Source organism: Microcebus murinus, chromosome 10 (assembly GCF_040939455.1).
Source record: "Microcebus murinus isolate Inina chromosome 10, M.murinus_Inina_mat1.0, whole genome shotgun sequence".
NCBI lineage: Eukaryota > Metazoa > Chordata > Mammalia > Primates > Cheirogaleidae > Microcebus > Microcebus murinus.
This window is the reverse complement of record NC_134113.1, coordinates 91,907,811-91,978,311: the sequence shown is the minus strand read 5'-3', so window position 1 is coordinate 91,978,311 and position 70,501 is coordinate 91,907,811. Positions and strand designations below refer to the sequence as shown.

General features: G+C 38.8%; 3 protein-coding genes, 1 long non-coding RNA gene and 1 pseudogene across 5 annotated transcripts in view; 3 read left to right on the top strand and 2 right to left on the bottom strand.

Annotated features, from left to right (window-relative positions):
• The first annotated feature begins 16,848 nt into the window (after positions 1–16,848).
• LOC105866305 (natural killer cells antigen CD94-like) lies at positions 16,849–22,122 on the top strand. The gene is made up of 6 exons (XM_076007665.1): positions 16,849–17,023; positions 18,388–18,480; positions 18,602–18,688; positions 19,780–19,931; positions 20,813–20,916; positions 21,719–22,122. Exons 1-6 carry the CDS (start codon positions 17,017–17,019, stop codon positions 21,837–21,839), a joined length of 564 nt encoding a protein of 187 aa, XP_075863780.1. The 5' UTR covers positions 16,849–17,016; the 3' UTR covers positions 21,840–22,122.
• Positions 22,123–34,863: 12,741 nt separating this feature from the next.
• On the top strand, positions 34,864–57,550 carry LOC105866286 (uncharacterized). The gene is made up of 3 exons (XM_076007853.1): positions 34,864–34,880; positions 39,679–40,150; positions 53,040–57,550. Exons 1-3 carry the CDS (start codon positions 34,864–34,866, stop codon positions 53,265–53,267), a joined length of 717 nt encoding a protein of 238 aa, XP_075863968.1. The 3' UTR covers positions 53,268–57,550.
• On the top strand, positions 41,636–43,649 carry LOC142873309 (high affinity cAMP-specific and IBMX-insensitive 3',5'-cyclic phosphodiesterase 8A pseudogene; annotated as a pseudogene).
• LOC105866298 (uncharacterized) lies at positions 44,771–52,638 on the bottom strand. The gene is made up of 3 exons (XR_012921482.1): positions 52,422–52,638; positions 46,824–46,925; positions 44,771–45,318 (listed from the first exon to the last, which is right to left on the bottom strand). It is a non-coding gene; the product is annotated as an uncharacterized LOC105866298 (long non-coding RNA).
• A 10,133-nt stretch (positions 57,551–67,683) lies between the features above and the next one.
• KLRK1 (killer cell lectin like receptor K1) overlaps positions 67,684–70,501 on the bottom strand; it is a 10,777-nt gene continuing 7,959 nt past the window's right edge. For both annotated transcript variants that reach the window (XM_012755529.3, XM_076007661.1), the window contains exon 7: positions 67,684–68,225. In XM_012755529.3, the coding sequence (XP_012610983.2) occupies positions 68,108–68,225 (118 nt within the window). In that variant the 3' untranslated portion in view covers positions 67,684–68,107. The remainder of the gene's footprint in view (positions 68,226–70,501) is intronic.

Here is a 70,501-nt window from a genome sequence, read left to right as displayed (position 1 = left end):
ATACATGACTTTGTATAATTTTTTTCCACGTTGTATCCAGGTAGATCTGTGTGACCAATGGAATATAGTGGAAATGTCACTTCTGAGCTATGTCATAAACAATAGCATGGATTCTTCCTCTTTTCTCTTTGCCATATCACTTGATCTGGGGACAACCAGTTACCATATCTTGAGCAGCCCTGTTAAAAGGACTGTGACAAGGAACTGAAGCCTCTTAGGGCCAGCCAGCAAGGAACTGAGGTCCAATTCCAACAGCCATGTAATGAGCCTTCTTTGCAAGCCTAGTCAGGTCTTCAGATGACAACAGACCCAGCCAACATCCTGAAAGCAGCCTTATGAGATCTGTGAACCAGGGCCATCCTGCTAAACTGTTGAGGAATTCTAATCCTCAGAAACTGTGTGAGATAGTACCCATTTATTCTTTTAAGCTGCTAAGTATTGGAGTACTGGATTGCACAGCAGTAGGTAACTAACACATATTTTGCTGCTGAGAAATAAGGTATTGTCGTAAAGAAAAAAAATATTGAACTTTTACAGTGTTTTAAAATTGGCAGTGGATGAAATCCACCAGAGTACTGGGAAGACTAAAGCCTTCTAGTGATGGCTGCAGGAAAGTGGAAACATGCTATTGGAAACTGAAGAAGGTAATATTCTTTCTATTCAGTGCCATGGTGTATAGCAACACAATTGTCTATAGTTTTGTGGAAAGTAGAAAATGTACTCAATGAATTGGGAGAAGTATCTAAAGCCATTTCCAGTCAGAGTGTGGAAGATCCTGTCTGATTTCTCCCTGCTACTTGTCCTACAATGCTACAGAACACACATAAGCTAATGGAAGAACTTTTCAACAAAAAGGAGCCAGGGCTTGTTACTTTTAAACAAAAAGGAGCCAGGGCTTGTTACTTTTAAACAAAAAGGAGCCAGAGGCTTGCTGGTTTTAAGTTTAGTGGATTCTTCAAATGTTAAAAAATGCTACAATTTATAAATAGAGCAAAGATCAAGTCCCTAGTGCTCTTGAAAATAATGGTCTAAAAAGAAGATCTGGGTGTGCCTGTAAAATTTCTTGTTAATATTTCAAAAAGAGCAGAAGTGTTGCCTCAGTTTGGTCAGAGGATGTAGGAAGGGTGTACTGTACAGGTTGTCTTAGTCAAATGACACAGCTTCTAGGAAGCTTTAGGGCTGCGGTCCCCAACCCCCGCCCTGGGCTGGTACCAGTCCGTGGCCTGTTAGGAGCTGGCCTACACTGCAGGAGGCGAGCAGCAGGCCAGCGAGCAAAGTTTCATCTGCATTTACTGCTGCTCCCCATCACTCACTTCACCACATCAGCTCCGCGTCCTGTCAGATCAGGGGCAGCGTTAGATTGTCGTAGGAGAGAGAACCCTACTGTAAACCGGGCATGGATAGATCCAGGTTTCGTGCTCCTTTGAGAACCTAATGCCTGATGATCTGAGGTGGAGCTGAGGCGGGGATGCTGGCGCTGGGGAGCGGCTGCAAATATAGATTATCATCAGCAGAGAGGGCTGACTGCACAGTAAATGTAATGCACTTGAGTCGTCTCCCAACCATACGGACTCCCCCCGCCCCATTCTGTGGAAAAATTGTCTTCCCTGAAAGCAGTCCCTGGTGCCAAAAAGGTTGGAGACTTCTGCTTTAGGGCATTGTCCCTCAGGGATTCAGCAGAAGTTCCATGTAGAGAAGCTGAAAAGATTTATGTGTGTGGTTCTTGTGAATGGAATGAACCCAAAAAATACTCATAGGAGATCCCCAAACATTTTTAGGATGATTACAACAGTAGAAACATGGCCAGCTTAGACTGAACAGGACAGATAGAGTAACATACACACACACACACATACATACATGCATGTCTTCATGCATGCCTAACATATATACATACATACTTTTGCTCCCCTAACCTTTGCAAGTAGGAGCACACTAAGAAAACCACAAAATCACAATTAAGTACTACCTTAGCAAGGGTGATTCAGAGGGCAGAACCAAGAACCTACAAGGTGGATCTAAGAATTATAGAGTCATTTTGTAGCAGAAGTCCTAACCAAGGAAGTCCCATAATTTTCTATGCTGGATTTTAAAATTATTGTGTATCAGTGACTACATTGTACTTCTCTTCCTTCTCCCCCTTTTTAACAAGAATGCCTATTGAGTTTTTTCTTCTTGATGTTGAGTGCATAGGGAAAGAAAATCCCTGGCATTATTAATTCCACAAATTTTCAGATGAAGAGAAATTTTAACTCAAAAATCTAAACTTAAGGAACTACACTTGATGAGCCTCGCCCAACCTGGCCCTGGCAAACTTCTGTACTTTGAACTGATGGTGTAATGGAATGAGATTTTGGGGGTGGGGCAGGTGTGCATTTTGGATGTGGGAGGGACATAAATTATTTCAGGCTAAAGTCTCTCATAGACACCTTCTTAGATGCTCCCAATGATCCCTGCCTCTAGGAATCCAATCCTTTTGAAATAATCAACTTCATTGTGTAAAGAATGTGACCAATAGAATAAGTCAGAAGTCATATTTGTCTCTCTTGAGGGCAGGTGATAAAAGAGAGTGTGTCTTCTGCCTTACTCTTTCTCAGATCACTTGATTTCAGGGAAGCCAGCTATCCCGTTATGAGCAACTTTTTGGTGTGGTCTATGATGTAAAGTACCGAGGCCTCTTATGAACAGCCGCTGAGGGACTGTAGCCTCTACTCAACAGACGTGCAAGGAGCCTTCTCGGAAGGAGACTGGCCAGTGTTAAGCCTGCAGATAACTGCATTGCAACTTGCATGTGACGGCAGCCTCATGAGGGGTCCTGAGGCAGAGCACCTAGCCCAGCTGCTCCTAATTCCTGACCCTCAGAGATTATGTGATGTGATCAATATTTGTTGTTTTAAGCTAATAAATTTGAGGCTGATTTGTTATGTACAGGAGTTAAGTAGCATGAGATATTTTATGCTCATGACCCTATGAATAGAGGACATTTCAAAGCCCAATACTAAGCTACAATTATATCCCCTTCTTTGATGTTCTATTGTTATAACCACTATGAAATAAAAAGCAAATTCTTTTGTCAAATTGATTTTTTTTAATTCCTCAATTATTGTATAATCCATGAGCCTCACTTTGCTCTCCTTGAAAACATCCTTCCAGGAACCTCTATCCACCTGCTGTTATTGAACTGGCTCCTCACAGACATAATCCACAAACTGTTCTCATTAAATTTTTCATCATTGGTCTCCTTATTTAAATTAAGTATTTTCTTGATTGAAGCTCACCTCTCTATATATTCTTAAATGAAAGAAAACACAATAGAGGTACCAATCTTAAATGTACATTTAATTTTGAACCAATGTCTACACTGATGCAATCACCACCAGATTGAAATATAGACTGTCTACCACCACCAAGACTCTCTCATGCTGCTTGCTTATTGATACCATCTCATAAATGCTTCTTGTGGCTTCTATTTTTGTTTCTTGTTTTGTTTTGTTTTGTTTTGAGACATGAGCTTCTCTATTGCCCTAGTTAGAGTGCAATGATATTGTCACAGCTCACTGCAAACTCAACCTCCTGAGCTTGAGAGATCCTCCTGCTACAGACTCTCAAGTAGCTGGGACTCTCACTACTATGCTGGGTGAAGTTTTCTACTTTTTGTAGAGATGGGGTCATGCTCTTGCTTAGGCTGGTTTCAACATCCTGATCTCCACTGATACTCCCTCTTTGGCCTCCCAAAATGCTAGGATTACAGGCATGAGCCACCGTGCCTGGTCCGTGCCTTCAATATTAAGTGTTATGTCTTTGAGATTTATCCATATTTTTTTGTGTAGCAGTAGCTCATCATTTTTATTGTCATGTAGAATTATTAAGAATACACCACTATTACACCATGGTACAAAACAATTACTTTTGTATTGTTTTTCTATCTTATTGCTCTCTACTCTAATCTTTATTGTTTCCTTCATTCCGCTAAATCTGGGCCTCTTTTTTTCTTTTCTATTTTAATTCTTTAAGATATAAAATTAGATTGTTTTAAATTTTTCTTCTTGTTAAATGTAGGTGTTCATTACTATAAACTCCCCTCTTAGTTCTATCTTTCTTCTATCCCATAAGTTTTGGTATTTGTGTTTTCATTTATGCCAATTCCTTTAAAATTTCTCTTTTGGTTCATTCTTTGACCCACTGGTTGTTCAAAAGTGTGTTGTTTAATTATCACATATTTATTGATTTTCAAGTTTTCTTTCTGTTGATTTCTAGTTTCTTTCTTTTAATATTTTGAAAGATACTTGGTGTGGTTTAAATCTTCTTAATTTTTTAAGACTTCTTTTATGACCTGAGATGTGATCCATCCCAGAGAATGTTCCATATGCACTTGAGAAGAATGTATATTCTGATGCTGCTGGATGGAATGTTCTGTACATATCTGTACTTGATTTGGTTTGCAGGGTTGATTTAGTCACCTGGATCTTTGTTGATTTTATGTCTGGGTGTTCTGTTTATTATTGAAAATGGAGGATTGAAGTCTCCTACTATATTTGTATTTCCATCTATTTATGCCTTAAGTTATATGAATGTCTGCTTTATACATTTAGGTGCTCTGATGTTGGGTGCATATATATTTATAACTGTTACATACTTCTGGTGAATTGACTCCTTTATCATTATATAATGTCATTGCTGTCTCTTTGTGAGTGTTTTTGAACTAAAGCCTTTGTTATGATTTTAATATAGTAATTTCTTCTCTTTTTCTTACCTGTCTCTCTCCTTCCATCCCTTCACTTTCAGTATATTTGTGTTCTTAAATCTACTGTGGGTTCTTATAGACAGCATATAGTTGGATTTTTTTAAAAAGTCCATTCAGCCTCTCTACATCCTTTGATTGTGGAATCTAATTCATTCATATTTAGAGCAATTATTTATAGGGAAAAGTTTATTATTACCATTTTGTTAATTATTTTCTGTTTGTCATGCAATTCTTTTTTTTTTTATCACGTACCTCTTTTTTCTTAATTTGTACCCCCGAGTCAGAGTTACAGCATGCCCAACCTTCAGACAGTGTGCACCACACCCGTTAGATATGATTTTACCCATCTCCTCTTCTCCCCCACCTGCCCGATACCTGATGAATGTTACTTCCATAGATGCACATAAGTGTTGAACAATTATTACTAATTTAATGGTGAGTACATATGGTGGCTGTTTTTCCATTCTTGTAACAATTCACTTAGTAGAATGAGCTCAAGCTCCATCCAGGATAATGCAAGAGGTATTAGTTCACCACTTTTTTTTTTTTTTTTTTTATGGCTGTGTAGCAGCACTTGTGTTGTTTCCACTTCTTTGCAATTGTGAATTGTACTGCAATGAACATTCAAGTGCAAATGTCTTATTTATAGAATGATTTTTTTCCTTTGGGCAAATACTCGGTAATGAGATTGCTGGATCAAATGGTAGTCCTACTTTTAGTTCTTCGAGGTATGTCTGTATTACTTTCCATAGAGGTTGTACTAATTTACAAACCCATCAGCAGTGTATGAGTGTTCCTATCTCTCTTCATCCACACAAATATTTCTTGTTTTCTGACTTCTTGATAAGGCATTCTCACTGGAGATAAATGATATCTCATTGTGGTTTTGATTTGCATTTCCCTGATGGTTAAGATGTTGAGCATTTTTTCATATGTTTGTCAGGCATTACTCTGTCTTGTTTTGAAAAGATTTTGTTCATATTCTTTCTATGCTTTTTAATGGGATTGTTTGATGTTTTCTTGCTGATTTTCCTGAATTTCATATAGATTCTATTTATGGCCTCTTTATCAGATGTGTAGCATACCAATATTTTCTCCCATTCTGTAGGTTATCTGTTTGCTCTCATAATAGTTTCATTGGCTATGCAGAAACTTTTTAATTAGATCAGTTCCCATTTATTTATTTTTATTGTTGCTGTGATTGCTTTTGGGGTCTTCTACATAAATTCTTTGTCTAGGCCAATGTCTATAAGAGTTTTTCGAATATTTTCTTCTAGAATTCTTATGATTTTATGCCTTAGGTTTAGGTCTGTTGACAATAGTGAGTTGATTTTTGTGAGAGATGACAGGTGTGGATTATGTTTCAGTCTTTTACGTATGGCTATCCAATTTTCCCAGCACTATTTATTGAACAGGGATTCTTTTCCCCAGTGTATGTTTATGTCTATTGTGTCAAAGATCAAATGGCTACATGAGGATGATTTTATGTCTGGGTTCTCAGTCCTGTTCCATTGGGTAATGTCTCAGTTCTTATTCCTGTACCATGCTGATTTGGTTATTATAGCCTTGTAGTATACCTTGAAGTCTGATATATTGATACTTCCCAATTTGTTCTTTTTGCTTAAAGTTGCTTTAGCTGTACATAGTATTCTCTGGTTTCCTTTAAAGTATGGAATTATTTGTTCTAGATCTGTGAAGAATGATGTTGGTATTTCAATAGGAATTGCATTGAATCTGTAAATCACTTCGAGTAGTATAGCCATTTTAACAATATTGATACTGCCCATCCATGAGCATGGTATGATTTTCCATCTATTTACATCCTCTGCATTACAAATGAGCAGTAGTAAAGTTTCTGATATAAATATTAATTATTATGTTTTTGTTATAATACATATTTAGATATGATACATATTTATTTATATATTTAATAATATCCATAAAAATGATCAGCAGTATTTTAAAATAATTTCTTTTTCCTGAGCACTAGTTTAGGAAACATTGGTCTTCCCTATCTAGTGCCATGCTGTAAAGGGCTCTGACATCATCCAGGCTTTGTTGTTCCATTTATAGAACACAGGTAAAGTATATTTATCATAATACTTAAGGACCCTAGGATTTTCAGAATGAAAAATGGGCATTTGCTTCAACTTAAGTAAGCAGTTACACTGGCCCCTAACATGAGAGCCAATCGAACTTTGAAATTTTGAAGCCTGGCATTGATTTCTGCTCTCTAGCTATAAAAGTCTCAGATAGTATCATCACCAATTTTAGGCTGTTTTGTCTCCATTGAAAATTTGTTATTTAAGTCTGCAATTTTACTTAGATCTACTAGATGACTTGCTCCACCTTTAGCATCAGCACTTGCTGCTTCACCTTGCACCTTTATGTTATGGAGATGGCTTTGTTCGTAGCCTTATGAACCAGCCTCTACTAGCTTCCAGTCTGTCTTCTGCAGTCTGCTAGCCTCCCTCAGCCTTCATGGAGGTGAAGAGTTGGGGCATTGCTTTGGATTAGGCTTTGGCTTAAGGGTTGTGGTTAGTTTGATTTTCTATCCAGACCACTGAAACTTTCTCTACCTCAGCAATAAGGCTGTTTTCCTTTCTTATCATTTTTGTTTTGCTGCAGTAGAACTTTTAATTTCCTTCAAACTATCCTTTATATTCGCAACTTGGCTAGCTGTTTTGTACAAAAGGCATAGTTTTCACACTGTCTAGGCTTTCAACATGCCTTCCTAAAGAAGCTTAATTACTTCTAGCTTTTTATAAAAGTTAAAGATATCCAACTCTTCCTTTCATTTGTACACTTAGAGGCTGTTGTAAGGTTATATTAATTGACCTAATAATCTTGTTGTGTTTCCCAGACACAGTGTTTTCTACACAATAGGCAAGCCTGAGGATGGGGACAGATATGGGGATGTGTCAGTCAGTCGAGTGGTCAGAATGCACATAACACCATCTTCTATGGGTATGGTGCCACTTCAAAACTCTTACAATAGTTACATCAAAGATCATTGATTTCCTATGGTTAAACAAAAGGCCAATGGGATTTGCAGAGGGAGGTGAAAAGAGAACTTTATTTTCTAAAAGCAATTTGCAGATTCAGAGATTACTAAGGCAAGAAATACAGGGCAGGGTAGGTGAGTCGGGGGACTGAGGAACAGAATCTTGATTGGATGACATTTGAGCCCCACTTTACCAGTCTCTCTTAACTGGCTTCTTCCAAATGGTGGGTTGTTGTCACCAGGTGGTCTGTTGGTGGTCAGTTGGGAAATTTCCAGCTGTAGGCAACCAATAACAGGAACTGGTTTGGCTTGATTGTAGTAAGGGAGGTCCTGTGACACTTTTGCAACATCTTTCTGAGAACACAGAATAAGTGACCACTTTCACACTCAGCCATGGCCACTTCCTTTTGTTGTGACTTTGAGGCCCTCAGTTAACCACAGGGAATCCATGTTGTCTGTCAGCTGGGGGCAAACTTTAACACCCATCAGCATAACAGATGTAATAATAATGAAAAAGCTTGAAATTTTGTGAGAATTACAAATGTGACAGAAAGACATGAAGTGAGCACATTTTGTCAGATTTGCTGGATGCAGGGTTGCCACAAACCTTCACTGTGTGGAAAACACTGTGTCCGGGAGGCACAACAAAACACAGTGCAATAGAACGAGGTGGCCTCTACTCATCCACATAGATGGTGGATTGTCTTCAGATGTTTGCTCCTCTCCCACAGTGATCAGGACATGGATGAAGGGAAGTTTCAGGCTGAGTGGCACATGAGTGTCATCCAATGCTCCTCTCTTCTCACAGCCTGGCTCCTTCCTGTCAGAGGCCACTGTCCTGCTTCTCTGATGTCTCCCTGTCACCTGCCTGCTCTCATCCACCACTGCACTTTTATGCTGCTGTTGGAGACTAAGACCCTCCACATCCCAAGGACTTGTCCTACGCACAGGGGCCTCGCCCTGGAAAATAGCCTAAGACGAAAATAGCACCCAGCCCTCCAGCTATAGTTCCTAGAGAAGAATGCATTCCATGATGTGCTTGCTCCAGGGCATGCTACCTGCAATTGTTCCCGACCCCCTGCCAGGTTGGGGTTGAGTGATCCATCACAAACAGCTTCCAGTGCCATTGGGATGCTGATTGGGGCTGATTAGCCCACACCCAAGCCTCATCATCCCCCACTCTATTTTTCTGTTTCTACTTCCTTGTTTCTGTATATAAAACCTACTAAAAATCCAAGTAAAGTAGACCTTGACAACCATTTGCTTGGTCTCATTCCTTTCTCTCGCCCATCTCTTTCAGGCACGGTCCCTGTGAGTAACAGAAGGTCCCTCGGGCCAGGACATGCTGCTTCTCCTTCCCCTCATAAAAGGGGAGTTTTTCTTAGTCTTGGGGATGGGAAAACTTTTTCACTTTGTAAGAGAGGCAGAAATGGCTTCTCTTTACCTTCATAGATTCTTTGGCGAGACTACCAATTAAGTGGCCATAAAGCAGATCCACAGGGAGAAAGTCACAAGGGTCTCATAGAAATCGGAGACTCTAAGAAGGGCTGAATGATGGAAGCTTATACAGTATCCTGAGCTACTCAAAGGAATGGGGCTTCTGGTGCAGGGAAGGGAGACCAGCAGGGGTGGAGAGGATATGCTTGGTCATAAAGGTTTCCTTGTTATGTAGGTGAGAATCTCTCAGGCCAAAAATGTTGTCTAGGAGCAGTTCTGTTCTGAATGCAGATATTTTGCTAACATAGATTTTCTTTATAGATGTAAATTTCCTTTATAAAACAGCGGTTTTTTACATGAGCTACTCCTGTGTTATAGTGTCTCATAAGAACCAGATTGAAATATGATGATGAAGAGGCATTTCACATATTTGAATGCATGTTTGATTGTATACATAGAACTATGTGCATATTTCTCATTATCCATGTGGACAAACTTACCGATTTCTCAAACAGTTATCACCAAAGATTGGACTGTCAAGTCACATTCACAAGCATCATCAGAGATTTCACCCAGTATCAAGATTTACCAATAATCTCAGAGCTACAATAATTGCAAGATGCAGGAAAAAAGCAACGGAAAGTGCAGGCCTGCCAATGCAGCTACTTGGGTCTCCTTTCTTTGCCCTTAGCGCATTCTCTGGCCAAGACTAACAGATTAACATAGGAGATGTCTCAATGGGGTTTGTGGCAGCATCACTTACACAAAAGAGATGTTTGGTCACGACACATCTTCATTTTATACTCAGACGGTTCTGTATCTTATGTGCCATATTTAGGAAGCCCTGCACCATAAATCCATAGATTCTAGTTTTATCTTTTGTTTTGTTTTCACCATAAACAATCTAGATAATATAATACATCCTGCTAAAAATATTTCATAGATAAGGATTTTGGCAAGTGAAACCGACTATTGTTTGTTAGTAGGTTTGTTATTAGCATGTTTACAAGGAGACTATCAGGTCAAAATCATTTTCTTCCTTTTCAGGGATTCATCTCTAGGTCTTAAGAAGAGACTAACTTGTTGCGTGATGTTAGCAATTTTCTTTCTACTCAGAAAATGTACACATTTACCTTAAGCAGTGGGATTAAAATAAATTTCTCATTCATGGCTACTGAAATGTACACTGTGTGAACTTAAAGTAAAATCCTAAGTCCCCGTAGACTCAATGGACACCTCTTGCCTGAGGGGACCCCAGAAAGTTCCCAGCCATGAGGGCATGGGAGGCATAAAACACAACTGCATATGTGCGCATTTCCCTTTTATAAATAAATATTCATAACTAATAAAATATGTATATGTAGCCATCCCACTTGGTAAAAATTCTTGTTCCCATTGTCCCTGCCTCAGAGCATGTGTTCCTGGCTTGTGGCGGGGAGCCCTGCTCTCCAGCCTGTTGGAAGAGCCATCCGAGGCTACTACCCTTTATAAAACATGAAGCTGTCCTTTCCAAGTTATAAACCTCATTATTTTTTCCAGTTAACAAATTGGTAACCATGAAGGGATCCAGGGAGACCCCTGGTTCCCCCAGCATGATGGGAAGTCAATGCACCAACCTCTGCACCAGCCCATCGATAGCTCAGCTGTCTCTTCCACCTCTCTGGGAAGAACTTGGGCAAGCTCCCCTGCATGAAGATCTCCTGCTTTTAGGATGAAAATCTCCAAGGCTTTATTTCTCTCCACCCCTTCTCTTTCTTTCTTCCTGATTTCAGTTGCCTCCATTCTAGACCCTGGAGGGAATGTCTTTGTTGGTCATGGGTTTTGGGGCGGGGATATAATCAGACTCAGCTGGTCCATAAGGTTTTGTGGGGAGACTCACATTAAGGGCACAGAAGCGCTGCCTTCATAAGGTAAGTGCAGTCATAGAAAACCTTAGTTCTAAGGAGACAGTCTCTGATCCACCACCATCAGACACTCCAGCGGCTAACATCTTAAGAAGCATGGGATAATTTTTGGAAATATTTAGGAACCAAAATAGAGCTAACGTGCAATGATTGAAAGTTTTGCTGTCCACAATAGAAATCTCAGGAGACCTCTAGTTTATGTGCTCAATTCAAACAAATAGGCTATCAAATGTTACAAAACAATGAATACTATAAGTAGTATTTCAAGTCTTCCAAATAAAGTCAAGAATCTAGATAGCCTCCCTTCATGAAATTAAAATTAAAAAGATTAATTAATTAAATTAATTAATTTAATAATTAAATTAATTAATTAAATTAATTAAATTAAAAAGAGACTCTATAAACTAAATTTTTTTTTTTTTTTTTTTTTGAGACAGAGTCTCACTTTGTTGTCCAGGCTAGAGTGAGTGCCGTGGCGTCAGCCTAGCTCACAGCAACCTCAAACTCCTGGGCTCAAGCGATCCTCCTGCCTCAGCCTCCAGAGTAGCTGGGACTACAGGCATGCGCCACCATGCCCGGCTAATTTTTTTTTTTTTTTTTATATATATCAGTTGGCCAATTAATTTCTTTCTATTTATAGTAGAGATGGGGTCTCGCTCTTGCTCAGGCTGGTTTTGAACTCCTGACCTTGAGCAATCCGCCCACCTCGGCCTCCCAAGAGCTAGGATTACAGGCGTGAGCCACAGCGCCCGGCCTATAAACTAAAATTTTAAAATGACACATGTAAAATATTTAAGATCGCCTCTTTCTTTCTTCAACCCTAGCTCCCTTTCTTCTTGCTCTCACCCCTCCTTCCATCTCTGCTTCTAAAACTACTGTTTTTCTACCCAGAAAGTTTAGTACTGCAGATGTTAACCTTTGTTTTTCTCTGTTTAAAAGCTTCTATAAAATGCCAGATCCTTAGATGGGACACAGATGCTTAACCAAACTGATTTATTCACAGAATTAAAAGACTGGCTAAAGAAGATGTGGAATAAAATGTTTAAATTTACTTTTTGTTTCTTGTTTATCCCAGCTTGTTTGTTCCCCCCCCCCGCCCCCAGTTCTTTGTCTATCTCTAACAACCTCTACCCCAAATATCTCCAATACTATCAGCTCATCTTTTAATATATATATCTTTTTAGTTTCAAAGTTGGGGCTAAAGGAGATTAGAAACACTTTACGCCAAAATATTAAATATATTTCTTTGACATAGTTTCAAATAGCTGCCCTAAACCTCACAGATAAAAGTAACATTGCAAAGCTGTCTTTTGTGGGGGAAAATATACATCTGTTAAAAAATGCAGCCAGGTCTATCCTTTCCTGATTTAGAAAAGATTTACTTTGAGTCTGACACCTTTAAAGGTCTAGAAAGATTTGCCATCTATTCTCTCTGAGGGCTACTGCCCACAAGGCTTCATTTACATAACAGGACCATCTTTTGCTAACTACTCAGGTTTTTCCATTCTCCCCTAAAATCTGTTTTTCTGCATTCAAGCCATAAATAATCTTTAATTTCCTGTTTTCTTCCACCTATGAGACGCACATGAGGCTTTTAGACTTTTGTGTGTAAGGGGTTCTTTTACAGCCCAACTGGGTCCCTTGCCCACTGCCCAGTGAAGGCCACTGTACTGAGACAGCAGGGGTCACTGCAGAGAAGGAGGTTACCTCCCAAGGCGCCAGGTGAGGAGATAGGAGTAATTTTTCAAATCCATCTCCCTGAAAATTTGGTAGAAAGGGCTTTTAAAGATAATTTATCAGGAAAAGGGCTAGGCTATTGGGTCTGAGCATTTGTGGGCGAATGAACTCATGCTGATTATCTTCTCCTTTGGCAGATTTCCTGGATAGGGTGTCTTGAGGCTGTTGGATTCGTTCCCACACCTATCCACAAGTTCAGTTGCTGTTAGTGGGTCCCCTTAGAATGCAGTCTGAAAATACTTCAGAGACCAGTTTTAGGCTTTATAATAGCAATATTATCTGTTATTATTATTGTATATAATATATATCTATCATTATTATTATCTATTATCTAAGATTATCTATCTTCTCCACAAGTCTTTGGGGTTTAAGTAGCAATGGTACCAGCAGAAGTGGTGGGAGAAGTCACATATCTTGTACCTGTCAGAGAGAGTACTGTCATTAGGCAGTAGCCTGTTACAGCAGTATGGAAGATAGGGAACAATGGCTGGTTAACTTCTGGCTATATCTATACTTTTATAAAAATATGACTTTGATTATCATTTATACCTTATGGCTCTGCATTATTTTAATATAGGCAGTTTTGTCAGGTTTCAGTCTGAAATGTCAGTTCTTAGTGTGCTCATAGCTGAAGAATGACAAGACACGACAAAGTAAGGCAAGCACTGAAATGAGGGCTATTGAGGAGAGAAAGATGAGATTATAGAGCAAGAGCAAGATATAGGTTTACATGGTGAGATTCATACACCACAGGTGACTATTGGACCCATTTTCGCAGCAAAGAGAGAACAAAAGGAAGGGATCAAAATGGGGTTATGGTCTGCATGTTGTTTTATAGTGCCTGAATTGGGACCTCCCTCTTGGTTCAAACGTCACCGTGGAACCACTTTGATTGGACAGTTGGGAGCTCTACGACCTGAGTCTTACTGTGCACGCAGGTCTCCCACGAACCTCTCTGAAAGCCCATTTGTGGGGGTGAATCATAGCAGCACCCACTTTTGTCCCTAGGAGCCCTGGAATCCCTCACTAACTACCTAACAGTTTCACTCCTGTGAATAAGCTGGAGGAGACAGTCAGCAATAAAACCATACAGTTTTAAAGGTGATTAAGAATGATTGTTTATGGCAGGTGATTTTTACTACAGAGGACTGCTCATATTTTTTCTTTTTTTGTGCTTCTAGATAGAAAATATATGATTTAAATACTTAGAGAAATTTCTTTTTTAAAAAATGTATTATGAGAGCATTGTGTGGAGTGGTCCTATGACATCTCTTTTATTAAAAACTTGGAATTTGTCCAAGACGCTGAATCAGAAGGAGGACAAATGTTTGCAGGATGAGGAAAGAGATTTTACTTTGCAAAGGAGGAAAAATGGTAGACCTTCTCATCTCAAAATCCAAATTTCCTGAACATAGGTAGAAATACAGAGCTTTTAAAGGGAGGATTCTTAGCTTCTGGCGATTGCTATAGTTAACTGTTCTAATCCTTACATCTCTGTCAAAGAAAAGCCTGTGAACTCTGCCAGCCACCCATCTGGGGGGCTAGTGTCTCCTGGGAGTTTTAACAAAAGCCTTAACCTGCCTCAGGGATGCAGGCCAGGCTGCAAATCTCAAAATGAGATCACCGTCTCAAAATGGTGATCATTTTTAAAGAGACAGAAAATCTTTTTTTTATTTTTCAGACCATTCCCCCTTACATATTTCCCACTCTAAATTTTATGCTCTCATATCTATGGAAGGAGGTGTGAGATAGTCATCGTTGCAAAGTAAAATCTCTTTCCCTATCCTCCTTCTTCTTCTCATTTGGCCTCCTGGACGAGCACCCAGGATTTGGTAACACTCTCTTTTTTTCTTTTTTTGGAGAGCCAAGATTCAATGTTAGCTATCTAAATAAAGTTGGTCTCCTTATAAGTTCAATGACAAATTCATATGATTTCATGTTGTCTTAGCATCCATTTTGGTCTATATTCTAACATACTCAAACTCCTTTTTAGAAAGGATTAGTTTTTTGTCTCTTTATGCTTTGAAACATAGACTGCTACCCTGTTTTCTCTGTGAGAAAACATACGGCTTGGGCTGTATGTAAAACAAATAGGCTAACTTGTTCAATTTTCAAGGACATAGTTTAAATCCAATTATTTTTGCCAGTCTTGTGGCTAGAGTTTTAAAACCAAAGCTATACAATGCTCATTATGTTTGATTGTATTGCTATATGTACTTATGTATTTGCCTATTTTCCATGATGCCAAATTAACTTATAAGTGAGTGTTCATAAAAGGAAAAAACTAGCCCAAATGTTTTTCAAGTTCATGTAACTTTAATAATCTTTAATGAATAAAGATAATTTTTAAATAATTGGCAAAATAAAATTAAAACATCTTCAAATTTTAATGTAGGCATTTTCACCTGAACCTGTTCAGACAGATCAAATAAGTCTACTACATGTTTTAAGTTCAAATTATATATTTACTGCATTTTTTACGAAAGTTAGGATTACTAAGAGTTAACACTGTATTTAATATATGTAAGTAAAGCCATATATAAATGAAACCACTGCATATATAAACTATATGAAGAAAATAAGATTTGTTTCTGTAAACAAGGGGTATAAGAACATAAAAATTTGTTTTTTGTGAAAAAAATAATTTTGCTTAACTTAAAGTTTTTCAAAACAGGTTTAAATTAAATGAATAAAAATGATAGACAAACTAAGTGATATAAATTTATGAAAAATTTGGTAAAGATTATAAAATGTTATAGAAATCTTACTGTATGGTCAAATTAATTAAGATTAAATGCATTTGTGTATTTTTATTTAAATTAGCTTTACTATTTAATATACTAATGCAAAAATAAAAATTGTATTCTCTCTTAAATAAAATTTTCAAGTAATATTAATAAAGATAGTAAAAATTTTTATTCACTCTTTTGAGTAAACTACAAAAAACAAAGAAGAGAGACAGATTTTTCAGTTTGTCTTTATTAGGTCTTATTTATTTGGGAAACTGAGTCTCTTCTCTACTAAAAATAACATTTTTGCCCTTAAAATCTTTAAATTATTACTTTGAATACATGACTATTGTATCATAGTAACCTATGATCTTGTTTTATGACAAATGTTTTAGATCTTGGATATTTGACAAACTTAACAAAATCAAAATTCTAAGTTCAGCATTTTTGTCTGAAAACTAGTTTTTTTGTTTTGTTTTTAAATATTAGAGCCACTGAAAGAGCAAGCGAGAAACATTCAGCTTATTTGGTGTGTTAGAAGTATATAGGAAGCAGTGAAATATCAAATGGTGTTTGGCTTTCTTTGGGTTATATTTATATAAACATTTTTTAACATATATCCCAAAATTGTATGAGCATCCTAAAATTATGATATCTTGATGTATGTTATCAGTAATAATTATGGTTATTAAGTTAAATTTTTATGTGACCCTAAAAAATTTTTGACCAAATTTCTTTGTCCATTTTCATTGTACCTTTTTAAACTTTGCCCTCATGGCTGGGTTTGTGCAGCAGCGATGACAGGCAAAGAGTGAGATATAGGAATACCAATTTAGTGGCCTTGGGCAAGTTACTTAGTTCTTTGTGTCCCAGTTTTCTCATTGGTAAAATGAAGATATTTATATATCTTCATTTTGAACCCATTTTTAATAAATAAATGAGCAACATATGCCAAATGCTTTAAACTGTGCTGAACACAATGCCGATAGTAAAGCGGCTGTTATTATTTAAATATAAAAATTCTGCATACAATTTTATTATACTAAGCAAAATCTACCTTCGGTTTGTCCATTTCTTGGCATTGTCCAAGTAACTTTTTAAGAGGACTTTGATGTTTAAACATTAAAAACAGCAACAATAATAACCAAAAAAATACTCCCCCTCACCTTTTTTAGTGCTGGTCAAAGTGTTATCATTGCAAAAGTTCAGTGCGGATTTCCTGTATTGTGGTTCCTGGAACACTTAGAAGTTTGTGATTTTATTGCTTTACTGCTTCATGCCATCCAAACATGTCTCACCAATAGATGACTCAAGAGCATCATTTAAATATACAGGTTTTTTTCCTCTTTTTATGTTAAATTTCTTCATAGTCAACATCTAGTTTAGCTTTAATCACCCAGCACCGTTCTTCCTGAACAAGCACCGCATCTTCTCTGCGTTGACCTTGGAACATTGGTTCTCATGGCAGGTATGTGTGACCCCAGTCACAAAATTTAAAAAATAAAAAGTAACCAGGAAAGATATTTAGTGGATTGGCTAATTTGGGGTCAGTGCTTTAAGAGAAAAGCACATGGTTAACGGTGGATATGTTTAGGCTTTTCATGTATCAGCACTTTGCACATTCTTTTTATCGTCTTGATTCTTGAATCCATAACTTAGAGAGACGATTTTGTGAAACTTTTACAACGGGTTTAAAAAGTGGTTTCTGACAGAGATACCTCCAAATTCTGAATGAGAATCACGCTTATCTGTTTAAATCGTGAACATTGAAATTCTGGCATAGAAATACAGAATGCCAAATATTAATGACACAATGCTTACACGTTTTTAAAAATTTATTATTAGATGACACAAGGCTTACAAGTTTTAAAAAATTTATTATTAGTGTTATGACATCCAAAAATTATACAGATTAACAGTGTGACACATTGTACTAAGTTAACAACAACATCACTTCTTCAGAGTGTGCTAATGTTAATGTAGAATCTCCTAATATTAAAATGTTTCAGGGGGAAAAGCCTTTAAGCAAATAATTTTGAGTATGAATAAATGTAATGTTCTTGGGGAAAAATTATTTATGTATCATAATTCAAGGTACTGTGATTTAAACTCAGATCATCAAGAAATTACCCATACTTTGTAGAACCAGTCATCACACCAAGTCCAGAATGTTACTATGCCTTCTCTTCCCTATAATACCTCAACAATCCTATGAGAGGTAGACATGTATCAGAGCAGAGCCTGTGTGAGACTAGGAGAGGGCACACTCCTAAGTAATATTATCGTGGCAATGATAGAATATGTGAAATCAGAGTCTGGGCCTAGGCCAACTTTCATCTGATTTCTGGCTTGGGTACTTACTAGCTTTGATACCTTGAGAAAATGACATTATTATTAGACTCTATGTTTTCTTATCTCCCTAATGGGAATCATATTGTCTATATTATGATTTCTTAGAGAAAATATAAGTACATATCTGTTATATAAGCCCATGGAACACAAATTGGCACCTGTCGATGTCTTCTTAGTCCAGAACTTTACACTTCTCAGAAAATCTAAACAATAGATGGCAAATGTACTTCTTTGGGACAGAGATGGCAGAGAAGAAAATGTGTGGATAAGCACACTGAAGATCAAGGTACACCACACAAAAATGTTGATATTGGGTGAACTCTTGAATGGAATGTCTTCATTTTTCAGTGTTTTATTGACAAGATGACTGTGTTATCAAATGAAAGAACGTTTGGATCCTACATCACTGATTTTGTTTTTAAGAACTTCAGCTCTTGCATTTGTTCTTTAAGTAATTATTCCATTTGTCTTTCTCTACAGTGTCTCAGACCACTCGGTGGAGGTTGATTTCTGGGACCTTAGGAGTCACATGCCTTTTGTTGATGGTTACTTTGGGAATGTTGTTGAAATCTTGTAAGTTTTTCTAGACAAGTGTAGACAATAATCAAAAATTTAAGGAAATAATTTAATAATAATAGGTTCATTTCACTAATGTGTAATATTTTATTATTTTATAAACCTATACCTCATTAAGCAAATTTCGAATCATTTCTTATGGCACACACTAAAACAGACGTGGAGTCAACATCCTCTCCAGCACCCGACAGAGAACTCCAGGAAGGTTGGTTAAACCTTTTCCTATTTTTAAGCTTCCTATAGGAGCAAGATGAATAAAAATTTGCCTACTAATTGTCAGATAGTATCATTTTATTATTTTCTAATGTAAGAATTATTAAATTGAATGTGCATCATTTAGATATTAACAATGAGGAAAGTAGTAGCCTGAAATGACATGTATTTCCTGCATGAGTGCTCCTGATTAAGTAACAAAGAATAATCTACAGTAAATATTACAACTAATCCTTATTACCTGTGTTTGTGTATAAGCTATACTTTCCTAACTCTTAACAGTTACTTCTGCTTCTTCTATGACTCAGAATATACTGCACAGATTTCTGCAATTCTAAACCTTACTTGTCCAGTGAATGCAGCTCAAAGTCTAATTTTTTGAGTATATTTTTCCCCAAATGCTCCCCATGTTTTCTCATCGTCTTCTGTGACCATAGAGTAGTACTTCATTTATGTTTTTTATCTTATCTCAACACTTTCACCACCCTTTATATAGCGAAGATTTGTCTACCATGTGTTATGGCTATAATTACTGTGCGTAAGTAGTTGCACATATTGACAGATAAACTGTATAATCAGACCTCAGGCTAATTAATTGGTTTATCTTCCTTTTTGAAAAATAAAATACCCAAACCTGTATCAGAATTCTCCCAATGTACCATATCTTTCATTGCTCAGAAAATATGCTAAATATTTCCCTCCTTTAGCTCTCTCATGTGGTTAACTCCTATTTGCACCACGGTGCTCAGCTTCAGGGCACGTCTTCAGAAAAGTTCTAACTGCCTCCACCCCATAAGCTACTGTGTGCTGTATCAACATACTGAATTGCTTTTGCAAACTCACCTAAGTTGTCATTACCTATAGTTAATAAATTACTGGAAATTATATAATTCTGGAACTATCCCTGGAATATATTCTCTATGAGGAAAAAGTGTCATATATAACCCGTTCACATTAATAGCCACTGAACAAAGAATATTTGTAGAAAAAATAAATAGTAAATTATTTTCAAATAATTGAATTGCATTGAAAAAAATTTTAATCTCCAATGTCATTTGTGATGTTTTATTTTTTTTGTCTTAGGCCCTGACTGCTGTTCTTGCCCAAAGAAGTGGGTTGGGTACCGATGGAACTGCTACTTCATCTCTAGTGAAATGAAAACTTGGAATGAAAGTAGAAATTTCTGTGCTTCTCAGAATTCCAGTTTGCTTCAGCTTCAAAACAGAAATGAACTGGCATGTATTTATTTGTGGCTTCCTACATTTTCTTTGATCCAGAAAGTATACTATCTAAGTAAGCCAAACACTTTGATTCAAGTCTTTAATCAGATAGTAAATGGATAGTTATTTTTGAACTAATGAGCTATCAATTTCATGTACCTTGAAACCACCATTGTAAAACCTATATCAAGTTCTTCAAAGATTTACATTATAGGCATAAAGACTCAGATAGGCACCAAATAAAGTACAAGAAACTTTTTAGGGAGAATTCAAAGAAGAAATAATACGTTATTAGTTTGAACTTTGTAATTTTTAGTTCTTTTTATGAAATTTAGAATTTCTCTTGTAACTTTTGTCATCTTTTTGGGATATAATATGAAAGCAGAATGGAGAATAAAATCACAAAAATTACCCAGTTCTTAAGAAAAAGTGAAAAATTTCTGCAGCTGCATCTAACATCTGTGCTGAGTCTATATTCATGAGATTTATCCTTCATATTACTACTAATTTGGAATCACATTTGACCATTGTTTTCTTTTTTATTTCTGTATATTATTGGGCTATAAATGTTTAGGTTATGTACTTTGCCCTTGCCCCACCCCACATTGATCATTGATTCCCTGTGAAGGAAATGTACATGGAAACTATCTCCCTTTATGAGGTTTCTTGTTCGTTTAATACGTGAGATTTTGTGGTATTTTTCTCGGTAAATGAGTGGGCTTGATCAATGAGAAATTTGAGGATGTGACATCACCTAACTAAATTAGCAGTTAAAAATCATGTGTTTGTATGACAGACAGGGTGAATCTTATTCTGAACACTGATGTTCTTAAAAGTATGCTATATGCAGAACAGATTAAAATCAGGTTAATATGTTTGTCTCTGACTCCAAGTAGAATTTTATGAACTTCAGTCAACGCTTTTACTGGATTGGACTCTCCTACAATGAAGAACGTGGGGCCTGGCTGTGGGAGAATGGCTCTGCTTTTTCCTGGGATCTGTAAGTTTCTAGGACCCTTTTTGATGTTTGTGAATTTATCCTTAGAACTAACAAGGGAAGGTAGCATCCAGGAGCACTGAAGCTAAAATCACCTACCTAGGGCATGAGAACACAGGAAAAAGAGAAGGTGCGGCAAAATAACAATTTTGGCTCCACATAGAATATCCAAGCCTATGCTCAAGTGACATGAAAATTGCTGAGCTTGTGATCATGAAAGAACTTTGCCATATGCTTTATTTTGCCTTGGTACTGTACTTGGAGATTTATGTGCCTGTACAGATAGAGGCTCACATACACAGGGGCAGCCAGAGAAAACGGTATATCCATTATTCTCTTGATGCTGGTGGAACCCAACGTTCTCAGTATCTCTCATCTTTTAAATATCCTGGGCTTATCTTCTGTATAGTCGTAAACTTTGAATCTCATTGTCATTGTTTAGTGTGGGTCTGCAGCATCACACCATGTCAAAGTTTATGCTCTGGTTTGTTTCCCTAGACTGCCTCAGCCAATACGTCTTAAACAAAACAGAAGTGAAGCATTTCATATATCAAATCTATTACTGACAACAGCAAAAACTAAAAACTCCCTGGCCTCAATATTACTATTAGTAAGAGAATAACTGAGTGTTTTATGATATTGTATTCTAGAATCATGAGATCTGTGTTTATTGAAAGAAAGTAATAATTATTCAACATGTTAATATCTTACTTAAATACTTTAAAAATTCTATAGTATAATAAAAGATCACTCCAAACATCTCACTTTGTTTTCCCACATATTAACATTTTCTTCTGCATTGCAGATTTTCATCATTGGAAACTCCAGATACGAAGAACTGCATAGTGTATAAGCCAATGAACAGTGCTATGGATGAACCATGTGAAAGAGAGAATCATTACATCTGTAAACAACAGCTCATTTAAGTGCCCCTTGGGTCAGAGAGGTGGAGACTACAGAGCCAGGATTACTCCAAATAGTATTTTTACCTCATATTATTACTATTAATGATTATCTATTTCTTAGTTCTGTAAAATGTTTCAGACTGTCTTATCAGACAATTTTAATATATTTGAAGACGTGTTTTAAAATTGATGAAATTTGTACATGTACATCTGAAATTATAAAGTGCACGATAAAGAAATTTATGAATATTTTGATGCATTTTAATGCATATGATTTATATAAAATTTAATGTAGTTTTAGTGCACATTTGTGTGGTTTTATTTACATCCTTATAAATTCTCTTGGCAGAAATTTAAATAAAATGTCATTCGCACTAAATAATGTATATGGACATCACTTCAGTCCTTTGTATGGCACACTAAATTGGGAAGTTGCTGTCTCACCTCACTTTTTGTGAAATAACAATAATGCTAATATCCTTTATTGATATGTATACATCAATATATAGATATTAATATCTATATACATATATATCTGCATGTTTTAATTTAGAGCTGAGAGTGTTGTATGACAATCTTCTCACATTTGCCATCTGCTTCAGAGAAGAACACACTTGTATGCTTGTGCTTCAGTGAAAGAGTCAGTTCTATGTACAATGACGATCTTATTCCCTTTTCTAAAAATTATGTGTCTAATTCCCTTTTTGGAAGAGAGGGGCACTCCATTTTACTGAGGGGTTTCTGAACATTTCAAAGAAGGGATGGGGACAATGATGAGTTCCAATGCTGTGACATGGATGGGATTTTCTTGATATCACCACTATCAAATCCAACTCCATTTTATAACTGTCACATATATAAATCCTAAGGAATTTATATTGGCATCTCTATTTGCTTTATAGTTTTATATTTCAATTAAATGGCAATAATTAAGAACAAAGTTGTTTCTAATATACAAAGGCCCAGAAGAGGAAAGGATTTCTTTATTTTTATTTCTCAAAATATGAATAGGACTATGAACTGAACTCTTCACATTTTTTTATGAAGATTGACTTAGGAAAAATGCATTTAAGGTACATAATGAAATATACAGAATAGAATATAACAACTTTCAAATGTTCAACTTGAACTAAGAGGGCTTATGCATTACACTTTCTGGAGATTTGAAATGGTTTGGTTTTTTGATTACAAAATAATAATTTTAATTAAATATAATGGGTAAACTTGTAAGGAAAATCAATAAGGTTTGGTACCAACTATTTCATTTTCCTATTCTATACCCATAAGGCAATTTCTTCTGCTTGGCTTTTGACACTTAGAGTGGTTTTCTCTGTAATAAACCAAAAATGCTCAATTTTCATCAATTTTGTCCAGGATGAGTCTCAACTGTGTTCACTTAGCTACACCCAAATATAGGTTCTAGTTGTCACTTTTCACAAGATTACTCCATCAGCTGTCCAGAGTGTAATCTTCTTTAATTTCCAGAGATCTCATGAACATTGATTAACAGTTTCAAAAGTAGTGAGAAAACAGAGGTGTTAAGTGTAATGAATGATGTCTAATTTCAGAGAGAAATTAAGGCCAAGAATATTTTCTCCTGGGAGAAGAAAATTCCTGTTGCCTTTGAACTGTAGCTCAGATGTTATTTTTCAGTTCCTACATAAAGTCAGGGCTTTTTGATGGAAAGTGTTGGCTTGAAGGGAGGATACTGGTCACCCAAGGGTGTGTCTTTCTCACAACATGGTGCTATCACATGAGTCACGCTCAGTCCAGGCCCATGTGACCTGTTTCATTTTTACTATTCTTCTTCCCACTCTTACCTGCATTCTGCTGTTCTTCATCCTGAAAATATCTTTGTAGTCTTTGGGATGGGATAGACTTCTTTCATATGTAAGAGTTTGTAACCAAATCTCTTTTTATCCCTTCTGATATAAGATTTCTGATATATTCTCTGGGGAGAGACACATTTTCTTTTGCTCTCTGTTTTTTTTTTACTATGAAATGGGCTGATAATGATCTAGTTGAGTGACACCATATATGTTGTAGATAGAACAGAAAAAAGTAACTAAATATGCAACACACACAATAGCAAAATAGTATTGCAAGAGTCAGTTTATATTTCCTTAATTCCATCTTGATGCCCTGAAGATATTATCCTAATGGTATGCAATACTTGCTATGTTCTGTTACATAACAGATTACCATAAAATTACAGACTTAAAACAATACACATTTACTATCTCACAGTTTCAATGGGTCAGGAACCTGTCATAGCTGACCTTGGTTTCTTTGTTCAGCGTCCCACAAGGCTGCAGTCAGGTCTTGGCCAGGCTGCATTCTCACTTGAAACTCAGAGTCCTCTTCCAGGCTCATTCAGGTTGTTGACAAAATTTAGAGTCTGTGGTTGTAGAACTGAGACCTTCAGCTCCCAGGGGTTGCCCCTGTCATTAGGCATGGCTGCTTGCTTCTTCAAGGCCAGAAAAAGAACATCTCTGACTTTCCCTCTCTCTCACCTTTACAATCTCTTTCAAAGTGTTTAGTTGATTAGGTGAGACCCACCCCTGAGGGACAAATCTCTTTTTTCATTAAGTGAAGGATTAGGAACCTTAACCACTTCGGTACGAGCTATGACTGTAGTCAATAGCCACAGATGAATGCGCACAGCCGAGTGTCGACTTTAGTCGACAGCCAAAAGCTTTTACTTTTACAGCTTTTATTAGAATTAATTCCAATTTTTCACTTATCAAAATAAAAATTGTGAACATTTAAAAATAACATAATAAAAACATATATGTATATGTTACCTATTCTGATTTATATTACAAGTAAAGCTGCCTGTAAGTAAAACAAGCTTTCTGTGCTTTAAAGCTTTCCTCATCACACAAGAGCAAAACAGATTCATAGTCAATGCACAGCACAGACTCTCATGCGGACTATGAGCGCCGGCTGTGGGCAAGGTTTCCGAGCCGGTGAGCGCCCTACTGAAGTGATTAATGGCATCTGAAAATTGTCTTATTTGTCCTTTAGTGTAATCTAAACACGAGTAACAGTCTATCTTATCTACAAATCCCATTCAAACTGAAAAGGAAGGGATTATAGAGGTGTACTCCAGGGCATGGCAATTTGGGAAGCCACTTGGGGTTCCGCCTACCACACTAACACACCCCCAGAAATATGTTACAATTTCTACTTCATAGTTGATGTAGTTTAAACATCTCTTTTGATCCCTACATTAACCGAGAACTTAATTCACATATGCCAGGGCAAATATTCATTTTCTGTTTTTCCCAATATTTTAATTCTCAGTTCCTCCATGATTGACATGTACACCCTAATATAGTATACATAAGAAAGATAATTATATTATAACTGGACTGCGACTGCCCTTTGCTTATTTCAGGAGATGCCTAACTGTTTTTCTTGCCTGGTCATGACATGAACAGTGGGCTAGCTAATTAATGATTTATGGTGAGTTGTTTAAATTTCCAAACACGCAAGTTGAATCTAGGCCCAATTTGTTTATTGATGGTTTGCATCTACGATAATCAATTAGACATCTTGTCTTTGCTATGTCACTAAGTGGATATAAAGACTTTGTAGGAAATTTTAGCCTCAGCTGTCCTGAATGCAAGTTTTATTTTACACAAACATCAACAGATTTATCCAGCCATGAAGCATGACTTTATGCAAATAGGAAGAACATTGGGAGCTTATCCCTGAACTTGGTCCCCTGCTGCTTATTTGAATTCTCTTTTCCATGCAGGATCATAGCCTTTGCCCTTAATGAAAGGCTTGCATGTGTGGTACTCACAGGAGCCTTAGGATTCCTTTCAGTTGTCTTATGTGGAAGTCTGGAATATTTATCCTCCTTTGTATTTCCACACTTTTGGAACTTCTGAGACTTTTCTCTTTATATCCTGGTTCAGGGTTTGAAAAACTTTCTATGGAGAAGTAGATAGTAAATATTTTCAACTTTGCGGACCGGTCTCTGTTGAAACTGATGAACTTTGCCATTGTAATTCTAAAAGACATGAATGATACTTAAATGTCTGGTTTGCCTGTGTTACCAAAGAATTTTATTTATAAAGCACGTGGTGAGACAGGTTTGGTTCACAGGCCATAGTTTGCCATCCCCCATTCAAGTGTGCAAGATGACACTATACACCGTCGATCCTACTCTCTGCTTTGCCTTATCCTTTTCCAGTTGGAAATGTACTTATAAATTTCATTGTATAAAAACAGATATGACTTTAAATTACCAGTATGTGGTTACTTTAAAAGGTGAAAATCTATAAATTATATTATAGCCAACTGCAAAATGTCCATTCATGATAGTGAGCGCTGGGATACATGCCTTTATGTGATTTCTTTACACGTTGTATCAGGGTTGATCTGTGTGACCAATGGAATAGAGTAGAAACGATGATATGTCACTTCTGAGCTAGGTCATAAGCAATGGTATGGATTATTCCTCTTTTATCTTTCCCATATCACTTGATCTGGATAAAACCAGTTACCATATCTTGAGCAGCCCTGTTAAAAGGAAGTGAAGCCTCTTAGGGACCGCCAGCAAGGAACTGAGGTCTAATTCCAACAGCCACGTAATGAGCCTTCTTTGCAGGTCTACTCAGGTCTCCAGATGACGACAGCCCCTGCCAATATCCTGAAAACAGCCTCATGAGAGCCCTGAGCTGGGGCCATCCTGCTAAACTGTTTAAGAATTCCTAATCCTCAGAAACTGTGTGAGATAGTGCCCATTTATTCTTGTAAGCTGCTAAGTATTGGAGTAATGGATTGCATAGCAGTAGATAACTAATAAATATTTTGGTGCCAAGAAGGGGTGGACTATTGTAAAGAAAAAAAAATACAGAACTTTAGAGTGTCTTAAAATTGGCAGTGGATGAAATCTAGAAGGACTGGAAGACTAAAGCCTTCTAGTAAGGGCTACTGGAAAGTGGAAACATGGTATTGGAAACTAGAGAAGGTAAAATTGTTTCTATTTAGTTCCATGATGTTCAGCAACACCTTTGTCTATAGTTTTGTGGAAGGTAGAAAACGTACTTAATGAATTGGGAGAAGTATCTAAAGCTATTTCCAGTCAGAGTGTGGAAGATTCTGTCTGATTTCTCTCTGCTACTTGTCGTACAATGCGGTAGAACACACATAAGCTAATGGAAGGACTTTTCAACAAAAAAATGAGCCAGGGCTTGTGACATTTAAACAAAAAGGAGCCAGGCCTTTTAGTTTTGAGATTTCTGGACTCCTGAAATGTCAGAAAATTCTAAAACTAATAATTAGATTCCGAGCAAAGTTCAAATCCAGAGGGCTTTTGAAAAATAATGGTCAAAAAGGAAGGTTTGGGTGTGACTGCCAAATTTCTTGTTAAGAGCAAAGATGGTGCCTCAATTCAGTCGGACACAGGATGTATAATGGTGTACTTTACAGACTCTCTTAGTCAACTGCTACAGCTTCTAGGAAACTTTAGGGCATGTACCTCAGGGATCTCAGCAGAACTCCAGGTAGAAAAGCTCAAAAAGACTTTAAATGTGTAGTTTTTCTGAATGGAATGAGCCCTCAAAATACTCATGGGAGATCACAAAACATTTTAAAGATGATTGCATCAGTAGAAACATAGCCAGCTTAGATCGAACAGGACAGGAACAATAAAATAAATACATACGTGCATTCATACATACCTACATATGTGCATTCATACATGCCTACATATATACATGCATACTTTTGGTTCCCTAACTTTTGCAAGCAGGAGCACACTAAGAAAATTGTTGCGGCAATGAGTACAGCTAGCGTTACAGCTCTTATTCATTTGACCAGGGAAAGAACCGAGCAGCACACGAAGAGTTGGAAAACAGCCTTTATTTCCTCTACAGCAGACTCAGCACACCTAGTGTTACAGCTCTCTTCGTGTCTTCCAATATTCTGACCATTCTGCTCCCCTTCCGTGTTCTCCTCCTGCTTTTATACCCTTGGGAGGGCCCAAAAAGTGTCCAATCAACTACAAGCTTTAACATCCAATCAACATCAAACTTTAACATCCAATCAAAAACAGTGGGATTCAAAAATTACCCAATCTGGATCACGCAAGCAGCATGGCTGGAAACAGGCAGCGGCACTGTGGGCCTGGGGCATTCTGGCATGGGGGGTCCCGGCAGGCTCTCTGCCTCGGGCCAGCCCCCAGCAGTGTGCCCTCCAACTAACCATGCGCAGCGCTGGCCCACGGAGATGCAGAGCAACAGGGAGGCAACAAGCTGCCATGTCCTGGTGCCCGCCATTTTCCTCATCAAAACCACAAAATCATAATTAAGTGCTACCTTGGCATGGGTGATTCAGAGGGTAGAACCAAGAACCTATAAGGTGGATCTGAGAATTATAGAGTCATTTTGTAGCCTAAGACTAAGTCCTAAACAAAGAAGTCCCATCATTGTCTATGCTGGCTCTATTTCTCTCCAGATGGAGAGAAATTTTACAAAAAAAGCTAAATTTAAGGAACTATACTTGATGAGTCTCACCCAACCTGGACCTGACAAACTTTTGGACTTTGAGCTGATGGTGTAATGGCCTGAAATTTTGAGAGTGGGTGTTAATTTTGCATGTGGGAGGGTCATAAATTACTTGGGGCCAAAAACTCTCATAGACAGCTTCCTAGATGCTCCCAGTGATCTCTGCCACTAGGAATCCAACCCTTTTGAAATAATCACACTGTGTAAAGGTTGATCAGTGTGATCAATAGAATAAGTCAGAAGTCATATTGTGTCTCTCTTGAGGCTAGATGATATAAGACAATGTGTCTTCTGCCTTACTCTTTCTCAGATCAATTGATTTGAGGGAAGCCAGCTATCCCGTTATGAGCAACTCTTTGGTGTGGTCCATGTGGCAAATACCGAGGCCTCTTGTGAACAGCCAGCCATGGACTGCAGCCTCTACTTAACAGACATGAGGGTGAGCTTTCTTGGCAGGAGACTGGCCATTGTTAAGCCTTCAGATAACTGCATTCCAACTTGCATGTGGCGGCAACCTCAAGAGAAGTCCTGAGGCAGAGCACCTAGCTCAGCTGTTTTTAATTCCTGATCCTCAGAGATTATGTGATGTGATCAATATTTTTTGTTTTAAGCTAATAGATTTGAGGCTAATTTGTTCTGTACAGGAGTTAGGTAGAACGAGATATTTTATCGTCATGACCCTATGAATAGAGGACATTTGAAAGCCCAATAGTAAGCTAGAATTATATATCCTTCTCTGAGGCTCTGTTGTTATAACCACTATGAAATAAAAAGCAAATTCTTTTGTCAAATAGAATCCACGAGCCTCACTTTGTTCTCTTTGAAATCCTTCCAGGAACCCCTATCCACCTGCTGTTATTGAACTGGATCCTCACAGACCTGATTCATAAACTGTTCTCATGAAATTTTTCATCATTGATCTCCTTATTCACACTAAGTATTTCATTGATTACAGCTCACCTCTTTATATATTTTTAATTGAGAGGAAACACAATAAAGTATACCAATCTTAAATGTACATTTAATTCTTAACCTATGGCTACACTGATGCAATCCACCACCAGATTGAAGTATAGACTGTCTACCACAACCAAGACTCTCTCATGCTGCTTGCTCATTGATTCTGTCCCCTCCTGTTCCAAGAAAACCACCACTCTATTTCTAAAAACATATATTTCTTTTGCTGTTTTGGAATTTGTATAAATGGAAAGAGTTAGCATGTATGATCTTTCTGGCTTCAATTTTTTTTTTTCCAGACATGGTCTTGCTCTGCTGCCAAAGCTGGAATACAGTGACATTGTCACAGCTCACTGCAACCTCAACCTCCTGGGCTGGAGCAATCCTCCTGCCCATGCCTCTCAAGTAGCTGTGCCTAAAGGTGCATTCTACCATGCTTGTGACTTTTTCTACTTTTTGTAGAGATGGAGCCTTACTCTTGCTTAGGCTGGTCTCAAGTGATCCTCCCTCTTTGGTCTTCCAAATTGCTAGGATTATAGGTATGAGCCACTGTGCCTGGCCCATGTCTTCAATATTAAGTGTTATGTCTTTGAGATTCACCCATAGTTTTTTGTGTACCAGGAGCTCATTATTTTTATTGTCCTGTAGAATTATTAAGAATATACCACTATTTGCTTATCCATTCTAATGTTTTTCAATATTTGCTGTGTTCTACTTTTTGACTATTATGAATATAAATCATATAAACATATTTGTATATCTCATTGTTGGACACATGAACTCATATCTTTTGAGTATATGCTTAATTGTTGAATTTCTAAGTCATAGGTTGGCATATATTTAGTTTCTTTAGATAATGATTTAGGCCATTTATAAAAAGTTACTTATAAAATTTATTTATAACCTCACCAGTGGTTTATGTGAGAGTGTGTTACTCCATACCTTTGCCAACACATAGTATTATCATTTATTTTAATCTAAAGACCTTATAGTTGGTATGTACTTATATATATTTGTAACATTTAGTTTCCATTTCTCTAATGACATTAATTTCCATTAAATGTAAGATTTAATTTCCATTTCTCTAATTATCCCTAATATTTTTCATTTTTTATATGCTTTTCTATGCAGTGCTTAGTTTTATGATTTTTATTCATTATTATTTTTAGTAGCTTTGTTGCAGTATAATTGATATACAATAAAGTTCACATATGTAGGCCAGAAGTGGTGGCTTATGCCTGTAATCCCAGCACTTGTGGAGGCTGAGGCAGGAGGATCACTTGAGGTCTGGAGCTCGAGACCAGCCTGGGCAATATAGCAAGACCCTGTCTGTACAAAAATAAATAAATACGAAAATTTAGCTGGGTATACTGAAATGTAACTGTAGTCCCAGGTACTCAGGAGGCTGAAGCAGGAGGATTGCTTTAGCCCAGGAGTAGGAGCTCTTAGTGAGTCACTATAGTGTCACTTTTTATTTTGAAATGATTTTAGACCCACTGGGAGTTGCAAAAACAGTAGAAAGAGCCCCTTGGATCCTTTACTCAGCTTCCCCTGTCACTGACATCTCATATAACAGCAGCCCACTATCAAAACCAGGGAATAGGCACTGGGCACTATTGTTAGACTATGGACCTTACTCAGTTTTCACAATTTTGACATGTAGTCATGTGTATATGTGTGTATGTTCTCTGCAATTTGACCTCATCTATACTATGGTGTAATCACCACCACCATCACTGACATAGGTCTATTTCATCAAAAACTAGAATCCACTTGTACTACCCTACCCCTTTTTAGTCACATCCCCCCACCTAATCCCTGTTCTCTGGTGGCAACCACTAATCTGTTCTCCAGTTCTATAGTTTTGTTGTTTTGAGGAAGTTAAATACATGGAATCGTACAATGTGTAACTTTTTATGAATTTGGCTTTATTTTTTTTTTACACTAAGTTTCATGCTCTTAAGATCCTTCAAGTTGCTGCATATAAAAACAGTTTCTTTTTATTCCTGAGGAGTAGTCATTTTCTGAGATAAATGCTAAAGAGTGTATTTATTGAGTCATATAATAAGTTCATGTTTAGTTTTATAAGATACTGCTAAATTATTTTTCTTAGTGGTAGTACCATTTTATATTCACACCAGGAATGTTTGATGTGTCATTTCTCTGCATTCTTACTATCATTTGGTGTTTTCACTGTCTCTAGTCTAACAGGTATAGTGATATCTCATTGTGGTTTTAATTTGCATTTCTCTAATGGTTAGTGATGTCGATTACATTTGCATGTGCTTATTTGCTGTTTATATCCTTTTTTTGGTGAACTCTCTGTTCCTATCTTTTGCACATTTGCTAATGGGATTTTTTTAACTGTTTAGTTTTGAGAATTTTTTATACATTTTAGATACAAGTCTCCTGACAGATATATAGTTTGCAAATGTTTTCACCCAGCCTGTTGCTTGCCTTTTCATCTTCTTAGCAAGATCCTTCACAGAGCAAAAGTTTCAAACTTTGATGAAGCTTTTTAAATCAATTTTTTCTTTTCTGAGTCATGATTTTAGTGTCATGTCTAAGAAGTTGATTTTAAATATTTCTCCTGTGTTTTCTTCTAAAAGTTTTGTAGTTTTGCATTTCAATCTGTGATCCATTTGAGTTAATTTTTCTCTAATGGTTAATGATGTCGATTACATTTGCATGTGCGTATTTGCTGTTCATATCCTTATTATATGAGATATGAACTTTAGGTTGAGGTTCAATTTTTTTTGTGTATGAAAGTTCAGTTGTTCCAATAGCATTTATGGACTGACTATCCTTTATCTATTGAATTATCTTTACCCCTTTGTCAGAAATCAATTCCATATTTGTGTAAATCTATTTCTAGACTCTGTATCATGTTCCATTGATCTCTGTATCTATCCCTTCATCAATACCACACTGTCTTCATTATTCCAGTGTTAGAGGAAATCTTAAAATTGTGTATAACTCCTTCAATGTTATACTTCATTTTTCCTTTACCTTTGCTTATGAATTTTAGAATCAGCTTGTCTATATCTACAAAATATCCTGTGCTAGAATTTTGATGGAATTTCATTAGATGTATAGATCAATTTGGGAAGAATTGAAATCCTTAATATATTGAGGATCTATGAATATATTATATCTCTTAATTTATTTATATCTTATTTAATTGCTTATAGCATTTTGTAAGTTTTCAGCATATAGATCCTATATATATTTAAGAATTTCATTTTTCAGAGATATTGTAAACACAATTATTTTAAAATTTTTGGTTTCCAGTTATTTATTTCATATATATAGAAATTCAACAGAGTTTTGTATGTTGACCTTGTATTACTTCTCCAATTGTGTGTATGTGCGTATGTGTGTATGCCTTGGAATTTTCTGTGTAGAAATCATCTTATTTGCGAATAGGGACAATTTCTTCCATTCTAATCTTAATAACTTTTATTTCATTTTCATGTCTTATTAGCCAGTCTTTTGACTCTAGGGCTTCCTGCTCTTCTTGGGTGCTATCAGCCACTCAAGGAACCATCCACTCTCTTTGCTCTGGACACGACACTCCCTGCTCTGCTGGGATGTTTCATGCCCCTGCTGCTTGGTAATTGATGAGGGAGATAACAGGAGGGTGGGGTGGAGGGAGAAACTGAACCAGATGGCTGAACTACAGCCCCGAAATCACCACCTATTAGTTGCCCAAATTATCTTCCACTCTCTACATTCACAGCCCCTACTCTTAGAGCACTTCCAGAAACCCTGCCACCTCCTGCAGTAGTATTTTCTTGCTCACACTCTGGGCTATAATTTCTACTTTAATTCCAATTCTGTTTGCTGTTCATCTTCTTTCAGGGATACTCTAGTCCTCTGGAGGGAAGTGGAGAACTCCATCTAATATTTCAGATCTACTATGAATTATAAAAGTATGTCTCTACTTTTTCTCTTAAGGATGGAATGACTGCAGCAATGCTCAATCACATATTTTGGGGCACTGAACATATATTTTTCTCTTTATTATTAAAGTACCAATAAGGAATCATCTCTCTGTTTAGCCACTGTGCTATAATGTGTACATCTGACTTGATAAGCACTCTACCTCTGTTTTCAGGAACTATCTGTCTTGCCTTACCACATCTCTATCATTTGGCACTGTGCCTAGCTCATGATAGGTGCTCAGAAATATTTGTTCTATCAATATATAATATGCTCCCGAAAGTATATAAAGCTTAGGTGTTTGTGGTCATTAATTCACACAAGCTAATACAGACTTAAATGGTTTTATTCACAGCATAACTAGGATAAAAATATGCACTTTACAAAATTTGGAATGCTTGAGCTAAAATGCTTAGAAGGGAAGAAAGTTATGAGCTGTAGATATGATCCATGGTAGAATTAAAGCTATGATGTTGGTTTCCCTGGCACTGTGCCTTCATAAACTGACTTCTTAGCTCTCGGAGTCTAAAGAGAATTACTCAGAGACACAAACTATATTGTCTTTACATGTAAATCGAGATGTGGATGGAAGGAAGCCCTGCCAGGCAGGGCCAGGGAAACCACTGCCTCCTCATCTGCACTTTGCGCTTCCTGACAGGAGAGGGAGCCAGTGAGGATCGCAGCCACCTTTGTCCTGGGCCCTTTGCTGGGACAGGTCATCAAATATAAGCTGGGAGCCACTATGAAAAAAGAAGTCTATAAATTTTTGATCCCATTCCTATTAAGCATTTCAGGACAACAATACAGAGGTGGTCAGGGTACACTGGTTGTCTCTGTCCTGCCAACCCCAGGCCCGACTGATGCCCCCTTGTGCCAGAGCAGAGCAGATCCCCTTCCCTTCGGCTCTCTGTTCATGAGCCTGGCCGTGGCTGTGCACCCTACAGCCACCTCTTTGGCGTCCTCTTTTGGCTGGCTCTGAGTACTCTCACCCTCTCTTTGTGCTGAAGGGCCTTCGACTCAGCCCCTGGCCTGGACAATCGTAGGAGTGGGGTTTGAGGGATTCCCTTCTCCCCACCCATAGGCCTATAGAGGGGACCTGACAGTGGGCCAGGGTCACTGGCTGGTCATCCCTCACCCACACCTTCTGGCACACCCCCCCAGTGACCACCTCCAGATAATTGGATTAAACTTGCTAAGTAAGAGTCTCTGGAGAATCTAGGTCTCAATGTTCATCCTGGGGACAAAACAGTGGGCTCAGTGGCAGAGAGGGCAGCTGATAGATACTGTCCTTCAGTTCCCTGGTTGTCATTCTTTAGCATCAGCAAACTCAGAACCCTCTCCAGGGAGCCCAGGCCCTGGTTCTCCGTATTTGATCCTCCTGGCATCCCTATCCCTACCTCAGAGGCTAGGGAGGTCCTGCCAGTTACTGCGTGGCCAGAGGACAGAGGTCTTCTGGTAGGAGTGGTAGAAAGCCCTATGGGCAGGAGTCGTGAGGACTTTAGGTCAGTAGCCATGGTCTTGAAGGTCTGTGGCTCCTGCAATCAAAAACAGTAATTCTGGTTGAAAAGTAAATATTTAAGGACTAAGCAAGCAGGTTAGGAAGTGAAACAAGTAATTCTGATACCATGAATCCCTTACATAGGTAAGGCACTTTACAAAGCACTATTACAGCCATTACCCCATTGATGTCTTAAAATTATGTGAGGGAGGCTGGGCAGGCTTTCCTTCCACTCTACAGAGGAGAGAACAGTGAAGCCAGGAAGGGTCAGAGCCAGTATTCAAACCTGGGTCTCTTGGCTCCACATCAGTTGTGTTCTCATTCTCCTGTTGGTACCTAGGAACAAAGCTCTCTTTATGAACTTCCTGTTGAGTGTGTGCTGTTGCTGGAGTGGGAAGGGTTGGGGGGTCTGAGTGTGCAGTCAAAGCTGCCTGGAGACAGTGCTGCTGCTGTGCAGAGCATGAGTAGGTGTGGCTGCTAGAAGATCGTTAGTGGAGTTCCCAGTGGCCTCCTCTCCTGGTCAGCACCACAGGTCTACACAGGCAAAACCAGCTTATGGGGGTGTTACTGTCTCAGAAGATTGGCTTCCTGAGGAGCCCTCAGACCTTCCTAAGGCAGCTGCAGTCAATTTCATAGGTAAGGCAGTGGCTCCTGGCAAGTCCTCTTTCCTCTCATCAGCAGGGGAGCCCTCCTTGACCTCCTGCTAAAGGCCAAGCAGCCCCATGCCATGATGAAGCAGGCTACCTCCTGTCCTAGCCTTGACCTGATGAGAGAGGTTGACCTGTGACCAGGCCTCAAATTTTCCCTTTTAAAAGGCTCAGGGCAGAAAGAGGAAGCTATGTGCCTTTACCCCAGCTCTGTGTGGTTCCGCCACCCCATTGTCTGGGCTTTCCTTTATGGGGAACAGAGCCAAATACATTTGAAGTTGAAAAAAACTATTTTTTCATCTGGGACCCCATAGACTTTCAAAAATATTTTTGTTTCGAATTACAGTAGTAGTAGTATGCGTTAATGTTAGAAAAACTAAAAAAATTGTAATTTGCAAAAGGAAGAAAATAAATAATGTCAAAACTTCACCATTTGCATTTAACCACTGCTAACATTCTGGATTTTTTTCCTAGGAATCTTCTAAACATACACCCACACCCACACATATATATACATAAAGACTTTTTTAAACTGCAGTTTGGTATGCTGTTTTTTTCCCTTTCAGTATCAAAAATACATACCATTATATATTCTTCAACATTATTTTTGATGAATATATAGTATTAATTTCATTGCATCAATGGAATTATGAAACAATGTATTTAATCACATCATTACTTTGAATATAGTGACTATGTCATCTCTTGTTTTTATGAGCAAGGTAACAGTGGTTAAATATCTGCATGCCATGTTGATTATTTTGTTCAGATAAATTTCAAGTAGCATTGCTGGACCCAAAGGGTACACAAACTTTTAAGGATTTCAATGCTTATTGCCAACTGCTCCCTAAGAAGGTTGAATCATTTTCTACTCCCACCAGTACTGTACATGAGTATTTATTTCTAAAGACATTTGCCAGCCCCAGGTAATATTTGTTAAATCATGACTAATTTCATAGGTGACTTATTCTGATCAATAATATTTATCAGTAGCGAAGTTAAATATTTTTTTCAGTTTGTTGGCAATGCATATTTCCTTTTTGTTAATTAATTGCCTCGTGTCCTCTGTTTATCTTCCTATGGGTGTTGGATCCCATTCAGGTTAACCTCCTGAGCTCATGCTATACTTGTTGCCTGTCAACAATTTTTGAGTTTCAAGTTACTCTGAAGGTTTTGTTTTGTTCTTTTTTTTTTTTTTTTTTTTTTTAAACTAAGACACTGCTATCTAGGCTGTGAGTCATTTCTTAGATGTATTCCTTCTTATAAGTCATTGACAAATTATCTTGTTCCCTACTGACCCTGGGGAAAGTGATGTCCCAAAGGTCTAAGATTTCTGGAATGACTTTACATCTCTGTCCGATCTCTAGGATTCACAGTTAAGTGGATAAACACAAATTACATGCGTGAGGATGATGCGCAAGTAATAACATCCTGGGCTCACGCTCTACTTGTCACATGCTAACAATAACTTTTGAGTCACAGCCCCTCTGAGGGTTGATTATTTTACTAGGACACTGCTATCTAGGCTGCGAGTCATCTTTTAGGTATACTCCTTGCTTGAACTTGTTCACAAATTTTCTTGTTTACTACTGAACGTGGAGAAAGGGGAGGCTTAAAAATCCAGGAATACTGGAATGATTTTACATGCATCTTGTGTTTAGAATTCACAGTTTAAAAAATAAATATGAAAGAAACACACTAGGAAGACATGCAGGTGATATGGAATGGTAAGTCTCAGCCTTGCACCTGGGTTCTGGGTGAGGAGATGAGGTGGGATAGAATGAAGAATGGGGACATTTATTAAGGGCATATTTCATTATTTTATTTTTATCATTATCATTACAATGTAGAAAAGTAGAAAATAGTGAAAAGTAAGGGAAGAAATCAATTTTTTGTTGTTGCAAATCATTTAGTTCAATACTTGATTTTCTAGAAAAAGAGCTGTGAGCCAACCATAAAGGAAGTAAGAACTAATCTGTCTCCAGCTGTCTGCTAGGTAGATCTTTCTGTAGCATAAAAATCCATGCTTTGGGATTCAACACACTCTTGGAAAGCATTTTCTGCCTCCTGCTGTTTGTGGAAGCATTTTCTCTGCAAAAATGTTGAGATGCTTAAAGAAATGGTAGTAGTTGGCGTGAGGTCAGGTGAATATGATGGATGAGGCAAAACTTTGTAGTCTAATTCATTCAACTTTTGAAGCGCTGGCTATGAGATGTGCATGCTGTCAGATGTTCTGATGGAGAAGAATTGGGCGCTTTTTATTGTCCAATGCCAGCTGCAGGCGTTGCAGTTTTCAGTGCTTCTCAGATGGAATGGTTTCGCCAGGATTCAGAAAGTTGTAGTGGATCAGGCCGGCAGCAGACCACCAAATAGTCACCATGGCCTTTTTTTGGTACAAATTTGGCTTTGGGAAGTGCTTTGGAGCTTCTTCTCGGTCCAGACACGGAGCTGGTTGTCGCCGATTGTTATATACCCCACTTTTTGTCGCACATCTTAATCCTATAAAAAATGGTTCGTTTTTGTTACATACAAGAAGAGATGACACTTCAAAATGATGATTTTTTAAATTTTCAGTCACCTCATAAGGTACCCACTTATTGAGCTTTATTACCTTTCCAATTTTCATCTAAATGATTTGAAATGCTCCTTTCTTTCCTTAAAGTCAATGCCATAATGAAAAACATGAGCTCCAGCATCAGCCAGATGAGTTTCAAATACTAGCTCTATCAGTAACTGGCCTTGAGAAGGTGGGGAAATTACTTAATCTCTATGGCTGTTTCTTCATCTGTATTATAAGGATAATAGCGCTAATCTTAAACATAATTTTAAATATTGAATAAAAATGTGCATGAAGCACTGAGCTTTGCTCAGCACATATGTGCCCCATGATACATTTTTGTTGCATTGATTCAGGCTTCTGGGCTAGGGTAGGGGATGGTATTGAGAATGACAGATAGGGAACATTGTTATAGCTGTTGTCAAGGAAAAATGAGTTTGTTGGTTGCTTCTCAGAGAGTAGCCATGCTACCCCTAGAACACCAATAGCTAGGAAACAGTATCTAACCCTTTGGGCTCTAACACTGGCTTCAATTCTGATGCTTTACATTTTGTACCTCTGATGACTTTTGTCCTTGTTTTCACAACTTAGCTTTCTGCTGCATGTCTAAGACTCCTTGGTCCACCAGAGATTTCACCTCAACTTCCCATCCCATCCCATTTCCAATACAGACTTCCTAAATCACCTAAACAAAAGGAAACTTTTTTCCAAGGAAGGTAATTCGAGTTACACTTACACCTATATCCTGTGCCCAAGAAACCCTGTGATCAAGAAATGGTTTTTCAAATGTCTTACATCATTTCTCTTAGAGCTGAAAGCTCAGCAATTTTTTTTTGATGTAAGTATAAATTAAATCAACATGATGCTGTAGACTTTGAAGGGTTTAAAGACCTACAAATAAAAAATTTTGTTGAGCCAAGGTTAATCCTGTTGTCTTTATCCTCTTCATGCTAAGGAATTTTTTGTCTCTATCCCCTGTATTCTCATCCTAATGTAACTGGCTCCACTGTAACAATCTCCCAGCACCCTCTTCCTCTTCTCTATGCTGTTCTCCACTTAGCAGCCAGATTGTCTTTAAAACATGGACATTGGATCCTGTCTGCTGGCTTGGTCTTAGCATCACAGTCTGGCCCTGGGTAATCTGTCCTCTGCCTGCCTCTCCCTCCCTCAGGCTGCATACAGCTCACTCCCCAGAAGCTGCACCCATATTGGAACTTTCCACAGCATGAATAAACCCCTCTCCCACATAGGACCAATGCTTCTGCCCTGGTCCTACACATGACTTTCAGGCTTTGGATCTTAGCTCAAATGTCGCCTTCTCAGAGAAGCATTCCTTGACTGGCCTATATGACGGGTCCTTCCCACTTTCTCTCATTAGCCCATTCAGCTTCCTTCACTAGACTGAATTTGTGTCTACTTATTTTTTTCCCCATGAGAATGTTAACCTCTTGAGGATGGGGAATCTGTCTCTCTTGGTCACCACTGTGCTCTAGCATCTAACACAGTGCTTGGTGATAGGAAGTAAATAAATGGTTTCTGACTGAATTCACGATTGTTTTTAACAGTGAAAAACTGCAAACATCCTAATTATTCAATAGGGGATTCATCAAAAAAGATGATACAATCATGTGACCAATATGCTGTATAGAGGAATACTTTATGGGAAGACAAAAATGTTAATGCTATTTTTGTAATTAAAACGTTTGTCTATAGTAGGTGTTTAAAAAAACACTGCAAGGAGCCGCGGGCCCGGCAAGCGCGGAGACGTGAGGGAGGCGGCCGGGGCTCCCGCCTCAGGAAGGGCACGCACGGAGGGGCGGCCGTGGCGCGCCGCCCGCCCCGGCGCCCCCTCCCCGGCGCCCGCCCGCAGCGCCCCCTCCCCGGCGCCCCCTCCCCGGCGCCCCCTCCCCAGCGCCCGCCCGCAGCGCGATAAAAGAGCCGCCTTTCCTGACGGGAGACTCGCGCTGCTGCGGCCGCCCGCCAGGCGCGACGACAGGGAGCCCCTGACGGCTGCGAGGAGCGGCGCGGGCCGTTTGCTGACCGGATCGCGGCTGCTGCCCACCGGCGTGTCTGCGGCGGTGTACCAAGGCGACAAAGAGGCTGAGGTGGCGCCGCCACCGTCGTCAGGCAGGCCGTGCCTCGCACAGGAACAGACGGCCGCCCTGCCACCGCCCGAGGCGCCGGAGCCTGGCGAAGTCAGAGGCAAGAAGGTAGCAGTAGGGGAGGTGCAATTTGGCCCCATGAGATTTCACCAAGACAACTTCACGTCCTTGCAATAGTGAATTGTGCTGCCATAAACATTAGGGTGCAGATGCCTTTATAACAATGTCTTGCGCTCTTTTGGGTAAATAATAATGTTATTGCTGGGTGAATGGCATTTCTATTTTTAGCTATTTGAGGTATCTCCAAATTCTTTTCCACAAAGGTGGCACTAATTTGCAGTCCCACCAGCAGTGTAAGAGTGTTCCTGTCTCTCTACATCCTCGCCAGCATTTGTTGTTTTGGGATTTCGTGATACAGGCCAATCTCAGTGGGGTTAGGTGATATCTCATTGTGATTTTAATTTGCATTTCTTTAATAATTACAGATGTTCAGCATTTTTTAAATATGTTTGCAGGCCATCATTCTGTTTTCTTTAGAAAAGTTTCTGTTCATTTCCGTTGCCCATTTCTTGATGGGGTTGTTTGATTTTTTTCTTGTTAATTCTTTTGAGTTCTAGATAGATTCTTGTTATCAGACCTTTATCGGAAGTGTAGAGAGCAAATATTTTCTCCCATTCTGTAGGTTGTCTATTTGCTCTAATGATAGTTTCTTTGGCTGAGCAGAAGCTTTTTAATTTGATCAGGTCTCATTTGTTTATTTTTGTTGCTGCGGTGATTGCTTTGGGGGGTCTTCAAGAATTCTTTGCCTAGGCCAATGTTAGAAAGGGTTTTCCCAACATCATCTTCTAGGATTCTTAGGGTTTCATGCCTTAGGTTTAAGTCTGTTGTCCATCTTGAATGGATTTTTGTGAGAGGTAGGGATCCTGATTCATTCTTCTGCATGTAGATATCCAGTTTTCCCAGTACCATTTATTGAAAATAGATTCTTTTCTCCAATGTCAATTCATGATTGGATTATTAAAATTTGGTATATGTTTACAATGGAGTATTACTCAATTCTAAGAAATGACAGCCAGCTATCACTGCTTATATTATCCTGGATTGAGCTTAAGCCCATTATCCAAAGTGAGGTGACACAAGATCAGAAAAATGGGCTCCACATATACTTGCCATCAAATTGGTACTGACTAGTCATCAATATGGTGCTCAAAGGGTAGTGTTATTCACCAGAGATTCGGCGGTGAGGGGATAGACCCACATCTGAGGGATGTGGCGAACACTGTGGAGGGGAAGGGCATACCTCTAACCCTTGCTAGGTAAAGGTAAAGTTATAAAATATAACCAAAATGTTAAAAAAAAACCCAAACATTTATTGGGTGTTAGGCAGGTGGGGGAAAGGAGGGGATGGGTATATATATATATATATATATATATATATATATATGTGCAATGTGCATTGTCAGGGGGATGGACATGCTTGAAGCTCTGACTCAAGGGGGGAGGGAAGGCAGGAGCAATGTATGTAGCCTTAACATTTGTACCCCCATATTATGCTGAAAAAAAAAATAAAGCATATAGCATGGAAAATAACAAAAATACAAAGATCAACTTCAGGTGCTTTTAGTGTTTATCAAAGATGATAATCAGTGTAATGGATTCTGCAGAGCATGTGAAAAAGCAGGGTTTAAGTGTACAGTCACCAAGGAGCCTCAGGCTGTTCTTGCCTGTTTCCTGGACAAACATCATGACATCATCATCATAGGCCACAGAAATCCTCAACATCTGACGCAGAGGCACTGTGCAGGTCTATCAGATCATCAGAACTCTCAGAAAACACAGTTCTTGTTGGTGTAATATGCAGGGTGGATAGAAAAGAGTTATTTGTAATGCCTTTCCTTACTGCTGGATTCACAAGGAGGTATATTGAAAACCCCAGCATCATGGTTTACTACAATGAACTGCTCCAGCTGGAGTTTGGAGAGGTGCCATCACAACTAAAATTCAGGGCTTGCAACTCAATATTCACTGCATTAGAGAAAAGTCAGGAAGCAGTTAAAATTATAAGTGAAGACTACATTATACAGTATGCAAACCCTGCATTTGAAACAACAATGGGCTATCAGGCAGGTAAATTAATATGAAAGGAGAAGTGGCTATAAATGAAAAGAAGGCTGACTTGCTGGATACTAGAAATTCATGCATCAAAATAGGCAAGGAGTTTACTATGCCAAAAAGAAAAATAGAGATAATGTACAACAAAATATGAAGATAATACCTGTCCTTGGACAGGGAGGAAAAATTAGACACTATGTCCGTTATCTGAGTGTGCAATAGCAACTATAAGGCTGAGAAAATATCTGAATGTGTTCAGTCTGACACTAATACAGGTAATCAGACAGGCAAACATAAAGACAGAAGGGCCACTGGACGTCAGAGCTGTTGCCCACCCCACCCCCCAATCTAGTGAAGTGTCCAGCAGGAGAGGACACTCCTCCATGGCCCGTATACATTCCATGATGATTGAGGCACCCATCACCAAGGTAATCAATATTATCAATGCTGCCCAGGAAAGCAGTCCCATGCCTGTGACAGAGGCCCTAGACCATGTGTTGGAAATGCTAAGAACCACTGAATTATACTCACCACAGTGCAGTGCGAATGATGACAAGCCTCATGCCAATGACCTCGTTGGCGCCTTAGTGTCTGACGGTTTGCGAAGACTATCAGGGAATGAATATGTTCTTTCAACAAAAAGCATTCAGCAGGTTTCAAGCAATATAATCACTCTGATCTCCCTTCATAATGTCCCACCACGGATATCTTGGGCCATGGAAATTGAGGAATACTGGGACTTTGATATTTTTGAACTGGAGGCTGCCACTCACTATAGGCCTTTGATTTATCTTGGTCTCAAAATGTTTGCTCGCTTTGGAATCTGTGAATTCTTAAACTGCTCCGAGTCAACGCTGAGATCATGGTTACAAATTATTGAAGTCAATTATCATTCTTCCAACCCCTTCCACGATTCTACACATTCTGCTGATATGCTTCACGCCTATTTTCTCTTCAAGGAGAGAAGGAAACATTAGATCCAATGGATGAGGTTGCTGCACTCATTGCAGCCACCATTCAAGATGTAGATCACCCTGGGAGAACCAACTCCTTCCCGTGCAATGCTGGAAGTGAGCTGGCCGTTTCGTACAATGACATTGCTGTGCTGGAGAGCTACCACATGGCCTTGGCCTTCCAGCTGACCACTGGAGATGATAAATGCAATATCTTTAAAAACATGGAGAGGAATGACTATCGAACACTGTGCCAGGGGATTATTGACATGATCCTAGCCACAGAAATGACAAAGCACTTTGAGCATGTTAACAAATTTGTCAAAGCCTCTGGCATGAAAGCCCAGGAAAGAAGGAAGCACCTTTTAAAGTTTATAAAACAGGAAGGAGATAATGAAATTGGGAAAAGAAAATTGGCAACTGTTTCCAAAGACTTCTAAATGTGTCGCACAAGTGGCACAATAGAAAGGTGAAAAGTGCTATACTTTAAGAGGCTACATACATCTCCAACACAAGCACAACATAGACACAAGCACAACATCTCAAAGGCTGAGCATGGTGGCTCATGACTGTAATCCCAGCTCTTTGCGAGGCCAAGGCAAAGGAGGATCCCTTGAGGCCAGGAATTCAAGACTAGCCTAGGAAATATAGTGAGACCCCCAACTCTACAAAGAATTTTAAAAAGTCAGTTATGGTGGCACATGCCTGGAGTCCCAGCTACTCAGGAGGCTGAGGTGGGAGGATCATTTGAGGCCAGGAGTTTGAGACCAGCCTGGGCAACATAGTGAGACCTCATCTCTACAAAGAATTGTAATGCGTAAGGCATGGTGGTGCATGCCTGTAGTCCTAGCTGTTTGGGAGGCTGAAGTGGGAGGATTGCTCAAGCCCAGTAGTTCGAGGTTGAAGTCAGCTGTGATCATGCCACTACATTCCAGCCTGGAAGATAGAGTGAGACCTTGACCTAAAAAAATAAATCTGTCTACATTGGGTATTTAAAAATATTTCAATTAGGTACCAAAGTATTAGCAGTGCTATCTCTGGGCATGAATGATTTTTCTTCCTTTCTTTTGGAAAAAATTGTATTTTAAATGTTTTATATAATGAAACATGTATGGTTTTGAGCGTGACAAAAATTATTCTAAATGAAATCATGTCATAATGACCTAGCATACAGTGGGGAAAAGAGCAGAGTTTGGATCAACAGTCCTTAAGAACCTGGAGTTTGAGTTGAACTCTTTCTCATTTCAGCTCTTGAAAGTCTAGAAAGTGATGGGGAGCAACCCATGAAGTATTTGGCCCAAGTTGTATTGGAAGAAGTTGAGAGCAATCTTGCCTCCCAAATCCCTACTTCCAGGATAGCAGAATGAATAGCAATTTTGTCAAAGCCTCGGGCATGAAAGCCCAGGAAAGAAGGAAGCACCTTTTCACATTTATAAAACAGGAAGGAGATAATGAAATTGGAAAAAGAAAATCGGCAACTGTTTTCCAAAGACTTCTAAAGGCATCGCACGAGTGGCACAATAGGAAGGTGAAAAGTGCTTCACTAATAATAGGCAACTTATACAACTGCGGCACAAACATCAGTGTCTAAAAGTCCACCTAAAAAGGTGAGTCTTACTAAAAGCTAGTTGTGAGTCACTGTAAATATTTAGAGCTGGGGACTAAAGCTTTTTGTAGTTGTTTGTCAGATGTCAGGGAGACTACTCCATAGTAGACTCTCCCACCTGTGGTCCAATGGGATGGGCTGCTCAAAGTTAAACCTGAAAGGGTAGATTTGATCTGGGAGATACATTACGTTGGCTGTTGGCTAGGAAACTGTTGTCTTTCTGGGAGACTGTTGGCTATCGGCATGGATATTTGCCAAGAAAACTTACTTTCTCATTCTACAACAAGATGGCTTCCATCCCAGTTCTTGGGGATTGGGGATAAGACCGAGTGACAGGAACAGCTCTGGATGCATCTCCTTCTTCAACTTTCAGGAAAGGTTTCACATAACAAAAGGGAGGAGTAGGTTGGCAGGACAGCATGGTACTTAGTTTTCAGTTCCCTTTTCCATTTCCACACATGTTGGATGACACTGACGTGCTTGACACACTTCTGTGGGTATGTTCAGGTTGCAGGTGACAGCACAAGAAGGTTGGCTGTGGGTTATACACAGTGGAGTGCCCAGGACTCCAGCCCTCCTCTCACATGAGAAAGCACATCGGTTTTCTGTAGAGCAAGTGACATTATTGTTGGGATAACTGGAGTCCTTTCTAATTTATAGTCAAAAATCAGTCTGAAACTTTGGTTTGAATCTGTGTTCCCTCTACCACATAAGAGTTGTAGGGTCTCCCAGTGTCTCCTACTTTTTCTCTGTCCTGACTGAGAAACACAGAGTGCCTCAACTGCTCTGTGACCCGACCGCTGCACACTCTCCCAGCAGGCTTGAACCCAAGCCAGGGCCTTGAATATTCCCAGACATGGATAAAGGTGTTGAGTTTGTTGCCCAAAACACTGAAAGAAAACGGCCCCTTTCCCTGAGCCCAATTCCTTAAAGCCTCCTGTAACCTCCATATCATGAGCCCGTGGCAGTTGGACATACCTAGTAGAACACCTCTTTCTTGCGTGTCTACTGTGGGGAGGACTACAGTCCACTCTTTATGTAAGTTCCCCTAATAAATGCGCTGGACTTGTCCCCCTGGTGTCTAGTGCTTCTTCTTTGGAATCCCAACTGCCTCATCTCTGGATGGTTTTGGAAACGCACTTGCAGGAACTCTGCCAACATTTTGTGGTGACTTCAGCCCCTGGTTTGGCCAGCCAGGACTCAATTATTACTGACTAGTTTTTTTATGCTACTTCAGAGCACTATGCTTAACTTCCTTGTGCCTGACATCTCTTTAAAAAATGGTATTTATGCTGGGTGCAGTGGCTCATGCCTATAATCCCAGCACTTTGGGAAGATGAGGTGGAAGAATTGCTTGAGACTTGGAGTTCAAGACCAGCTTGGGCAACATACCAAGACCTTCTCTCTGCAAAAAATTTAGCCAAGTGTAGTGGTGCATGCCTATATTTCCAGGTCCTTAGGAGGCTACAGTGGGAGGAGCACTTAAGCCCAGGAATTCCAGGTTGCAGTGAACTATAATCATGACAAATTACTCCAACATGGTTGACAAAGTGGAATCTTGTCTCTGAAAAAAAAATAATAATTATAATACCTTCTGTATTTATTGTTCCTCCTTAGCCTTCTTCATTTTTCTTAAATAATGCATTCGGGTGACTAGAATAGAGAATACCTTCCCCATCCTTCCTTAAGGTAGGTGTAGCCATGTAACTAAGTTCTGAGTTTAATTGGAATGTATGCCTTCCAAGAAATTTTTTTTCTCTATTTTTATTTATTTGTTTTTTAAAGTAAGAGATAGGGTCTTACTCTTTTTCTCAGGCTGGTATCAAACTCCTGGGCTGAAGCAATCCTCCAACCTTGGCTTCCCAAAGTGTTGGTATTACAGGTGTGAGTAACTGCCCATCCCCAAGAATTATACTTAAAGAGCAAGGGCTCATTCATTTTTGTCTTGTCTGTCTTCTCGGTGACTAGAATGTGAACATTATGGAGGGAGCTAAATCTCTATCTTGCACCATCAGGAGGAAGTGATATTTTAAAGATGGTAGAGTCAAAAGTAAAAAGGAACCTAGATCACTTATGAGAGTAGAGCTGTTTACCAATTTTGATAGCTTACCTTCAGATTTTGTTCATGAGAAGGGCATTTGTTTGAGGTTTCTAGGGTCAAGGTTGAGGACTACAGCCTGGGACACCCTTTCAAGTTGCCTTGGACAGTATTCTGTAGAACAAAATAGAGGCTAAAGTTTTTTCAAACAAAAAGGACAAATCAAGAGAAGGGGTGATTACAAAACTTGTCCATTAGGAATGCTCACTAGTTTACAGAAATAACATTGGCTGTACATTGTTAAGCTACAGCACAGGTGTATGGCATTTTATGGCTACTTGGTATCAAGTTAGTCTAGACCCTCTGTCATAGCAAGTGGCTTTGAGATATAATTATTTAGGTCAAACGGGAGTAAGCCCTGACTGCTATTACATTTTAAATGCCTTTTCTGGGCCTGATAATTTAAAGGGGCTCCCACAGTTCAGGTAGAATGTGGTTTTTTTTTTTCTTAAAAAAACTCCAGAAAACTAGGATTCAGAGAAACAAATATTATTAGGGTGTTTCTCGAACTGTTCTAGGATGAGGCACATGGGGTCTTGGGGACAGGAGCAATCTGGCCTTTAAAGAGATATTTTCTCTTATAAGACAAGATGATTTTATGGGACTTTCCCAGTACTTAGGTGGTATGGTTTAGATATGGTTTGTCTGGCCTCCCAAGACTGACATTGAAATTTGGTCCTCAGTGTTGGAGGTGGGGTCTGGTGGAAGTCCTCTGGATCTTGGAGGCAGATCCTTCATGAATGGCTTGCTGATTCCTTGTCCTCATCCTTGTATGAGTGATTGAATTCTTGTTCTTAATTCCTTAGAAAACTGGCTATAGAAAAAAACCTGAAACCTCCTGCAGTCACTCTCTCCCTACCTTCTGGAGTAGGACCCATTTTCTCCTTCTGTCTATGGACATCAGAACCCAGGTTCTTTGGCTTTTACACTCTGGTACTTGCACCAGTGCCCTCCTGGGTGGCTTTCAGGCCTTTTGGGTGGGGGTGGGGGGCACGCTGCACAGTCAGCATCACCGGCTTTGAGGCTTCCAGACTTGTGCCTTGGACTGAGATATGCTACTAGCTTTTCTCATTTTCTAGCTTTTAGACAGCCTGTCATGGGAGTTTGTCTTTGTAATCATATGAGTCAATTCTCCATGATAAACTCATATATATATATATATATATATATATATATATATATATATATATCTTATTGGTTCTATGCCCCTGGAGAACCCTGAGTTATATATACTAGGTTATATGTCTCACTCAAGAGCCTATGTTTTCTTTGTTATGATCCTGTGTTCACCAAGCCATCTTCTAATTCACATTTGGCTTTCCAAATAGGAAGAGAGAAATAAGCTTATGCTCACTGGAGATAACTCCTTTATAAATGAACCCACTGGCATGAATGTAAATTTAGTGATCACACATTTGTAATGAGTCTGATAGTTTCTGAGTTTACTAAGATAATTCAGGTCTGGACTGATAATCAATTTAGATCTTTTGAATGAATGAATGCCAAGGCTAGGCAAGACCCTGAAATAAGCTGCCCTGCAGAGGTCCTGCTCCTGCCCATACATGGCTGACTCCCTCCCCCCACCTACTTGCCTACTAAGGTACAATCATTAAAGTGTATAGCCTTAAATATCTCAAAAATAGAATATTCATATTCCCCCTCAAAACACACTAGCCCTCTTGACCTCCTTATTTTTGCTATTCCAATTGCCAAAGACCTAAATCTCAGTGTTTGATTCATTCAAAGGCAGGGACCCAACTTTATTATAAATTTATTTAGTTTTAGATTTATATCACCACTATTTCTAAAATGAGATTTAAAGAAATTTATAATAAAAGCAAAGGGACACCAAAAAAGACCCCAAATAGTAATAGCTAACATTTGTTGTGCTTTTATAATGTGGCATATAAGGGGGGGGGGAGCCCAGAGCAGCATCCCCAGAACCCCTGCCCATGCACTGGGGCAATTGTTTAAATGTATTTTGTTCCCAGCTATCTACTTCACCCATTATCTTCATGCTCCTGGAATAGCTAATCAATAGCTTATGCTCATGTAAATTCCTGGTATCAATTTAGGAACTGCCTCTTTTTTCCTTAATTACCCACTTGTGACTGCTGCTAATCAGAGTATATATTCAGGGAAAGTGAATCTGTTCTCTGGGTGGTCATCTTCAATGGCTGGGCTAGAATAAATTCTATACTTAACCACGTTTTCTGATTCTCAGTAGTTAAGGCTCACACAGGCAAGGTGTTGAGTCCTTTATGTTACCAGGATTATCTGATTCATCTCAAAAGTGACAAATTAAAACAAGTGACTGAGGCAAAGATCGCAATCAATGCAGATTTATTAAACCAAACCTTGAGGACCCTCCTCGCAAAAACACAAGCCACAGATGCATCCTTAACTGTTTTTTCAAAGAGAGATTTGGGAACTTCAGTATTTAAGGGGAGAGGGCATATGGAAGAAAAATGAAGAGGAGGGATAATGGGTAATGAGTTGAATGGTTACATTCTTGAGAGTACCAGGAAATCTACATTTTCCCTAAGATAAAGTAAATATCTGAAGAAACAAAGGGAGTGAAGGAAGAATCAATTATTTAGATATTCCTGGGAGGTGGAAGAATGATTGCTCTTGTCTTGTCTCTGTCTAGCCCCTGGGAAGATAAACTTGTAATCAACATTATTAGTATGGAATCTAACAGACTTCAGTTTGTTAGATTACAGACCTAAAGTTACAATTTGCAAGTCCTTGTTTATGAGAGGCCAAAAAGGAATTCCTCTATGAACAATCTCTGGGATCAGTTCTCATAGATGCCTGAGGCCTTTTATATTAATATTCCTGTGGGGATCTAGTTAATGTATAATGTTAGTAACAGCTATTAATATGGAATGAGGTAGTACATGACTCAGGCTTCAGGCTTGAGTCATCTTTTTGCATAAGAAGTTGTGGAGGTGGTACTAAGATTTTTATTTTCCCTTGCATTTTCCCCCTCCCCTTGTTCTTCAAAATTTTTCTGAGAAAGCATGTAGAAGACATGAGTTCAAGGTCATGTGTTTAATCTAATCTAACTGCACTAAGAAAGCTCATTTTTAGGATATCCTATCCCACAGAAAGGAGGGATTTTTTTTTTTTCTGTGTAGAGACAGGTTCTCCCTCTGTTGCTCAGGCTGGTCTCCAAATCCTGGTCTCAAGCAGTCCTCCCACTTCAGCCTCCCAAAGTGCTAAGATTACAGGCGTGATTCACCATGTCTGGTGAAAGATGGGCGATGAAACCCAATAGGACTAATGTCAAATTGTAGGGAAATGATAAAAACTCAAAAACAATGAACAGCCTAGGATTTAATAGTAGGTCTACTGTGGTTTATTCTGAACATAAATTTTTCTCTCCCCAGTTTCTCATTTTTACCAAGGATAAATGCTAGTAGGACCAATTTATTTGCAAACCAAACTGTAACCCAACCACTGCAAGTCCACTTGCTCAAGGCTTCTTGGGCTTGGCTCCAGATCATGGTCCTCAAATTTGGCTCAGAATAAACCTCTTTAGGTTATCTTACAGAGTTTGGTTTCTTTTCCATTGACATTGCATTAGTGTATTATTAGTGTAAATGCTAATGGTAACCTTATAAACAAATTCATCTAATTTTAATCAGTTTGACCACAAAGTAAGATTTTTTGAACTTTTTATAATCTTTTACAATTTAAAAAAATTATTTTAAAGTTTTTAATCATTTAGTGTAATCATTTTTTTGCTACTCAACAGAATTCCTCCTTTCCCCCCTCCTATAACCTGTTTTGTCATGATCTCAACCCCTATTCTTTGTTACCTCAAGAACATCTATACCCCCTCATTGGAGGTTTGGGACTTCATTCTGAAGGCTCCCATATATGAACTTTAAATAAATTTGTATGCCTTTTCTCCTGTTAATCAATCTGCCTCCTGTCAGTATTAGCAAATCTCTAATGGAGTCAATCGTTTGGGCCCCAAAAGACAAAGCCCAGGGTTTAATGTTAGGAGTGTAGCTCTCTAAATATAAGCCTCCTGGGTAGGAGTTAGGGGAGAATAGACAGGTGAAGATTCACAGGCTATTATTAACAGCCTCTATCATCTCCATTCCTATTGTCACTCTTGAAGTCCAAGTCCCTATGGCATTGTCGGGATCACTGCACAGTCTAACTTGGTTGCTTGCTTCTAGTCTTTCCCTGCCAAACCATTCTTCACACTGCTCTGGCTTAATATTTCCAAGGCAATGCTTTTGCAATTTTATTTCTCTGTTTAAAAATGTCTCAGTGATTTACAAATTGCTTACAGTATAAAGTTCAAATTTACCCGTGTAAAAGAATATAAAAATCTCAGGAACACCTGCCCAACTCCTGCAAAAAGGAAGGTCAAGTCTACTGACATTTGCTTTAGCCAGAGCCCCAAGAAAAGATAAAAGGCCTCAGGCATCTACAGGAGCTTCCGGCCCTGGTCATTCACAAGGAAATATTTTGCTGGCCTCCCAGAAACAAGGACATGCAAATTGCAGCTTTAGGTCTATAGTCTAAAAAAATAAAATCTGTTGGATTCCACACTGATAATGTTGATTCCAAGCTTATTTTCCCAGGTGCAGAACAGAGGCAGTTGGAGATCAACTATTCCTCCACCCACCCACAAATATCTGCACAATTGATTCTTCCTTCTTCATTCCTTTTGTTTCTTCAACATCCACCTGACCTTATGTAAAATGTCGATTTCCTTGGCACTAACTAAAGTCTTGCAAGAATGTAACCATTTGTTTTTCCACCAACCTGACACTCTTGCTACATGCCAACCTCCTCTTAGGAAATCTATAAAACGTACAAATATACAAAGAATGGGAAAAAAACCCAGTCACACATGTGTCTCTAGCTTGTGTTTTTCCTGGGTGTGCTCTAAAACTGATTTAATAAACCTCCATTGATTGACATCTTTGCCTTAGTCAATTTTGGTTGCTCATTAGCTTGCTGTTTAAAGCCTTCTACAACCAGACCCCTAATGTCCCCCCACCCCCACTCTCTATCCCAAACTGGAATAGTCATGACCTAGCAATGGGGGGACGGAGTGATGCAACAGGGTAAAACCCAGTGTATCTTCTCTTCTAAAGTGTCAATTTACCAGATAACAATTACTTAAGAACATTATATTTATGCTAAAACAGACAAAGAGGTCATAAGGTAGAATGCAACACTTACACGGATTTTAAAGTTAAAGTTAAGACTTTAAAGACTTTTTAAACATTTTGCTGGGCCACATTCCCTTCACATTCTTGAAGGGCATGGGTTCCTTGCCCCTTCCCAACTGCCCCAGTCAGTGGTAGTTGGAAGCAGATGACAAATAACTGACCCTGGAATCAACTTTTGGAAATTCCCTCCTCCGAGCGTTTGGGCAGCCCGTAACTCGCACGGCTCCTCGGCTCACACGCCTTTCCTGCAAGGCCCAGCACAGTCACTAAGTCGGCCGGGAAGTCGCACCAAGTACTGATGTCACTCCAGGGGACCAACTAGCATCGAATGCTCCCAATGATCATTTCACATAACCCCGCTTTCAGAAAAGTTGTCTGGCACAGAGTAAAATCGATTCCATACACTTACCATGGAGAGAGTGCTTTCCCTGCACCATCCCCTGCGCGCCCTAGAGATACTGAGGTGTGCAGGGCCGATGTCATCGGTTTTAGAGATAATATAACTGAGGCCCGGACATACTAAGGCCTGAGAAGAGCCGGGAGGGACCAGAGACAGGCCGAGTTTGGTAAACATCGGCCAATTTGATCAACCCAAGCAACTATCAAAGACGCCAACAACAGCCTCAGAAGATCCGTTAGGTCTAGAGTGCGCAGGCGCACGGCGGGGCGTGGTTACGCTGTCCGTTAGGAGACGTGGTGTCCGTTAGGAGAGCAACCGAAGGCTGTGGGCCCGGAAGCTCTACACGCAGAGGGCGGGGCCAGACCTGAACGGGCAAATGATGAGGCGCTACTGAGGCGGAGCCAGTGTGTGATTGGCAGGCAAAAGACCAATGAGGGTGGAAAGGTTAGGCCAATGAAGGCGGCACCTTTAGTTGAACTGAAATGGCGGGTAGGAGTTATGACGACTGGTAGTGTGTGTCAGGGTCTTCAATTTAGGCCAGCTATGCCAAGCGTTTTCACATAGTATCTTATGTAGACGTCACTATAACAGTATGAGTGAGCACTATTTCCCACCTCTGTTTTACAGATGCGAGAAGTGAGGCTCAGAGATACTAACCTAGGCTGGGTACAGCTGGGATCCCCAGCATGGCAATCTGCCCCTACAGCCCATCCTGCAATGGCTCTACAGGTCAACTGGCCCTTAGAACTGGGAATCAAGGCGGAGCAGGGTCCAGTACAGAGGACTGGGGTGAATGCGCTTGACCAGATTGCTGACAGAACTGTCGTAAACGTGGACATATATACCAACAAATAGCTGGGTGGGTCCTACACAGTGCGAGAGCTCAGAGGATGGAGATGGGAGGGAGACAGGGCAGAGCAAGGCGAGAATGTGGGTGTCGTGGGCCCGGCTGCCCCCCAGCTGGTGCAGCCTGGCGGCACTGCAGTGTGATGCGGCTCTGGGTTAACAGCAGGTGCAGAACAGCTGCTCTCTTGGGGCTGTGATATGTGGCAAGTATGAGAAATTAAAGAATTTTAGGAGCATAACAAGTAGCATATGTACCTGAAACAGAAGTGTCTCAATTTACTGGGGTGGTCATACAAAATACCATAGACTGGGTGGCTTAGAAGACGGAAATTTATGTTCTCACAGTCCTGGGGGATGGGAAGTCCGAGATCAATGTGCTGGCAGGTTCAGTTCCTGGAGGCCTCTTCCTTGCTTGCAGATCACCACCTTCTATCTGGGTCCTCACATAGTGGACAGAGATCTCGGTTCCTTTCTCTCCTTATAAAGCTGTCAATCACATTGAATTAGGACCACACCCTTATGACTTCATTTAACTTTAATTATCTTCTTAAAAGCCTTATCTCCAAATACAGTCAGATTGGATTTAAGCCTTCAACACATAAGTTTGGGGGGTGGGACACAGTTCAGTCCATGGCAGTAGTTTGTACTCAATGAATACGTAACAAGTAATGATTGAGAACTGAAGAAAATGACACTTGGAGAACTCACATGTACCTGAGGTACTTTCCCAAATCTTACCTGGTTTAATGGGCATGAGATTTGCTGGGTTGGTGTGTGCCTTAGCAGTGGGGGAGCATTCTGAGAACTTGGGGGTAGGGCAAAAAGTCTGTGCTGTGTTTTTCTATTGGGAGGTATGGAATGTCTATCTGTCTTTTTTGGGGTGACATTAGCAGCCCTGATCAATACGAATTGAAGCACAGGTGCAAAGATGTGAATCAACCCAAGTGCCTGTCAATTCATGAGTGGATTAGTAATATGTGGTATGTGAATACCATGGAGTATTACTCAGCCATAAAAAAGATTAATTAATACCTTTTGCAACAATCTGGGTGGAACTGGAGACCATTCAACTAAGTATCTGAAGAATGGAAAAACAAACCACATATACTCACTATTAACTTGGAACTAACTGATGAGCACATATATGCACAGAGGGAAGTAAAATTCAGTGGAAATCAATGGGGCGGGGGTGTTGGAGAAATTGAGAGATTCTTGCTATCTGGAGGGACAATATGTTGCAGGCTTACCTTACACATTTTTGGCCCAGACCTGGCATCAGCAATTTCTCCAAGAGATCTTGGTTTCTTTTAGTGATGATGATATCATCTCCAAATGATATTTGGAGACACAATCTTGATGCCAGGGGTAAAATAATAATTTAAATTTTCTAAATTAACATTATTGAGATATAATTTACATGCCATAAAATCCACCCATTTTAAGTGTAAATGATTTTTTGTATAATTATGCACTTGTGCAACCATTACCAAAATCTACTTTTAGAATATTTCCCTCATCCCAGAAAGAAAACTTGTGCCCATTAGAGTCACTCTTTATTTTTATCCGTGGCCCTTGGCCACTACAAATCTACTTCATCTCTGTGTATCTGCCTGTGCTGAACATTTCACATAAATGGAATCAAGCAGTAAGTGTCCTTTTGTGTCTGGCTTCTTTAATGAAGCATTATGTTTTTGAGGTTCATCAATGTTGCAGCATGTATCAGAACTTCTTTTTATTGCCCTATGGTATGTCATTGTTTGGATATACTAGATTTTGTTTAATCCCTTACCAGCTGATTATATTGGCATTTAGATTGTCTCTACCTTTTGGTTCTTGTGAATAGTGCCCTTATGAACATTCACCTACAAGTCCTTGTGTGGACATATATTTTCATTTCCCCTGGGTAGATGCCTAGAGTTGAGATTGTTAGATTTATGGTAATTCTAGATTGAACATTTTAAGGAGCTGCCACAATATTTTGCAAAAAAAAAGTGGCTGCAGCATTTTATATTCCCACCATCAATGTATGAAGATTTCTATTTTTCCACATCCTCTCTAACACTTGTTACCATCTGTTATTGGTTATAGCCATTTTAGCAGATGTGAAATGATATCTTATCATGGTTTTGATTTGTGTTTTCCCAGTGACTCATGATGTTGAGCACTTTTTAATTTATATATTGGTCATTAGTATATCATCTTTGGAGAAATGTCTAGATGGACAAAAGTTTTTCATTTGGCTGATGTCCAATTTGCCATTTTTACCTTTTGTCACTTGTGTTTTTGGTGTGTCTAGCTCTTTGTACAAACAGTTTACCAGGTTCCTGCTGAGTCTCCACTCAGAGAAGTTCATGGGCAACCACAGGACGTTGTGCAGAAGATCCAGGTGAAGAGCATAGGAAGCAACACCACCATGGAGTAGTCACTTTGTGAAATGCCCAGGGCTCCCTGGGCTCCTGGGACCTGTCAACAATGGGGCTGTCGGTCCAGAGACTGAGCCAATAGTTAGTAGCCAGGGCCACAAGAAGGAGGGGAGTCCCAGGACACAGACAGCTTGACCTTCCCTGTCTGACCCTCATCTGCCTCCATCGGTTTCCAGGTTCCTTCCTTCCTTGACACCAGATCTCTGCAGCTTGGCCATGCTGCTGTGGTGTCTACTGACATCCCTGCTGTAGGAGGAGCTGCTGAGCTGTCTCTGAAACTGCCTGTCCACGGCATCCATCACCAGCCTGCCATTTTCCATGCCTGCTTGGCCTCTCTTCCCTTGCATTGCTGATGTCTGTCATCCCATTGTCCTCCGAGGCTCGGGCCTGCTGTGTGCTGGGGTACATGCACAGGAACTCGGCAAAGGCCCTGTCCCAGGCCAGCGCTTCTGGTAGGAACCCATTTAGGAACTTTAGATGTTTCCATTTGGGTATGACAAGCCTTTACCCAGCCTGAAAAGATATCTACTAATACCAAGTGAAACTGCCCATCATTGAAAGTGTTGCCCCCCAACCCCCATGTTGGACTCCCTGTGCAGTGGGCTACCTCTCTGTCCTTGGATTGTTTGGAGCATACAGTTTTTTGCAAACAGGGTCTTCCCAATGAGGTCCCACCGAATCCATTAAGGCGAGCACACCAACAGTGCATTGCAAACAGGGTCTTCTCCAAATACATTAAGACATTTATGCGGGTGTCTTGTAAGAGACCAAACCAACACTTCAGGTAGAAGAACAAGTCCATGAGAATTCTGTCTCCACTTAGCTGTGCCATCCCAAATGGTAGAGTTCCAGTCTTTAGGTTTAAAGAGGGTCTAAATCTAGCTGGAGTATCAAGTCCCCAGAAAACAGATCACGTCCAGCAGCCTCCTTAGCAGCCCTGTCATTGGCCTGATTTCTTTTTGCCATGCCAGCCACCTGCTTGGGCTTAGCCACGGCCTGTATTGGGGCCATTATTTTAGTGGCACACTTAATATTCTTATCTCCTGCTGTCAGAAGACACTTTCTCTTTCAAGGGGCACTATGAGCATATATAATCATAAAAGCATATTTCGAGTCCAGATGAACTTTTTTCCTCTCGATAACTGCAACTCAGCTTCCTGGGCTGGAGTCCCAGGTGGCAGTGCCACTGCTGTCATCATTGCGCATCCAGCCCCTCGTCCATAAAACTGTTCCATTAGTAAAAAGGATCCCAACCTTGCTCTGGCATCAGCTGATCTGACAGATCCATCCTGCTAGAATAGAGTCTCCAGAACCTCTAAACAGTCATGCTGTAAAGACGAAAGGGTGACAGGATTGAGAACAGTCCATCGATAAGTAGCTGCTATGGTCCGGAGGCAGAAAGGCCATCCTCTCATTCAATGGTGTTCACATGTCACTGGCCACAGGATACCTCTCAGCATCTATTCTAAGACTCTAAGGCTCATTCTCTGTTTTCTTCCCTACAAGGGCTTTACCGTCAGCTCCGAAATCTGGGATCCAGACGCCATTCCTAGGAACCTTGGATAAGCTAAAACAAGTTTACAGATCTGTCCGATCGCAGGCTTTGCAAGTCCTCTGCTAAGCTTTCACCAAGCAGGGCAGGAGGGCCCTTTTTTAAAACTTCTAACACAGTCCAACAGCACTGTAAAGCCACTTCAGTCCCAGGATCCTGTCATTTAAATGTTGCCATTCAAGTTCCCCAGCCACAGCTTGTCTACAGCTGCCTCACTGCTGCCTGGCCCCTGCCCCATGGCTCTCTGCCAGGCTCGCCCAGTGCCAGTGCAGCTGCTGCTGGGGTGAGGGCTGTGGTGGCTGGGGCCAGTGGAAGGAACCCCCTGGGCTGCTTTTGTCCATGTGGGTTGGCACTACCGAATTCTCACTCTCAATGTTTCCCAGGGCTCCTGTGGGTATACTTGGAAGAGGTGGCTCCAGCCCCCTCCTTCACCATCTGAGTCCTGGATTTAAAAAAACAGTTCCTCTCTTGGGGGTTTCTTGCTACCTGGAGGCTTTTGTACCTTTGGGGCAATGCTCTTTTTAATGCCCTTCCTTTTTACAAAAACCACACTGACTATACATAAATTGCCTTCCTCTGGTTATGGAGTGACCCCTGGCCAAATTGAGTTTTCTACCTGGTCCTGGAAGTTGAGACCATTCCTAGCTCCACTTACAATTTGGTGGGCATGTGACTGAAGAGTTCCAGTTGCACACTCCCCTAACCCCTCACCGTGCGGGCGGCATGCAAATAAGTAAGAAGACATTTTAAACAATACATTAATTTTCAGGATGCCCCTAACACATCTTAAGTACCCTGCTCATGTTGTAGGAAAACACCAAAGACAGATATTTTCTCAGGATCCATCATTGTTAAAAGGAAATCAGATTAAGGAAAACTCAGTTTAAGCCAAATAGGAATTTTGCCCTTGTGGATTGCCCCAACTGCTTCGGGCACCCCAGCCGCTACCCACCTTGTTGCATGCATGCCTGGGGGGGGGGGCGGGCAGTCAGGCAACAGGTGCTTCCTCCCCGCCCCTCCCCCTTGCCTCAGGGTGGCAGGCTATGCTCCTTGGTCCTCTCTCCCACGGGTACACTTCTGGGGCTGCAGTCTCACACAGCGTTTGCCCTGACCAGAGCCAAGCAGTAGACCCAGAACTGGTGGGTACTGGCTGTTTAACCAAGTATTGCAAATATCCCACCCACCACCAGTACAGGTCTCTCTCGTACCATTAACTTTATCTCAGACGTTTAACATTGTATTAGGTCATTAAATATGAAATGTCTGCTCCCCAATCAAACAAGGGAATTGGACATATTTAACATTATTTATATCACCAAAAATAACATAAATAACACTTGGGCATATTTCTTTCAAATCATGTTTACAGGTAATTATATAAGTACATACACAGAAAATATTAAAATAATGTCATCTATATTACTTAAATAAATTTTGTTATATCTTCCTTTAGCAAAATGCAGGTTTACTCTTATTTTCATAAGCTATAAAATGCAAATATTCAGGTATACATGCATAAGTATTTATATAGGAAAATTAATATAGGTATTGATTTTGCATTCTGCCTACTATTCTCACTTTTATATTAGGCCAATTTTTCACATTATTAAAAGATTTCTTAAGATGTAATTAAACTGGCCACATATTTCATTATATGAATTTAATTAACTTTTCTGTTATTTAGAAATTAAGCATTTCTTTTTTCCCCTCATTATCTTCTTCCTCCTCTCCTTATACTAAATTATATATCCTATATCTGATAATCTTCTTTGGATAGATTAATGGATGCATGAATATTGAGCATTATTTCATGCCACTTCATATATGTTGTATGCATATCTTTACATATCTTTAAATATTGGCCAGGCGTGGTGGCTCACACCTGTAAACTTAGCACTCCGAGAGGCCGAGGCAGGTGGATAGCTTGAGCTCAGGAGTTCAAGACCAGCCTAAGCAGGAGGCGAGATCCCATCTCTACTATAAATAGAAACAAATTAATTGGGCAACTAAAAATATATAGAAAAAAATTTAACTGGGTATCGCAGTCCATGCCTGTAGTCCCAGCTACTCGGGAGGCTGAGGCAGAAGGATTGTTTGAGCCCAGGAGTTTGAGGTTGCTGTGAGCTAGGCTGATGCCACGGCACCCTAGCCCAGGCAAGACAGTGAGACTCTGCCTAAATAAATAAATATTTTTTTGTAAAACTTATTTTAATGACCATGGACTCTAGCATCAAATCAATTTACCTTAATTGATGCCATTATCAATATATAGGATTTTCTAACTTTTAGTTTTATGGATGATACAAAATTAATGCAACATTTGAGAAAATATTCTCATTCCTGCTCCAAATCTTAATAGTAAACTAAAGTCAAATAAATCTTTAAATATATTAGTCCAATTTTAAAATATGATCTCTACTATGAAATCTTTTGAATAAAATGTCGCAGATTCTTTGCAATGTGCCCACACTTAGCAGACATGATTTTCCTACACCAGTCCTGTGTTCAAGTTAAGACTTTAGTTTCACGTAGAATTTTAAGCAAATGGGTATTGGTTTCTAATTCCTGTGCTTAATGTGATGTGTGCCCTCTTTCAAGAATTATAACACATGTTTTATGAAACCTTTCCTAAATTGTTCTGGTTCTCAGTGATATATTCAAATATTTTATCTTTTGAAATTATTGCCTATACTTTAATATATTTTTCATCATACGTATTGTTAGAGAATCAAGAAAGTGGCGTTTCTTCTTCTTTATAATTATATCAAAATATAATGGATTTTAAAAATACAATTCATATATCAAGTATTCAATAAATTCAGCATTTAATGTAAAGTATTTTCTAGGCTTCAACTTTCAGATCACAACAATGCTAATAATAAATGCATATGTATAAAATATGGCAAGATAATTGCTGAAGATTGCAATAGTAATGGCTATTGTATCTGTAAGAAAAAAACATATTCTGATTAAATAAAATATATCAGAAAGACAAAAATGTGAACACCTGAGATTTTTCAGTGTGGTGACTTCAAATACATAAATTATTAACCTAACTAAAAGTAGGTATCACTAAACATCGAGGTCCATAAACATTGAAGTCTATTGAAGTCCACTCTTTATTCTTTAATTCCAAATATTTAGCAGGATAAATTTAACAAACAAGATATTAGAAACATAGGAAATAATGCAAAGAAAATAAGGAATATAAAGGAACATTACTGGGACAGAGGTATTAAATAAATCCCTTGTGGATCCAGTTTTAAAAATTTCTAATCTTCCAGTAATTTTAAAACAAATTTTGCCACTATACTTTTATACTAATGTCTAGGTTTTTATAAAATATTATTCTTTCTTCGCCTCTTTATGGTCAACTATGGTAAGAATGAATAGTTAGGGTAAGAAGATAAATTTGCCTGATAAAATGAATCTCAGAGAAAAAGTGTATTTTAGATAAGTTAGAAAATAGTGGTTTAAAAATGGTTATAAACAGCCAGGAGATATCAAAACTTTATTAAGAAAACCAGATGGAAAGAGTACGAAAATGGATAATTTTCACTGGAATTTAATTCATTCAACATCAAGGTTTTTTTTTTTTTTTCTTGCCAATGGTCAGGTATTGAGTTTTAAGTACTGGAGATACACAGTTGTACAAATCAAAGAATTATATCTGCTTTCATGGAACATACAAATTAGAAGAGGTTATAGGCATTAATAAAGTAATCACATTAATTAAGTAATCACACAATAACAAATAAATTTTCTCCCAAAGAATGACAAGATGGTTACCAGACTACAACAAAAAACCTGATCTAGACTGAAGACATCCCCAATGTAATACTATATGTGGAGAAATATAATAAACATTTTTTTAAAATTTTAGAATATCACTGGGGTACAAATATTTTGGTTACATATGATGTCTTTGTCTCACCCAAGCCAGAGCTACAAGAGTGCCCTTCCCCCATACAATGTGCTCCACATCCATTTGTTGTGAGTTTACCGACCAACCCCCACCACTCCCCTTCCACCTGACCAGCACTCCATGAGTATTACTTCCATGTGAGCACCTTAGTGTTGGTCAGTTAGTACCAATTTGATGGTGAGTACATGTGGTGCTTATTTTTCCATTCTTGTGAAACCTCACTTTGAAGGATGGGCTCAAGCTCTATCCAGGATAATATAGGGAGGTGCAAGATCACCATTGTTTTTTGTAGCTGAGTAGTGTTCTATGGTATACATAAACCACATTTTATTAATCCTCGCATGTATTGATGGGCACTTGGGTTGTTTTCACATCTTTTCAATTGTGAATTGTGCTGCCAAAAACATTTGAGTGCAGATTTCCTTATTATAGAATGTCTCCCCCACCTCCTTTGAGTAGATGCTTAGCAGTGGGATTGCTGGATCAAATGGTATTTCTATTTTTAGCTCTTTGAGATATCACCAAATTTCTTTCCCCAGAGGTTGTACTAATTTGCAGTCCCACCAGCAGTGTAAGGGTGTTCCAATCTCTCCACATCCATACCAGCATTTGTTGTTTGGGGACTTTTTGATAAAGGCTATAGTCACAGGAGTTAGATGATATCTCATTGTGGTTTTGATTTGCATTTTTCTAATGACTAAAGATATTGAGCACTTTTTTATATGTTTGCTGGACATTATTCTTTCTTCTTTTGAAAAGTTTTGGTTCATGTTCTTTGCCCACATTTTGATGAGGTTGTTTGATTTTTTTCTCGCTAATTTTCTTAAGCTCTATATAGATTCTTGTTATCAGCCCTTTATTGGATGTGTAGCATGCATATATTTTCTCCCATTCTGTAGGTTCTCTATTAGCTCTACTGATAGTTTCCTTGGCTGTGCAAAAGCTTTTAAATTTGATCAGGGTCCATTTATTTATTTTAGTTGCTGCTGTGATTCCTTTGGGAGTCTTTTTTTTTAATTTCAGCATACTCTAGGGGTACAAATGTTAAGGTTACATGTATCGCCTTTGCCCCCCTTCCCCCTAGAATTAGAGCTTCATATGTGTCCATCCCCCAGATGGTGCACCTCACACTCATTATGTATGTATATACCCATCCCCTCCTCCCCCCTCCCATCTGCCCGACACCTGATAAATGTTATTCCTATATGTGTACTTAGGTGTTGATCAGTGAAACCAATTTGCTGGTGAGTACTTGTGGTGCTTATTTTTCCATTCTTGGGATATTTTACTTGGTAGAATGGTTTCCAGCTCTATCCAGGAAAATCCAAGAGGTGCTCTATCACCGTTGTTTCTTACAGCTGAATAGTACTCCATGGTATACATATACCACATTTTAAATCCACTCATGTATTGATGGGCACTTGGGCTGTTTCTATATCTTTGCAATTGTGAATTGTGCTGCTATAAACATTCAAGTGCAGGTGTCTTTTTAATAGAGTGTCTATAGGATTGCTAGATCAAATGGTAGATGTACTTGTATCTCTTTAAGGTATCTCCATATTGCTTTCCACAGAGGATGGACTAGCTTGCAGTACTACCAGCAGTGTAGGAGTGTTCCTATCTCTCCACATCTAGCCAACATTTATTGTTTTGGGACTTTTTGATAAAGGCCATTCTCATTGGAGATAGCTCATTGTAGTTTTGATTGCATTTCCCTGATGATTAGAGATGTTGAGCATATTTTCACATTTTTGTTGGCCATTATTCTGTCTTCTTTTGAAGAGTTTCTGTTCATGTCCATAGCCCACTTTTTGATAGGGTTGTTTGATTTTTTTCTTGCTGATTTTCCTGAGTTCTAAATAGATTTTAGTTATCAGCCCCTTAGCATGTGTAGCATGTGAAAATTTTCTCTCATTCTGTAGGTTGTCTGTCTGCTCTCATGACAGTTTCTCTGGCTGTGCAGAAACTTTTTAGTTTGATCAGGTCCCATTTATTTATTTTTGTTGTTGGTGTGATTGCTTTTGGGGTCTTCTACATAAATTCCTTGCCTAGGCCAATGTCTAGAAGAGTATTTCCAATGTTTTCCTCTAGAATTCTAATAGTTTCACACCTTAGGTTTAAGTCTGTTACCCAGCATGAGTTGATTTTTGTGAGAGGTGTGGATCCTGTTTCAGTTTTCTACATGTAGCTATCAAGTTTTCAAAATTCATATGCCTTTGGCTAGACTAACGAAAAGCAGAAAATAAGAAATCTCTAATAAGCTCCATCAGGAACAAAAAAGGAGATATTACAACTGATGCCACGGAGATACAAGATATAATCTATGAATACTACAAAAATCTTTATGCACACAAACTGGAAAATGTGGAGGAAATGGACAAATTTTTAGAAACACACAACCTCCCTAAGCTCAACCAGGATGAAATAGAATTCCTGAACAGACCAATATCAAGTGCCTAAATTGAAATAGCAATAAAAAACTTTCCTAAAAAGAAAAGTTCTGGGCCAGATGGTTTCACACCCAAATTTTACCACACCTAGAAAGAGGAACTGGTGCCTATCCTGTAGAAATTATTCCACATCAAGATGGATGGAATCCTACCCAACTCATTTTATGAAGCCAACATCACTCTGGTACCAAAACCAGGAAAGAACACAACAAAGAAAGAAAACTATAGATTAGTATCCCTTATGAAAATAGAAGCAAAAATTGTCAAGAAAATCCTAGCTAACCAAATCCAGGTGCTTATCAAGAAAATAAGCCATCACAACCAAGTGGGCTTCATGCCTGAGATGCAGGCATGGTTCAACATATGCAAATCTATAAATGTAATTCACCACATAAACAGAAGCAAAAACAAAGGCCATATGATCCTTTCAACAGATGCAGGAAAAGCATTTGACAAAATTCAACACCCTTTTATGATAAGAATGCTTAACAAAATAGGCATAGATGGGGCTTACCTGAAAATGATACAAGCCATATATGACAGACTCACAGCCAACATTATACTGAATGGGGAAAAACTGAAAGCATTCCCACTTAGAACTGGAACAAGGCAAGGTTGCCCATTATCTCCACTTCTATTCAACATAGTGTTGGAAGTCCTGGCTATAGCAATCAGGTATGACAGTGGAATTAAAAGCATCCAAATGGGAGCAGAAGAGATCAAACTCTCACTCTTTGTTGGTGATATGATATTATATCTAGAAAACCCCAAGGATTCAACCAAGAGACTCCTGGAATTGATAAATGAAGTTAGTAAAGTCTCAGGATACAAAATCAATACACACAAATCAGATGCATTCGTATATGCCAATAACAGTCAAATTGAGAACCAAATCAAAGACTCAATACCCTTCACAATAGCAAAAAATAAAATAAAGTACCTAGGAATATATTTAACTAAGGAGGCAAAAGACCTCTACTGGAAGACCTATGAAACACTGAGGAAGGAAATAACAGAGGACATAAACAGGTGGAAAACCATACCATGCTCGTGGGTCGGCAAAATCAACATTGTTAAAATGTCTATACAACCCAAAGTGATCTACACATTCAAAACAATCCCTACTAAAATACTAACATCATTTTTCACAGATGTATAAAAATAATTTTACACTTTGTATGGACCCAGAGAAGACCCTGTATAGCAAAAGCAATTCTAGACAATAAAAACAAAATGAGAGGTATCAATTTGCCAGATTTCAAACTATACTACAAGGCTATAGTAATTAAATTAGCTTGGGACTGGCACAAAAATAGGGACATTGACCAGTGGAACAGAACTGAGAACCCAGATATAAAACCATCCTCATATAGCCATCTAATCTTTGACAAAGCAGACAAAAACATACACTGGGGAAAAGAATCCTTATTCAATAAATGGGGGTTTTCTTCATAAATTCTTTGCCTAGTCCTATGTCAATAAGAGTTTAGGGAAGGGATCCAGGAGATTAGAGTGTTTCAGAGAGAAATACATACAAGTAACCTGTGAAAAGGATCTGTGTTGAAACAAAGTTCAAGTGGCTGCAACCGAAATTTCAAAGAGAATAATGGTATGATACAATACTGAAGAGAAAAAACAAAACAAAACAAAACAAACAAACTAGTAAGCAGACATCTTTCAAAACTGTGAGAAAGCTTTTATATTTTTGGGTACTCTGAGTCCTTAAATTCACTGAAATTAACATGAAAAAATGAAGGCATCCTATTATTCTCCTGTACACAAATTCTAAGAGTTGTTGAAACCATGAGATGATGTTGGACCATGGACAAAAACTACTGGAAATCCAAGGAGAACCATTACTCTTAAAAAATAGCAAAATAAAATTTCTATTTTTTATTATATCAACAGTAATACATATTTAACAAATTTAAAGTAAGCATTCTTTTATTTTTTAAATTTATTATATATATATATTTATTTATTTGATAATATTATGGGGGTACAAATGTTTGGGTTACATATATTGTCTTTGCCCTGCCTGAGTCAGAGCTACAAGCGTGTCCATCCCCCCAGACAGTGCTATTATGGGTGTACAAACACTTTGGTCACATAAATTGCCTTTGCACCACCTATAAAAGCTTCAAGAGTGCCCAGCTCCCAGAAAGCATGCACTGTACCCATTAGGTGTGAATTTACTCATCTCCTCCTCCCCCTTCTCACCTGCCTGATTCCTGATGAATGTTACTTCCATATATGCACGTAAGTTACCCCAGGGAGATAAAAAAGAACATTTGTAAAATAAATCAGGACCTTAACAGATAACATTTCTGCTTCCAGATAAAACATGTAAGGAGAAGTAGAAACAGGAAATGAGGGATTTTTTTTTTTTTTTACAAACTTTAAAAACACATTTTTAAGGCATCAGAAATCTATGGAACCAAATGACTTCAATTCTAGAGCAAGAAAAACAAATCAGCAAACTGCCACTGTTCTTGTTATTGTTTTTTATGGAGCAGAGCCTGCCCAAGGCAGAGAATCCATGATTAGGGAAAGAGAAGCTGGCAATATTTTTAGTGGGTATGTGGACTAGAGTGACGATACTGGATATTTGAAGGTCTTTGCTATGGTTTAAAAGTGTTCCCCCAAAACTCGAGTTGAAAATTTAATTGCCAATATAATGGTATTGGGAACTAGGGCCTTTAAAAGGTGATTAAGCCAAGAGGGCTCTGCCTTTATGGGTGTGTTTAGTGCCTTTAAAAATGGGATTTCAGGCATGGGTTCTGTCTCTTCCTATCTTACCTTCCACCATATGATGACACAATAAGAAGAAACTCACCAGATGTCCAATACCAGCACCTTGGTATTGGACTTCCCAGCCTTCAGAACTCCAGAAAATTAATAACATTCTGCTCATTATAATTGCCTGTGGTACTCTGTTATAGCAGCACAAAACATACTAAGACAGCACTCAAATCTTCACTTCTCCTACAAGCCATTCTTTTTGACTACTATAATAAAGTGCCATAGATTGGGAGGCTTATAAACAAAAGAAATTTATTTTTATCAGTTTTGGAAACTGAAAGTCCAAGAGCAGGATGCCAGCATTTTTGGGTTCTGGTAGGGCTCTCTTTTGGATTGCAGACTTGACTTCTCTTTGTATCCTAATATGACATAAAGAAGGCTAGAGAGGTCTCCAAAGTCTCTTTTATAAGGGCACTAGTCCCATTCATGAGGAATACACCCTCATTACCTATGCTGAAGTCAAAATAAAAATGTAGAGATGAATCTCTAAATTACATGATTTATTTAATCACATTAAATCTGTATGACTTTTTTTTACCCAATTATTCAGCCTTTTGTGGAGCTGATTTTTTAGGGAACCCTCAGAAGGCAAAGGGAGAAGTTTCCTTGGTTCCCCACACTTCTCAACTTTGTTTTATTTGGGTATGATAAGAATGACCCAATTCTTATGATCAACTTTCAAACCTAAATTACCTCCCAAATGCCCCCTCTTAATACTATTACATTGGGAGTTAGGATTTAAAATATGAATTTTGAGGGAACACAAACATTTAACATCCTGTGCCTGGCAAAATTTATGTCTTTCTTGCATGCAGAAAATATTTATTCTGTCTCAACAACCCTAAAAGTCTTAACTCCTTCCAGCACCAACTCTAAAGCCTAAAGTCCAAAATATCATCTAAATATCATCAAACCAGATATGGGTGAGATGTAAGATACTAAATTTATCCTGAGGCAAAATTCCTTTCCAGCTGTGTACATGTGAAACCTAACATGTTATGTATTTCCAAAATACAATGGTGGGACAGCCATAGGATAGACATTTCCATGGCAAAAGGGAGAAATAGGGAAGAAGGAAGAAAGAATGGCCAAGAAAGTTCAAGACCTAGTAACACAAACTCCAGGAGATCTTAAGGGTTGAGAATAATTCTGTTTTGTTTCATACTCTGCTCTCCAAACCCACTGGGGCAGCAGTTCTGCCTTTTTGACCTAGTGGGGTGGAGCTTCCACCTTCTGGACCCACTGGGGTGTCACACCACCCCCACAGCTGGGCAAGGCACTGCTCACACTGTGTGGCTCTGCTGTGACCCTACTCGTGCAGCAGTTTTCAGTGGAGGTGGGTATGTAACCCCAGAACTCTGCTGAGCCACCCCTCCCTCACTGCTCCCAGGGGGTTGGTCTCGCCTTTTGAATCAAGACTAGTCCCCTCCCCTAGTCCATGCAATCTGGGCCTGTGGTAAGAGTGGCAGCGTTGACAATCTCTGAATTGCCTTCAGAGTCCTTCTTCCCTTGTCTTGGAGAATGTTCACAGCTGAATTGCTCTATGGCCTGGTCTTGTAGGTTCTAAGAAATCTGATAGTCCGTCCTTTTTCATGTTGTCCTGTTTTTTCTATTTTCTTTAGTTCGGCACAGCCATGCTTCTGCTGGTAGAGTCCTTTCTATTTTTCTGGCTTTTGTTGAGATGGTTGATTAAGTACTTACATAATTCTCCGCATACAAATGTACATGTATGGAGTGGAACAGTTTTCTGTATAGCCTTTAAAGCTTGAGCCATAGACCACACAGCTTCCCCTCTGCATTTCAATCACTGTTAGTCTAGATGAGAGAAAATTACAAATTATATTTATGACTTTTTATTTTTTATGCAGTAATATAAAAATGAAATATTTATTGGACTTCAAATATAAAACTTAATACCATTTCAGGAGATTTTAGGACCATGTCTGGCCCTTCTAGTTCACAGAGATGCAAAATATAGCCAATTCAGAATAATAAAAGTAAAAATTATATTCTCTTACAAATAATGTGCCATTGTTTTTTTCCATACATTGGAAATTAATCAATTTGGAAGTCTAAAATCTCTCTTCATATAAGTACTTGAATTAAATAAAAGCTTAAATATCAGAATAGACATTTTCTTCAAATGCACATAAAACATTTCCAAAGATAAACTGTAGAGTATCATCTAGTCCATAAAACCAATCTCAATACATTTAAGGCATGACTATATAACATATATTCTCTAATCAAAGTGGACCTAAATTAGAAATAAATAACAAGAAAGTTTATTGAAAATTCACAAATGTTGGAAACTAAATAATACACTTGTAAATGATCAATGAATTATAGAAGAATGCAAAAGGAAAATATAAACTATTTTTAACTGAATGGAAATGACAAAAGTATTTCTAAATATGTGAGGATGTTGTCAAATAATCTTATATATTAATAATATAAAAACATTTATTAGAAAAGAAGAAAGGTTTCAAATCAGTATCTCAGCTTTCACCATAAGAAACTAGGGAAAGAAAATTTAACCCAGAGTAAGAAAATAGTAAAAATAGTAAATAATAAGGATCAAAGCAGAAACTAGTGAAATAGAAAAATTTTATATATATATGTATATATATATATATATTTTTTGAGACAGAGTCTTGCGCTGTTGTGTGGGCTAGAGTGCCATGGTGTCAGCCTAGCTTACGGCAACCTCAAACTCCTGGGTTCAAAGTGATCCTCCTCCCTCAGCCTCCGGAGTAGCTGGGACTACAGGCATGAGCCACCATGCCAGGCTAAATTTTTTTATATAGTTTTAGTTGTCCAGCTAATTTCTTTCTATTTTTTTTTTTTTTTTAGTAGAGACGGGGTTTTGCTCTTGCTCAGGCTGGTCTCAAACTCTTGAGCTCAAACGGTCCACCCACCCCTTCCTCCCAGAGTGCTAGGATTACAGGCGTGAGCCACCACGCTCCACCAAAATAGACAAATTTTAAACGAATGGCAAATAAGCACAAAAAGTCATACTCAACATCATTAGTCACTAAAGAAATGCAAGTTTAAGCCATAGTGATATACCAATACACAACTATTGGTATCTCTAAAATTTAAGAGGGTAATCAAAACAAGTGTTGGCTGGGATGTGGGGAAACTGCCCCTTAGATTTTTCTTTTGCATACTGCTAGAGGAAATGTAAAATTTGTAAAATTTCACAACCACTTTAGGTAACAGTTTGGCACTTTTTAAAATGTTAAACATATACCTATCATATGGTTTAGCCATTCTGCTTCTAGATACTCATGAAAGTGAAAGGAAGATCTCTGTTCATACAAAGACTTGTAGACAGATATTCACAGGAACAAGAGTTATTTTTTATTTTTATTTTTTTTAACAGCTTACACTTTTCTACATGTACCTTTATTTGTAACAACTGGAAACTACCTAAATATACAACAATGAAAGGATAAATAAATTGTGCTACATCCATAATGGAATACCTCTCAGGAATAAAAATAATTTAACTGCTCATTGATGCAATGAGATAGCTGAATCTCAAAATAATTTTGCTAAGTGAAAAAAGGAGACATTAAAAATGATACATACCATAAGACTCCATTTATATTAAATTCTAAGAATTTCAAATTAATCTAAAGTGACAGAAAACAGATTAGTCGCCTGGGAACAGAAAGAGGTAACTAGAGAGAGGCATGGGGAAGGGATCACAAAAGTACAGACAAAAAATTTTCTAGGTAATTAACATGTTAATTATTTTGATGTTATTAATGATTTCATGAGTGTATGTATTTGTCAAAATTTACAAAATTTTATACTTTGTATATGTGCAGTTTATTATATATCAGTTATAGCTCAACAAATCTGGTAATAAATTCAAAAAGAGTGCATGTGATACTTAACCTCTCTGCTTCAGTCTCCTTATCTGTAAAATGGACATAATAGTAGATGTATCTTGCCCAGGATTTAGCATATAGTTTTCAAATTGTGTAACTAGTTATTATTTGTCCTGGATGCTCTGCAACCAACACAATACCCTCTTAAATTTGAGGCCTAAGCACTTTTTGCTAAATCTTTTAGAATGTGGT

Excerpts from the sequence above, each read along its gene's own strand:
- LOC105866305 (XM_076007665.1), top strand. Across the intron at positions 18,481-18,601 it reads GGGAATGTTGTTGAAATCTT|CAAATTTCGAATCATTTCTT; the intron begins GTAAGTTTTTCT and ends TACCTCATTAAG. Across the intron at positions 19,932-20,812 it reads TTCAAAACAGAAATGAACTG|AATTTTATGAACTTCAGTCA; the intron begins GCATGTATTTAT and ends GACTCCAAGTAG.
- LOC105866286 (XM_076007853.1), top strand. Across the intron at positions 40,151-53,039 it reads GCGAAGTCAGAGGCAAGAAG|ATGCGAGAAGTGAGGCTCAG; the intron begins GTAGCAGTAGGG and ends TCTGTTTTACAG.